General features: G+C 40.3%; 3 protein-coding genes and 2 long non-coding RNA genes across 6 annotated transcripts; 2 read left to right on the forward strand and 3 right to left on the reverse strand.

Moving 5' to 3' along the window:
- Positions 1-513: 513 nt before the first annotated feature.
- LOC109904700 (uncharacterized protein C11orf53 homolog) lies at positions 514-14,973 on the forward strand. Its single transcript, XM_020501877.2, has 5 exons — positions 514-642; positions 3,705-3,805; positions 10,069-10,108; positions 12,673-12,968; positions 13,745-14,973. The coding sequence occupies exons 1-5, from the start codon at positions 633-635 to the stop codon at positions 14,129-14,131; spliced, it is 834 nt and encodes a 277-aa protein (XP_020357466.1). The 5' UTR covers positions 514-632; the 3' UTR covers positions 14,132-14,973.
- An 8,460-nt stretch (positions 14,974-23,433) lies between these two features.
- Positions 23,434-39,067, reverse strand: LOC116353634 (uncharacterized). Its single transcript, XR_004203142.1, has 3 exons — positions 38,803-39,067; positions 38,316-38,409; positions 23,434-25,272 (listed from the first exon to the last, which is right to left on the reverse strand). It is a non-coding gene; the product is annotated as an uncharacterized LOC116353634 (long non-coding RNA).
- On the forward strand, positions 25,027-30,659 carry LOC109904715 (uncharacterized). 2 transcript variants are annotated; one of them, XM_031790673.1, is made up of 5 exons: positions 25,027-25,216; positions 27,163-27,254; positions 28,309-28,360; positions 29,017-29,246; positions 29,426-30,659. In XM_031790673.1, exons 1-5 carry the CDS (start codon positions 25,210-25,212, stop codon positions 29,711-29,713), a joined length of 669 nt encoding a protein of 222 aa, XP_031646533.1. In that variant the 5' UTR covers positions 25,027-25,209; the 3' UTR covers positions 29,714-30,659. The 2 variants fall into 2 exon arrangements, 1 of the variants encoding a protein (XP_031646533.1); XR_004203141.1 differs by lacking the exons at positions 25,027-25,216; positions 27,163-27,254 and adding an exon at positions 28,047-28,189.
- On the reverse strand, positions 30,218-31,482 carry LOC116353635 (uncharacterized). The gene is made up of 2 exons (XR_004203143.1): positions 30,971-31,482; positions 30,218-30,592 (listed from the first exon to the last, which is right to left on the reverse strand). It is a non-coding gene; the product is annotated as an uncharacterized LOC116353635 (long non-coding RNA).
- Positions 39,068-44,569: 5,502 nt separating the features above from the next.
- On the reverse strand, positions 44,570-45,453 carry LOC109904802 (POU domain class 2-associating factor 1-like; the record flags this gene model as incomplete). Its single annotated transcript, XM_031791418.1, has 1 exon — positions 44,570-45,453. A coding segment is annotated over one exon (348 nt), but the record flags the coding sequence as incomplete, so codon positions are not given.
- Between the last annotated feature and the right edge of the window lie 26,636 nt (positions 45,454-72,089).

Here is a 72,089-nt window from a genome sequence, read left to right on the forward strand (position 1 = left end):
GTAAAACTTGATTTAATTTGACATTGTTTCTCCTCTGACTTTCTAGGTGATACCATCCTGCAAGTACAGACAAACCTGTAACACTTGACTTAAAGCTGACAGATATAATGTATTATTACATTACGTATCATTATCACTTCATAAAGGCTCAAACATGCTCAGAACAAACTAGGCTACTAAAGCATTACACCTGTTGCCTTTACTTAGTGCGACTGAAACTTTTTCGATATATAATTTCAATCTTTTAGATTGATAGCTTGAGGGGACATTTGACAGTGTAAAAAAATACTTGGAGCCCAAATGGGCCTAAAGACTTATGAAAACATGTTTCAAGGTAACAAAATAGAATGCCTTCCGATGAGTCTCTTAGATGCTTGTGCTCTCCTCTAATCTAGACTGTAGATGCAAATAGCCTAGAAATGTCCTACTAATCATTTGCATGGAAAAAGGTCATTTGGAAAGCTCCGTACACTCTCCATCAGTGGAGTGTGTGAACGATTCCATAAAAGTTTCCAGAGGTGGAAAAGGCTTGTCTTTAGTAGGATTTTGATCATAGGTACATCTTCACTTTCACTGGAATAGAGGACTGGCTTCCTCAGTCGTTGTAGTACCAGACCTGAAACTGCAGCATCATGGAAACCGGTAAGGCTAAATGCAACCATAACACTGATTCATAATCATTTATGAGATACTTCCATAGTATATGGTTTTGTCAAAACGATCATCATCCATAAAAAGCGAATGCCATTGTCCTTAAAGGGGTGATAATGACATACTTAACTAGCATAACAATCTGATTTATGCCATTGTCATTTTTGGAAATTACTAGTATCGTTCAATAATAAAAGTTTATGAATTCAATTACCTGTAAAGCTAACATTGTGCTTTGTAAAGTATTGGATTGGTGTACTGGATTGTATGTTTCATACTAAAACTGAAAGTATAGTACTGTAGAGTATTGCATTGGGGAATATGGTAACAGTTTGTAATTTGAACATACATATGATTGTTCATGAATTATATCTAAAGATGTCAATACTTAGCTGCGACTAGTGCAGAGCATAAAGGACATGATGATGCTGAATAGTATGCAGATATTGTTTTGGTATTGGGTGTCCGGTATCCAACTCTCTTTTCAATTAATAAATCATTAACTTGGATATCAAATATGGCAACACCTAGAAAACGATGTCATTATGATCCGATTCCAACTTCATTTTCTGAATTCCAAAATTGTTTGGCCGTATGATGATCAATAGTAGTAAAATAGGAACGTATCTTACAACTCCATTCATAAAGCTTAGATCTTTTACATGCTGTACTGTTTTTGTTTTGCATGTGATTTCCTTTTGCATGTTAAAGTGCAAATATAGTCTATAGTAATGCTCACTAGGAATATGTTCAGGGGGGGGGGGGTTGCCTACAGATCAGGCTGGAGACATATTTACTGTTGAGATTCATGGCGTATATAAGAATACATATTGATACTTTTGATACTTCGATCACTTGGCCTATTTCAACTACTTCAAATGTGTGGGGGCTATCCAGTGTATGACAATGCCTTCACTGTTAGACAATGGTGCATGTTTGTACAAAATTACTTTTTTGAACAGGAAATTTGCAATGACCAAACCGAAAAAGACCATTTCCATTCCATTTACACATGTATGCCAAAACGCAATTCAGCTATGCATAAAACTGTGAAAATTCAAATGAATACATGTTTGAAGGAATGAATGAGAACAGGCACTAAGCAGGAGCAGCAGATTATCTGTAAAATACATAACCAGCAATATATTGTAATTGTTATATTTGTATTTTACTTTGAGTAGGTACAATTTGAAAATACTTACAATATAAGTGAGCAAAAACAGAATACAATAAGCGCATAGTATGTTTAATGTAGGCCTCCTGAAAATAATAGTTTTTCATATACAGTTGAAGTCGGAAGTTTACAAACTTGGAGTCATTAAAACTTGTTTTTCAACCACTCCACAAATTTCTTGTTAATCAACTATAGTTTTAGCAAGTCAGTTAGGAGATCTACTTTGTGCATGACACAAGTCATTCTTCCAACAATTGTTTACAGACAGATTATTTAACTTATAATTCACTGTATCACAATTCCAGTGGGTCAGAAGTTTACATACACAAAGTTGACTGTGCCTTTAAACATCTTGGAAAATTCCAGAAAATGATATCATGGCTTTAGAAGCTCCTGATAGGCTAATTGACATCATTTGAGACAATTGGAGGTGTACCTGTGGATGTATTTCAAGGCCTACCTTCAAACTCAGTGTTCCTTTGCTTGACATCATGGGAAAATCAAAAGAAATCAGCCAAGTCCTCAGAAAAACATTTGTAGACTTTCACAAGTCTGGTTCATCCTTTGGAGCAATTTCCAAACGGCTGAAGGTACAACGTTCATCTGTACAAACAATAGTACGCAAGTATAAACAACACGAGACCACGCAGATGCCATACCGCTCTGGAAGGAGACGTGCTCTGTCTCCTAGAGATGAACGTACTTTGGTGTGAAAAGTGCAAATCAATCCCAGAAAAACAGCAAAGGACCTTGTGAAGATGCTGGAGGAAACAGGTACAAAAGTATCTATATCCACAGTAAAACGAGTCCTATATCGACATAACCCGAAAGACCGCTCAGCAAGGAAGAAGCCACTGCTCCAAAACCGCCAATAAAAAGCCAGACTATGGTTTGCAACTGCACATGGGGACAAAGATCGTACTTTTTGAAGAAATGTCCTCTGGTCTGATGAAACAAAAATAGAACTGTTTGGCCATAATAACCATTGTTATGTTTGGAGGAAGCAAAATTATGTGGATATATTGAAGCAACATCTCAAGACATCAGTCAGGAAGTTAAAGCTTGGTCACAAATGGGTCTTCCAAATGGACAATGACCCCAAGCATACTTCCAGAGTTGTGGCAAAATGGCTTAAGGACAGCAAAGTCAAGGTATTGGAGTGGCCATCACAAAGCCCTGACCTCAATCTTATAGAACATTTTTGGGCAGAACTGAAAAAGCGCGTGTGAGTAAGGAGGCCTACAAACCTGCCTCAGTTACACCAGCTCTGTCAAAAGGAATGGACCAAAATTCACCCAATTTATTGTGGGATGCTTGTGGAAGGCTACCCGAAATGTTTGACCCAAGTTAAACAATTTAAAGGCAATGCTACCAAATACTAATTGAGTGTATGTAAACTACTGATCCACTGGGAATGTGATGAAAGAAACAAAAGCTGAAGTAAATAATTCTCTCTACTATTATTCTGACATTTCACATTCTTAAAATAAAGTGGTGATCCAAACTGACCTAAGACAGGGAATTGTTACTTGGATTAAATGTCAGGAATTGTGAAAAACTGAGTTTAAATGTATTTGCTAAGGTGTATGTAAACTTCCGACTTCAACTGTACTTCAAGAGGTTCATAGAATTTGTTCTAGCAATGCACTTGAAGCATACAAAATGTTAAACCTTTGTATCAATATAACTACAATTTTAGGCTATCCTTGTGTTAGGAGTGTATGGAGATCTTTTTAATGATCTCATAATTTTTTATAATCCCTGCAGAGTGTAGAATAATGTATTAAATTGTATTACTTCACACTCGAAATCATGAGTAAATTATATCTCTGTGTGTGTGTGTGTGTGTGCAAAACATTTCTCTCTTTTTCTCCTCCAGAGTATTCTAAAAGGGCCTATCAAGGGGTTAGGGTCAAGCACACAGTGAAAGATTTACTGGCAGAGAAACGACAAAGACAAACAAATGGACCAAGATATAGTGTGAGTAGTCAAAGTAAATCTTGTATGACTCGCTTTTGCATGATTTTTTTATTTTGTATTATTTATTTATTTATTTTCATGACTATAATGCCGACCTATAAGTCCCTCGGTATTGTGCCTTTATTTTTCCACTTCTCAGCCATGAGTGAAAGATAAGCCTATGGGTAAATAACAGAACATAGGGTTAAGAGAGAAAAACAAAGCCAAGCATACGCATGAGAACCCCACCATGAGCAGGACAACAATAATACACAATGGCTAATGGTCATGACCTCTAGAGGTTGTGAGGAGGATAGCTAACACAAACCCTTTTTTGGTCTGCCAGGTTGGTCTATGCAAAGTCAGATTCTCGCACACCTGCCAACCGATAATGTTCTCCATGCAGGCCACAGACAAGCCAGTCATTGTTTCCTCAGACATAGCACAATCGGCCTATGAGACATCTGCCTGAGCAAACAGGATAAGCTTTTCATCTCCCAAGCTACCTGTCAATGCCCTTTACAGGACTCCATTTGTTTTCTGTTACCATTGGCATGTCCACTCACTAGACACTAACTACACTCTTCACGGAGAGAACCTGATGAGGCATAAACAAACTGTGAGGTAGATGCCATTAGTTTCAACATCGTAAACCATAAGACATGCTTTCACACTCTGTGACCAACCTCTCATGCCTGGACTGTATGGTACTTTTGAAACATCAATATCTATGCAGAAATAACACTGTTAAATTCATGTTGAATCTCCACAGACTACAATTTGTTTTGAATATCAAGAAACAACCTTTGTGACAGAACAAAACTAAATGTGATGTTGAATCGGAAGATTGGGTTATAAGTGATATTTCATTTGTGCCCCAAAAACACTAGTAAATTCATAATAATGTTATGCAAAAATGTCAGAGATTTGCCAAATGACTTCTCTTAGAGGTCAATGGGTCCAAAGAAAACAGCAGCAAATATCACAACACCAGCAAGTACTGCTCTTATTGCTTAATAATGATTTGAGTCACTATTTTCCTAAACAAAACTAAATTGATGTTGTCAACGCCAACACCGAAACCTCTGCTTGAAAACGAAAATGTAATAGACTTGGGTTCTGTCATACTTAATTAACAGTATTAAGGGAATAGTTTTAACTCAGATAACATACACATACAGATAACAGGGTGATGGGCCACACTATCTAAAGGTTGCCTAGACTTTCTCTGATGCTCTCTCTCTCTCTCTCTCTCTCATTCTAGTTTGCAGTCTTTTATCCTATGGAGAAAGGCCATTGATAGACGTTGGCAAACTTTAGCCACAAAGTCATTCAATTCAAGTCGCAACATGGACCCATAGAAATCAAAGGGAAATACATTTGACAACAGTCATGCTGCCTCAATGACAGGACATAGACCATCTTACATAATCTCAAGTAATAATGAACTTCAAGTTTTATAAAGAAGAATGTTAAAGAGATATAACCATATATACCCTGCTCTATTCATTTGTGCATTATAAGACTTGTGACACAAGTAAAGACCTCTGACTTTCAGCATCAAGGAATGCTGAGAGAGAAATGGCATTAGCCAGCTCTTCCTTACTCAATTACAGTAGCCTATACTATATGCAGAACTGACTGAGGTTCGGACCTTATTAGGGCCAGCTGGCCATTCAGTGTATCTTCACTGTTGTGTTATTGTGGAGGAAAGAGTACTTTTCAAGGGTCTGTTTTTGTTTTATTTGTAAACACTTGGGTATCCACACATACTTCATATAATGAATCAGAGTAAATAGTCATGTAGAACTAAAATATGTGCACACTAGTATGCTCCCAAATGCTTGGTCTTATACGGACAACATTTTGACTGGTAACTGGTTTTCCTTTAGGACAGCCTTTTCACCAAATACATCTGCATATAAAAACTTAAAGAATGACAACACTATTTTCAGCATCCTTGTAGGGACCATCAACTTTTCTTTAGCAACTGTCATACAACACATTGCAGCCCAACATTCTTCACAGATCAGCTCTTCATGAAGACCTGTGGCTGGTGATGTTGGTTGGTAGTTGTGGTTCCGTTTCAAGGCATCAGCGATACCCCAACTGTATTTTTTTGGTAGTGCATCAGCAGTTTTCCTCTTATGTGGTGTCCTGCAGCAAAATCTCGCTTAGAGCCCCCAAAATGCTGTTGTTAGGTAGTTGTTAGCCTCCCCATGCAGGATTATTGTGTCTCCATCAGGTGCTTTGCTGTGAACTGGGCGACCATGACGCTTTAACAACATGATTTCCATACACAGCCTTCGGAGAAGCCCTGAGGCATAGCCCTGGTCCACATAGGGAAGTCTTGGTATGGGTAAATTGCATTCAAATCCAACCCTCAAAATTTGCTTGCCTTCCAGCCAACATAGCTTAAATGCAAACAAAAGAGAGCTTGTCCTCCTTTTTAACCCTTTGTGTATGTGTGTGTGTGTGTGTGTGTGTGTGTGTGTGTGTGTGTGTGTGTGTGTGTGTCTCTCTTTTTTTTATCCCTGTAAGTGTACAGTATATCTCCCTTTCTAACCCACGTACAAACATTTTTACTATACATTCTAATAAGCTTGCTATAAATGTAATGCAAAAAGTGTCTTCAATAACCATAGACAGAATGGAGACTTGTCCTTTCTATGTTTGACTTCAGACTCCACGGCACCCAAGAGGATAATAAAGCCATTATGAAGTGTATTAAAACCCCATAATGAATCATTTAACTGAATTCTGCATTATAAGCTCTTCGTAATGCTATCATAAACGTGACACAATGCCTGCTATAAAAGTGCATGGTGGTTAATGTTGTTCAGTCTGTAATGATAATGATCATGACTTGATCTGTTTTTTTTATTTCACAGAATGTCACTGTATACATTGTTACTGTCCATGTTATGTGTTCACATCAAACATGAAAAAAGCCAGCACTCACTTGGGTCACACTTTTTTTAGATAGTCCATCTGTAGCTGCTCTACACATTGGAATACTATCAACACACTATATACTGATAAGCAACTGTGTGCTAAGGTTGCAGTTAGGTTTAGGTGTAAGGTTTAGAATAAGGCTAAGGGTTAAGGTTAGAGTTAGGGTAAGGGTTACGGTTAGGGTTAGGTTAAGGGTAAGGTTTAAAATTAGGTTAAGGGTTAGGGTAAGGGTTAGGGTTAGAGTTAGAGTTAGGTTAAGGGTAAGGGTAAGGTTTAAAATAATGGTTAGGGTTAGGGTTAGGGTTAGGGTTAGGGTAAGGGTAAGGGTAAGGGTAAGGGTTACGATTAGGGTTAGGTTAAGGGTAAGGGTAAAGGTAAGGTTTAATATAATGGTTAGGGTTAGGGTTAGGGTTAGGGTAAGGTATAGAATACGGGTAAGGGTTAAGGTTAGGGTAAGGTTTCGAATAAGGGTAAGAGTTAAGATTAGGGTTAGGGTAAGGGTTAAGGTTAGGCTTAGGTTTTGGGTTAGGGTGAGGTTTAGAATAAGGGTATGGTTTAGAATAAGGGTAAGGGTTAAGGTTGGGTTAGGGTTAGGGTAAGGTTTAGAATAATGGTAAGGGTTAAGGTTAGGGTTAGAGTTAGAGTAAGGTTTAGAATAAGGGTAAGGGTTAGTGTTTGGGGTAAGGGTAAGGGTTAAGGTTAGGCTTAGGTTTAGGGTGAGGTTTAGAATAAGGGTAAGGGTTAAGGTTAGGGTAAGGTTTAGAATAATGGTAAGGGTTAAGGTTAGGGTTAGAGTTAGGGTAAGGTTTAGAATAAGGGTTAAGGTTAGAGTTAGGCTAAGGTTTAGATAAGGGTAAGGGTTAAGGTTAGGGTTAAGGTTAGGGTTAGGGTAAGGTTTAAAATAAGGGTTAAGGTTAGGGTTAGGGTAAGGGTTAAGGTTGGGGTTAGGGTACGGGCTAATGTTAGGGTTAGGGTTAGGGTTAGGGTAAGGTTTAGAATAAGGGTAAGGGTTAAGGTTAGGGTTGGGGTTAGGGTAAGGTTTCAAATATGGGTAAGAGTTAAGATTAGGGTACGGCTTAAGGTTATGGTCAGGTTTAGGGTTAGGGTACGGTTTAGAATAATGGTAAGGGTTAAGGTTAGGGTTAGGGTAAGGTTTAGAATAATGGTAAGGGTTAAGGTTAGGGTCAGGGTAAGGTTTAGAATATGGGTAAGGGTTAAGGTTATGGTTAGGGTTAGGGTAAGGCTTAGAATAAGGGTAAGAGTTCAGGTTAGGGTTAGGTTTAGGGTTAGGATAAGGGTTAGGTTTAGTATATATTTTTTTAAATGTTACTGATAGTCTGTACACTCTTAGAAAAAAGGGTTCCGAAAGTTTTTTTTTGCAGAGGGATAGGGTACTACCAAGAACAATTTTCATCTGAAGAATCCTTTTTGGAAGACAAGGGGTTCTTTATAAGGCACAGGGTTGTACCTAGAACCTTTTTCATGCTAATAACAATGTTATTTGATGATTCTTTAGAAGGAAAGAAGGATTTTTTTCCACATAGAACCATTCTGAATTATTTTTTCATTCTTTAAATATTGACTGAGCGTTAATCTTTACCTCAATGTTTAAACTTGAACATCATTGTGATGTATTGGAGGAATGGGCCAAAATACCAGCAACAGTGTGTGAAAACCTTGTGAAGACTTACAGAAAACGTTTGACCTCTGTCATTGCCAACAAAGGGTATATAACAAAGTATCGAAAAACTTTTGTTATTGACCATATACTTATTTTCCACCATAATTTGCAAATAATTTCATTCAAAATCCTACAATGTGATTTTGTCTGTCATATTTGAAGTGTACCTATGATGAAAATTACAGGCCTCTCTCGTCTTTTTAGGTGGGAGAACTTGCACAATTGGTGGCTGACTAAATACACTTTTTTTGCCCCACTGTATCTGGGGTACTGCAGATCCTCCAGAACCCTTCACACGGCTATCATTCTATAAGGAAATAAATGATGAAGTGCAACACGAGAGATCAGCGTTGCAGGCTCATTCATGTCTATCAGAGCAGAGAGGGAGAGAGATCATAGAGTAAATCTCGTTCCAGTTCTGTGAGAGACACAGTCATGCGTTGGTCTCAAACATAGGTTACAATGTTGCGTAAACCATTAACCACGGCCGGCCCAACCAGTAGGATAACTAACAAAGAATCAACTCGAGGTAGCTTTAATTCAAATATTTACAAAAGTGCCATGAGAGGTGCTGGATCTGGCCAAATAGGTCCCAGAACAAAACAGTCTAAAAATTAGAGGTGCCGGATCCTGTTCCGGCAGGATCCAGCACAAATTAAGCACTGATTTGACGGAGTTACAGTTCATATAAGGAAATCAGTCAATTGAAATAAATAAATTAGGCCTTAATCTATGGATTTCACATGACTGGGAATACAGATATCAATCTGTTGGTCACAGATACCCTTAAAAAAAAGTAGGGGCATGGATAATTAAAACAATCACTATCTGGTGTGACCACCATTTGCCTCATGCAGCGTGATACATCTCCTTTGAGTTGATCAGGCTGTTGACTGTGGCCTGTGGAATGTTGTCCCACTCCTCTTCAATGGATGTGTGAAGTTGCTGGATATTGGCGGGAACACGCTTTCGTACATGTCTATCCAGAGCATCCCAAACATGTTCAATTGGTGACATGTCTTGTGAGTATGCAGGACATGGAAGAACTGCGACATTTTCAGCTTCCAGGAATTGTGTACAGATCCTTGCGACCTTGAGCTGTGCATTATCATTCTGAAACATGAGGTGATGGTGGCGGATGAATGGCACGACAATGATCTCGTCATGGTATCTCTGTGTATTCTAATTGCCATCGATACAATTCAATTCTATTCGTTGTCCATAGCTTATGCCTGCCAATACCATAACCCCATGGGACATAATTCCAAATTCTCTAAAATGACGTTGGAGGTAGAGAAATTAACATAATATCTTCTGGCAACAGCTCTGGTGAACATTCCTGTAGTCAGCATACCCATACATAGTCTACGAGGACAAACCAAAGAACCCTATATAGTTCTACTTAGCACATTTTTTCAAAAGTGTAGGTAGTCTGTAGTGCATCTACAGATGAACTATCCATATAAATTGTTTTCCTCACTTGGATGTGCGTAGCATTTCTTGAAGCTTTGTTTGAATTTCCTTTCTATATCGGCTTGTGCCTTCCTCACCGCGTGTGTGGTGGCATGTTATGTGTTACCAGAATCAGACCTGTTTTTATAATGCCATGGATCCAGGCTTTAATGTTTGTCTGTTCTTTCATTTTTAGGGAGGAACATCCAGTCAATCGTCATTTGTCCAAATGCCAGGTGAGAAAAATCTCTGGGTAAATTATGTAATTATTGATCAGTCCCACTGACCTATCAACTCTGCCAATAGTGTTTGAGGTAAGGGAAGGACAGTATTATAGACAAAAACGTTCAAATGTCACATTCAGTAACAAAGTTCTGAAAAAGTGGAATAAAACTCAAGGCACAAGATTTTCAAGTAGCCACCAGAGCTTTGAATGTGTACTCCACACTTATACTGTATGCTTTGTTCTGATAGCTACCGCCCACTGGAAACGTTTTCCTGCAGGTATAAGGCTTTATTACTTATTAGTTCTAAGCATTTATGAGCCTTCATAAGATTTATAATATGTTATGTCTCTCAATGTAGGACATGTTTTACTGGCTCAAAAATGTTGTTATTTAGTCAGGATTTCATGAGATTATAAAATCACAATATAAGGGCGTCATATATATATTTAGGATAAATCTTACAATGATTAAAAACACCATAATGCATTGTACCTGGGCGGCGGGTCACCTAGATGGGGCGGAGGGTTGCCTAGATGGGTCGGAGGGTTGCCCAGATGGGGCGGAGGTTTGTCTAGATGGGACCTGCTAGATATGACAGCAGGTCGCCTAGCGGTTAGAGCGTTGGGACAATAACTGAAAGGTTGCTTGTTCTAATCCCCGACCTGGAAAGGTGAAAAAATCTGATGTTCTGCCCTTGAGCAAGGCAGTAAACCCCCACAACTGTTCCCCTGGGGCTGAACATTTTAATTAAGTCAGCCCCCAGCACCTCTCTGATACTGAGGGGTTGGGCTAAATGCAGAAGACACATTTCCATTGAATGCATTCAGTTGAGCAACTGAGTAGGTATCCTTCTACCTGCAGGCTGTAAGTAAAGTGTACAAACCATTCATATACACTACCTGTCAAAAGATTTAGAACACCTAATCATTCAAGGGTTTTTCTTTATTTTCACTATAATAGTGAAGAAATCAAAACTATGAAATAACATATATGGAATCATGTAGTAACCAAAAAAGTGTTAAACTATATTTTATATTTGAGGTTCTTCAAATAGCCACCCTTTGCATTGATGACAGCTTTGCACACTCTTGGCATTCTCTCAACTAGCTTCATGAGGTAGTCACCTGGAATGCATTTCAATTAACTGGTGTGCCATGTTAAAAGTTAATTTGTGGAATTTATTTCCTTCTTAATGCATTTGAGTCAATCAGTTGTGTTGTGACAAGGTAGTGGGGTATACAGAAGATAGCCCTATTTGGTAAAAGACCAATTCCATATTATGGCAAGGACAGCTCAAATAAGCAAAGAGAAACAACAGTCCATTATTACTTTAAGGGATGCAGGTCAGTCAATAGGGAACATTTCAGGAACTTTGTAAGTTTCTTCAAGTGCAGTCGCAAAAACCATCAAGTGCTATGATGAAACTGGCTCTCATGAGGACCACCACAGGAATGGAAGACCCAGAGTTACCTCTGCTGCAGAGGATAAGTTCATTAGAATTACCAACCTCAGAAATTGCAGCCCAAATAAATGCTTCACAGAGTTCAGACACATCTCAACATCGACTGTTCAGTGGAGACTTTGTGAATCAGGCCTTCATGGTTGAATTGCTGCAGAGAAGCCATTACCAAAGGACATCAATAAGAAGAAGAGACTTGCATGGGCCAAGAAACACAAGCAATGGGCATTAGACCAGTGGAAATTTGTCCTTTGGTCTGGAGTCCAAATTTGAGATTTTTGGTTCCAGCTGCCGTGTCTTTGTGAGATGAGGTGTGGGTGAACGGATGATCTCTGCATGTGTATTTCCCACCGCAAAGCATGGATAAGGAGGTGTTATGGTGTGGGGGTGCTTTGCTGGTGATACTGTCTGTGATTTATTTAGAATTCAAGGCACACTTAACCAGCATGGCTTCCACAGCATTCTGCAGCGATACGCCATCCCATCTGGTTTGCACTTAGTGGGACTATCATCTGTTTTTCAACAGGACAATGACCCAACACACCTCCAGGCTGTGTAAGGGTTATTTGACCAAGAAGGAGAGTGATGGAGTGCTGCATCAGATGACCTGGCCTCCAAAATCCCCGACCTCAACCAAACTGAGATGGTTTGGTATGAGTCGAACCGCAGAATGAAGGAAAAGCAGTCAACAGGTGCTCAGCATATGTGGAAACTCCTTCAAGACTATTGGAAAAGCATTCCAGTTGAAGCTGGTTGAGAGAATGCCAAGAGTGTGCAAAGTTGTCATCAAGGGAAAGTGTGGCTATTTGAAGAATGTGTATTATTTCATAGTTTTTATGTATTCACTATTATTCTACAATGTAAGAAATAGTCAAAATAAAGAAAAACCCTTGAATGAGTAGGTGTCTAAAAAATGTCACCGGTAGTGTATATATATTTTTCCATTTAGAATACACTTTTATCCAAAGCAACTTACAGTAGTGTGTGCATACATTTTGGGTGGGCCCAGCCCAAATCACACCCCACGATCCTGAAGTTGCAAGCTCCATGCTCTACCAACCGAGCCACACAGGACCACTTGTTACTGTTTTCTACCTGGTTCCCTTTACAACAGGGTCTCACATGATCCCTGGCTACTACAGCATGAGGCGACCCTTCATCTCTGACTCGGACTTCTCCCCCAAGCAGTTTTCAGCCGATGTCTACTCCTCATCCCTTGGGGGCAAGCCTCTGGGTTGTGATTCATCAGCCATGTCGGGATACTCCTCCTTCATAGACAGCTACTACCAGGAAACGTTCGGAGACTACCGCAGTGCAGCCTTCTCCACCGGAGGGAGCTCCATCTTCCCCAGCTCCGCCCTGTCCAGTCTGCTACCACCTTTCTCCGGAGAGTCCCCTCACTTCCTCCTGGTAAGGCACTCTGTCAGTGGTTAGTGCCGGTAATAGAATGGGACTGATGAGATATGGCTTCACATTATGGGCCTGTTTCTTAAATATGGTTTCAATTCTAGTCCTGGACTAAGAAGTGAGTTCAAGGCTAGACTAAATGCAGGAAACAGGCCCTATGTGTATTTGTGCTTTATGTGATGTGAGATGGTGCAAAGCATGTTAATAGCGCTGGAGGCTGGAGCGCGTAGGGTACATCCAAATGAGCACATATTTCACACAAGCATGAAGGAAAAAATAAATCAAATTCCACAAGTAAAAGTGTTTTCCTATGTTACTGATTGCGGTTCGAACCCAGATCTGTGAGCTACACAAGGCTTTGTTAGCCCACTGAGATAAAGCCTAGACATTAGCTCAGGGAGCCAACACGTCTTCAGCAAGGTTAATTTTATTTGATATTTAACTAGGCCAGTCAGTTAAGAACAAATTCGTATTTACAATGACAGCCTACACCGGCCAAACCTAGACGACGCTGGGCCAATTGTGCGCCGCCTATGGGACTCCCAATCATGGCTGGTTGTGATACAGGGTGTCTGTAGTAATGCCTCTAGCACTGAGATGCAGTGCCTTAGACCACTGCGCCACTCGGGAGCCAATCATCACACTCCCGTGGTTCCAACCCAACTCCTTTACACATACATTTTAGGATATTCCGCAATCTGCAAAACCAACAAAAAATACACATTTTTCCATCATCTCTAACACATCTCTATCCTTCCCCCTGTCTGTTTCTCCTGCAGAGAGATTCATGGGAGCAGTCAGTGGCAGACCCAGTGACCCAGGGAGAGGGCTTTTGTGCAGACAGCCTGAACTCTGTTCCAGTCTCCCTGCCCAGCCCCGACCCTCCTGGGAGCCCCTCACAGTACCGCAGCTCCTCCATGGCCTCGGCACAGCCCTATGCCCTTCACCCTCTGGAAGAAGTACACTATCACACTTCTTACCCTGCTGCCTCCACTTTCACATGTCCTTCCTATATGACTGTCTCCAATGACCTAGCCTCCAAGATGGCCCCTCTAGCTAATGAGGACTCTGACAGTACCCTCGCCACACATAGTGACACGCACACGTGGGTGAAAGAAAATGTCGGAAGCTCTTGGTCACCATATGAGATTCGGAGGACTTATTGAGTCAATTTGGAAACGACCTGTCCTTCACAGAAAACCAAAACAATGCTGATGCAAGTGACTCAGCTCCTTTTGATCCAAATATTTGACTTTGTAGACTTTGCTTATCACTTTATAGAAGTACAAAGTGAAACTTGTACTTATTTGACCCTCCTAAGTCCCCTGGTGACATACAGTAATAGCCGGGCGCACACTGGTTGCATCAACGTTACTTACACGGCATTTCAATGAAATTACCTTGAGCCAACATGGAATAGACATTGAATTGACATTTATGATTCAGTGGTTAGACCTAAAATGACTTTGCCTGTGTTCAAATGTTTGAAATGGATGTGTGTCTATACCGTCATTATATTAGAAAAACATCATTTTTATTTATATACTGCCATGGCGACAATTACGATGAACATGTGACAACGATCTTTATTTTTGCTAAAGGTTGTTTTACTTTAACGTTCTTCTTTACTTAATATCATCTTGTTGTCTGAATTAATAACAAAATCAGAGTTTGTCAAACTGTATCTGCTTCATGTTAGCCTTTACTCAATGACGCTTTGGTAATGAATAGGTGCGTTTTTTTAAATCTTTCGTATCTTTTAGGATTTTGTTGCAAAACATTCATTAGTAGTAATAGGCAGAGGTGACAACTAAATGAAAAGACCGAGGTAAAGACAGTTTCAAGTTCGATATTCGACGGATATTCGCGCTTTCAAACCACTTGAGCCACAGACTCCAAATACGTGTCATGATGTTGGAAAAATTGCGCACAACATTGCACAGGTCTTATTTTCACGATCTAGACATTAATTTGCTTTCCAAAGCTAATAAACATGTGGAAATGTGAACAGCGTCTTGTATTTTTTTTAAAAAAAATTTTTTAATTTTTTTAAAAATTATTTTTATTATTATTATTATGTTTTCTTCTTGGGTCTCTATAACTATATCTATTGTTTTTATTTTTGTTGTTGTTGTGTGATTTGGATTGATCCCCTCTACCACACGGAACCCCACTAATCTACTGACGGAGCGCAGGAGGTGGCTAATAACAGACCTCCATCCTATGCTAGCTTGCTACCGATGCCCTGGCTAGCTGTCTAAATCACCAACCAACCTCTCCACTCACCGGACCCTTTTGATCACTCGACTAAGCATGCCTCTCCTTAATGTCAATATGTCTTGTCCATTTCTGTTCTGGTTAGTGTTTATTGGCTTATTTCACTGTAGAGCCTCTAGTCCTGCTCACTATACCTTATCCAACCTATTAGTTCCACCACCCACACATGCAATGACATCTCCTGGTTTCAACGATGTTTCTAGAGACAATATCTCTCTCTTCATCACTCAATACCTAGGTTTACCTCCACTGTATTCACATCCTACCATACATTTGTCTGTACATTATACCTTGATGCTATTTTATCGCCCCCAGAAACCTCCTTTTACTCTATGTTCCAGACGTTCTAGACGACCAATTCTCATAGCTTTTAGCCGTACCCTTATTCTACTCCTCCTATGTTCCTCTGGCGATGTAGAGGTGAATCCAGGCCCTGCAGTGCCTAGCTCCACTCCTATTCCCCAGGCGCTCTCTTTTGACGACTTCTGTAACCGTAATAGCCTTGGTTTCATGCATGTTAACATTAGAAGCCTCCTCCCTAAGTTTGTTCTATTCACTGCTTTAGCACACTCTGCCAACCCGGATGTTCTAGCTGTGTCTGAATCCTGGCTTAGGAAGACCACCAAAAACTCAGACATTTTAATTCCAAACTACAACATTTTCAGACAAGATAGAACTGCCAAAGGGGGCGGTGTTGCAATCTACTGCAAAGATAGCCTGCAGAGTTCTGTCCTACTATCCAGGTCTGTACCCAAACAATTTGAACTTCTACTTTTAAAAATCCACCTCTCTAAAAACAAGTCTCTCACCGTTGCCGCCTGCTATAGACCACCCTCTGCCCCCAGCTGTGCTCTGGACACCATATGTGAACTGATTGCCCCCCATCTATCTTCAGAGTTCGTGCTGCTAGGCGACCTAAACTGGAACATGCTTAACACCCCAGCCATCCTACAATCTAAACTTGATGCCCTCAATCTCACACAAATAATCAATGAACCTACCAGGTACCTCCCCAAAACCTTAAACACGGGCACCCTCATAGATATCATCCTAACCAACTTCCCCTCTAAATACACCTCTGCTGTCTTCAACCAAGATCTCAGCGATCACTGCCTCATTGCCTGCATCCGTAATGGGTCAGCGGTCAAACGACCTCCACTCATCACTGTAAAACGCTCCCTGAAACACTTCTGCGAGCAGGCCTTTCTAATCGACCTGGCCGGGGTATCCTGGAAGGATATTGATCTCATCCCGTCAGTAGAGGATGCCTGGATATTTTTTAAAAATGCCTTCCTAACCATCTTAAATAAACATGCCCCATTTAAGAAATTTAGAACCAGGAACAGATATAGCCCTTGGTTCTCCCCAGACCTGACTGCCCTTAACCAACACAAAAACATCCTATGGCGTTCTGCATTAGCATCGAACAGCCCCCGTGATATGCAGCTGTTCAGGGAAGCTAGAAATCATTATACACAGGCAGTTAGAAAAGCCAAGGCTAGCTTTTTCAAGCAGAAATTTGCTTCCTGCAACACTAACTCAAAAAAGTTCTGGGACACTGTAAAGTCCATGGAGAATAAGAACACCTCCTCCCAGCTGCCCACTGCACTGAAGATAGGAAACACTGTCACCACTGATAAATCCACCATAATTGAGAATTTCAATAAGCATTTTTCTACGGCTGGCCATGCTTTCCACCTGGCTACTCCTACCCCGGACAACAGCACTGCACCCCCAACAGCAACTCGCCCAAGCCTTCCCCATTTCTCCTTCTCCCAAATCCATTCAGCTGATGTTCTGAAAGAGCTGCAAAATCTGGACCCCTACAAATCAGCCGGGCTAGACAATCTGGACCCTTTCTTTCTAAAATTATCTGCCGAAATGGTTGCCACCCCTATTACTAGCCTGTTCAACCTCTCTTTCGTGTCGTCTGAGATTCCCAAAGATTGGAAAGCAGCTGCGGTCATCCCCCTCTTCAAAGGGGGGGACACTCTTGACCCAAACTGCTACAGACCTATATCTATCCTACCGTGCCTTTCTAAGGTCTTCGAAAGCCAAGTCAACAAACAGATTATCGACCATTTCGAATCTCACCATACCTTCTCTGCTATGCAATCCGGTTTCAGAGCTGGTCATGGGTGCACCTCAGCCACGCTCAAGGTCCTAAACGATATCTTAACCGCCATCGATAAGAAACATTACTGTGCAGCCGTATTCATTGATCTGGCCAAGGCTTTCGACTCTGTCAATCACCATATCCTCATCGGCAGACTCGACAGCCTTGGTTTCTCAAATGATTGCCTCGCCTGGTTCACCAACTACTTCTCTGATAGAGTTCAGTGTGTCATATCGGAGGGTCTGCTGTCCGGACCTCTGGCAGTCTCTATGGGGGTGCCACAGGGTTCAATTCTTGGACCGACTCTCTTCTCTGTATACATCAATGAGGTCGCTCTTGCTGCTGGTGAGTCCCTGATCCACCTCTACGCAGACGACACCATTCTGTATACTTCCGGCCCTTCTTTGGACACTGTGTTAACAACCCTCCAGGCAAGCTTCAATGCCATACAACTCTCCTTCCGTGGCCTCCAATTGCTCTTAAATACAAGTAAAACTAAATGCATGCTCTTCAACCGATCGCTACCTGCACCTACCCGCCTGTCCAACATCACTACTCTGGACGGCTCTGACTTAGAATACGTGGACAACTACAAATACTTAGGTGTCTGGTTAGACTGTAAACTCTCCTTCCAGACCCATATCAAACATCTCCAATCCAAAGTTAAATCTAGAATTGGCTTCCTATTTCGCAACAAAGCATCCTTCACTCATGCTGCCAAACATACCCTTGTAAAACTGACCATCCTACCAATCCTCGACTTTGGCGATGTCATTTACAAAATAGCCTCCAATACCCTACTCAACAAATTGGATGCAGTCTATCACAGTGCAATCCGTTTTATCACCAAAGCCCCATATACTACCCACCATTGCGACCTGTACGCTCTCGTTGGCTGGCCCTCGCTTCATACTCGTCGCCAAACCCACTGGCTCCATGTCATCTACAAGACCCTGCTAGGTAAAGTCCCCCCTTATCTCAGCTCGCTGGTCACCATAGCATCTCCCACCTGTAGCACACGCTCCAGCAGGTATATCTCTCTAGTCACCCCCAAAACCAATTCTTTCTTTGGCCGCCTCTCCTTCCAGTTCTCTGCTGCCAATGACTGGAACGAACTACAAAAATCTCTGAAACTGGAAACACTTATCTCCCTCACTAGCTTTAAGCACCAACTGTCAGAGCAGCTCACAGATTACTGCACCTGTACATAGCCCACCTATAATTTAGCCCAAACAACTACCTCTTTCCCAACTGTATTTAATTTTAATTAATTTATTTATTTTGCTCCTTTGCACCCCATTATTTTTTATTTCTACTTTGCACATTCTTCCATTGCAAAACTACCATTCCAGTATTTTACTTGCTATATTGTATTTACTTTGCCATCATGGCCTTTTTTGCCTTTACCTCCCTTCTCACCTCATTTGCTCACATTGTATATAGACTTGTTTATACTGCATTATTGACTGTATGTTTGTTTTTACTCCATGTGTAACTCTGTGTCGTTTTATCTGTCGAACTGCTTTGCTTTATCTTGGCCAGGTCGCAATTGTAAATGAGAACTTGTTCTCAACTTGCCTACCTGGTTAAATAAAGGTAAAATAAATAAATAAATAAATAAATTCCTAGTTGAATTAGTTAGGGAGCGTGAACAAAGTACAAACTTTTTTTACATTCAAATTTCAATAGCTCCTTGGTCATGTGACATACTTAATTCAAACAAGGTTCAGAATATCCACTGACTCTTCTTCTATATTGCACACCCTTTAGTTTGTCAATTTCCATCTCACAAGATTTTACATGAATTTTTCAAAATGTAGAATTTCAATAGCTCCTTGGTCATGTGACCTAGTGACTTCAAACAAGGATGCCCACTCAGTAGGCCTACACATTGCACACTGATGTTTGTCTACTTTCATCTCATGCTATTAGACTTAAATCTGTAAGCTTTGCAGGCCTTCATTTTACATGGGTGTTTAAAAAAACGTTTAAGTCAACGTTATGTTCCATCCTCGCAATAACTATCTTTCACATGGACACTGAAAAGATCTGCAAATGGCTGTGTGTGGAATGGATCAAGGACAGTGTTCAAACAGAGGTGCTTAAAGGAAGGAGCACAGGTAGGCCTCATGTAAAACAGTGTTTCATATGCTCTTTTTAATCACTGTAATAGGCAGTGATTTGTCAGTCACAGTGAGTTGATAACGTGAAAGAATCCTTTTTATAGCATCACTTTCATATACTGTACATTAAGACAAATCCTTCTGGGTTGAGTATTAGAACGCAGTTTACATAACCTGATAATGACTTGATATTTGAGTGCATTCACAACAAGCCACCTGCAGACAACTTACAAAATGCATTATTGCATTTGAGGGTTTGTTTTTCTGATTTAAAATAGTTATTTGATGCATGGCCTACTATTTCTAACTGGGAAAATAAATTCCTACGTCTTTTGTGAGTAAAATCCTTTTTCCAAAATTGACTTAGGTACATTTTTGTGAAGAGGTATGAAGGTTGTGATATGGGTCATTTAATAGAAAAATCATTGAAGGGATCAATACATTTCTATATTGCTTCCCCAGTTTCTGCATGAACCATCAGGCCAAGTGCTTTTGGTTGACCCTGCTGCTGACAGAAAGAGAAGGAGGAATCGGAACACACTGCATTCCAAATCAGGTCTTAGTTACTCCATTGTACTGGATCTAATATATATTAACATTTTACATGCATTCATAAGTGTAATAGTTTTTTATGACATACTGTGAAAAACTCTCTTGGCATGCTCTGTGCATGTCTGAAAGCTCTGTCATTTTCAGACATGCACAGAGCAGACTTTAACCACAGAGGTTCCTCTGTAAAGAGAGAGTAATCCAAAAGGCACAGACACACCCCTTGACTTTCAATTGGCACCATTGACCTGTATGTATTCTCTCCTGATTGGCTCTGTGCTGCACAGTCTGGCAGTCTGACTAAAGTGCCAGAGGTATGAGGAGAGACATCCTCCTTTGGATTTATGGGAACAAATATTTCCTAACACTTTGGATCCTATTCTTGGACAGTTAGAAGACACAATGCATCAATGCAAAATAAATGTTATTACTAATTGCTGTCCATGAGTAACCTCAACCTTGTGGATCTGTGAGTGTTTGGGCCAACAAAGTGCCAACTCAATTCTACCAGTGACGAGTCTCTCACGCCCCTATGAACAGGGACACAGGGCAATCGTTTTTCATCTAAACCAGGCCTTTTTTACAGGAGTACACTAACCCCTAATTGGAGCTCTTTTCTTGACACATAGTAGCAGTTTCCAGATAACAAAAATCTACAAAAAGTAGATTGTTGTATGGGTGTATTACATCCTGTGCTGGCCCCATTGTCTTATCCATTCTGGATTCTGAGTGGTAAAATCATAGCTGAAAAATGCCTTTATGTATGTGTATACATTTTCCCCCCAAGACAGAACTGCCAAAGGGGGTGGAGTTGCAATCTACTGCAGAGACAGCCTGCAGAGTTCTGTCATGCTATCCAGGTCTGTGCCCAAACAGTTAGAGCTTCTACTTTAAAAAATTCACCTTTCCAGAAATAAGTCTCTCACTGTTGCCGCTTGTTACAGACCCCCCTCAGCCCCCAGCTCCGCCCTGGACACCATATGTGAATTAATTGCCCCCCATTTATCTTTAGAGTTTGTAATGTTAGGTGTCTTAACCTCGGACATGCTTAACACCTCGGCCGTCATACAATCTAAGCTAGATGCCCTCAATCTCACCCAAATTATGATGGAACCTATCAGGTACAACCCCAAATCCGTAAACTCGGGCACCCTCGTAGATATCATCCTGACCAACCTGTCCTCTAAATACACCTCTGCTGTCTTCAACCAGGATCTCAGCGATCACTGCCTCATTTCCTGCGTCAGTAATGGGTCTGCGGTCAAACGACCACCCCTCATCACAGTCAAACGCTCCCTAAAACACTTCCACGAGCAGGCCTTTCTAATCGACCTGGCCCGGGTATCCTGGAAGGATAATGACCTCATTCCGACAGTAGAGGATGCCTGGTTATTCTTTAAAAGTGCTTTCCTCACCATCTTAAATAAGCATGCCCGATTCAAAAAATGTAGAACCAGGAACAGATATAGCCCTTGGTTCACTCCAGACCTGACTGCCCTTGACCAGCACAAAAACATCCTGTGGCATACTGCATTAGCATCGAATACCCCCCCCCCCCCCCCCCCCCCCCCCCCCAGCAACTGAGAAAAGAAATGGCTGAGGATATACTAAACATGTCTGGTAATGACATTTAATTCAAAGTAATATTTTTATGTAGTTGTGTGGGACAGCCGTATGTTCAGTTCATGCCTATGATTTCAGAGTTCAACAAAGCCAACAACTGCTTCATGTGTGCCACTGATAAAGTACCTGGATGTGGCCCAAAGACTGACTGGGTTAGTAACTTTATTTAACATGTTTATAATCTTTTGACAACAGTGACTGCATGTAAGACCATTTATGATATAACACAATGGACGGCTAATTCGTCATTCATCAAACTGCATTGATATTTCATATTATTTATAACGTGTTACACTTAATTTTGTTTTAGATTGAATGTTTTGCATGCCAACTGAGGTTCCATGTGCTGTGCCTAGGGATGAAGACAAAACAGTTCAACAGAATAAAGAACACAAACTGGAAGTGCAGTCTTTGTTGTTGAAAATGTATGCAATACCCCATCCACACTGAAGAGGCTCTGACATGTACATCAACCAGGGATAAAGAGAAAGTTAACGTGAAATGTTTCATACTTAATTGAAGTTAAGTTTCTGTTGACATGTTGGAAAATATTAAAGGTCTACAATTTGTTTAATATGTCAATGTTATATTTTTATTCATTGATTTACTGGCCACCATTACTGTGGTTACATGTTCAGTATATGTATTGACCAGCCTACCTCACCAGCTCACTCTCCATCCCTGCTTTGGACAATTAATAGCATGACTCTTGTACTTTGCCCTTTTCCTTTATGGTTGATACTAACGAAAATAGATATTATCTGTCTCTCTCCTATTGTGTACCACTGTTAAACACTGTGAGAAAAAAAAACAGGGAAAATAAGTACTTAGAACTACCAATTATTATAGATAAATATTAAAGAAAAGGGTAAACACAACATTGGACTGAACCACCTAATTGTCAAACTAATAATAATGTACAACAGTATAGAAGATACATGACTAGAGGTTATGCAATATGGGTGTATATCCACTGTATGCTTCTTAGGTGTGTAATTGACATGACCAATGAGCTATTGCAAATTTGAAACTATGAAAAATGTACGTTACACCACGTGATTTTACAGTACACAAATAAGAGTGTGCAATATAGAAGGGTAGTCAGCGGACATTAGGTCACATGACCAAGGAGCTATTGAAATTCTACATTTGGAAAACTTTGTGTAAAACCATGTCAGATAAAAATGGACAAACTAAAGGGTGTGCAATATAGAAGGGCAGTCAGTGGACATTCTGAACCTTGTTTGAAGTCACCAGGTCACATGACCAAGAAGCTATTGACATTCTATATTTTGAAAAATTCATGTAAAACCATGTGAGATAAAAAAAAAAAATGGACACACTAAAGGGTGTGCAATGTGCGTCTATGCCATCGGGTTAGCTACAACCAGTTTTGAAAGTGTTTGGAGTAATGGTTAAAGAGCTATTGAAATTTGAAAAATGTCATTTGTCACTATGTTGATGGTCCCTAACTGCTGTTGATGGACGTAAGGAAAACTACAGGAGAATATCCGTCGAATATCCAACCTAAAACTGTCTTTACCTCGGTATGAAAAGTCTTGAATATAATGAAAGACAATCAGAGATGACCATGCACAGAATACTTCAAGAAGTGAATGGGAATCTCCACCTGAATATTTGACTTTCAAAGACAATGCAGTGATCTGAATTGGTCAATGGGTGCAAGTGATTTACCATACTCCGTTTCCCTGATTAATCAATGCTTCCTGTGTTTGGCGTTTCATTTATACATTTCAAGAAATAAAAAACATAGATAATGTATAGGGCAGTAGAATTCTTTATTATAAATCCATTATAATAAAAGACACTGCAAAAATGCATGAAAATGAAACATATTTTTTTGCTAAAATGACACATGAAAAAAACATGCCTTTTCCGTTTGTTGAGTTATACTTTGTTCTGTTATCACGACATCGAATTAAGACTTAGGGAGAACCAACTAACGTATATCCTACACTAGATGGCGCGGTTGTTTCGTGTTACCTCGTCTCTTACGATAGCGTAATTCATGGGGGGGATTGCAACGGCAGCAATAAATTAATAAAAAAAGTCAAACGTTAGATATTCTATGAGAGCACTAGCATAATATTCTTGGTAGTTAGGATAATGGACCTAGGTCCTACTTTATGGAAGGTCAGAAGTTTGTCAATACAACTACCCAGTGGAGATGATGGGATTTAGGCCTACATAATAGGGATCATTGTATAGGCCCCTACCAGTACAAATCAGGAAAGGCCATAGATTGTATTGGGCAGATAGTGTGTGCATTTTCTCAATATATGAGTGAGGATAATGATAGATCGATACCTCAAAACTGAAATCTAAGCTATTTGAATTAAAACTAGGTATAAGTTCGAGTTCATTGTTTGATATGTTTGTAAATTGTTATTCAAATGTAATGTAGGCTCACAATGGAAGAACATTTATAGGAAATGGTTTTCTCTAAAGCAATGTGCTATTTTCTCATATCATATGTATTAAATTGTAAACTCTTATAAATTTAAACTGGTATGGACAGTAACAATATTCAAATAAGTCTATCAATTGAAATGACTTTGTCCACATCTAAGTAGGCCTAGCCTACACAAGTAGACTAATCCGGGAGTCTTGTCATTTAATAAAAAATATATCAGACGTTTGTAAACCGAATTTTTGCATTGTAATTCATTTGTAGATAGTATTCTCGATTCATATATAGGAGACCTGGGATGTCAAATCAGGTTTGACATGTGAATGGCTGAAACGTTCAGTCTTTATATTATATAATTCATGTAACTACACTAAATAATGCTAAAACAACTATAATACAATTGGTAAGACGTGGGTGATGTGAGTTCCAGTGATTGGGGAGCATGCAATTACTGAGGGAGCAATGGAGTCATTGATGGCAGAAATGGCTGCTACCATATGCCACGCCCACAACCTAGACATGTCATAGTTTATTGTTTAAAATAAGACAAAAAATGTATGGTCATAACGTGTTGATGTGCTCATCCATCCTGAAATACATATGATCTGCGATGTTTAATTGTTGGTCATGTTTACATAGAACATCTAACCGTTACTTTCCTGTAGTGCCTCATTATGAAGAGGGACTGATGGGCAGATTGGCAAAAGATGGATAAAATGTTCAAAATGTCAATTTCTTTTTGGTTTGGGTATAAACTATTATTAAATTATATTAAATGAAATGTTATTTTAAGTGCATATGTATTGATTTATACTGAAAAATCTGTATTTTTGAGTAGCCTTTGAATATTCAAATTGAAAGTAACGCGCAATCAAATCATTGTCAAATCATTGAGTTCTAGGGGTTTTAAAAAGTAGGCATGGAGAGAAAATTTCACAAACTAATATATCCCTAGCTATATTAGGGTATTATTGTATGCTCTGAGACAGTTTTAAGACTTGTGTGTTGAGAATTTATGTGACTTTTATGAATATTTCGATATAGCCCATATAACTCAGCCAGAAAAGGACATTGTGGAATCTCATAACTGCTCTTCTTCCAGGAGTCCTTCTTAATTTGTACAACATGTCTGGTAAGTTTATCATTATTTTTTCATCGGATCATGGTTCTTTTTCTTTTACGTTCCTCCTGAAAGAAAGAAAGAAATATAAATGTTAGAACAAAACGATTGGAAATAATTGACATTGCACAACATGCTGTTTCACTTATATGGGAACTGCGAGGTTCTGATGAAAACCTTAGAGATAATGTATGTAACTCGTGTTTTAACTAAAGAATAATGTAAACTAATTTTCAACAATGGCCTCATGTGGATTAATGCCTATTACCTGCATGATGTATGCTATTTTCTATTGCAATAGTTGGCAATTTAATTGAACAACGTTTTTAAAATAGTATTTAGCTTATTTCTTAAACATCACTACTTTTGGCCATTTCGTCCACGTTAGGGCGTAAGGTTAACTTAACTCAAACGCGGTTTTATTTGCATTATTCTTGTCGATTCAACTGTAATTGTAGTCATTCTAATCACACTTTAATATGTACATGTGCAAATGGTAATTTTAAGCAGTAATCAGTGGGATGTCTTTTGGGTAGCTTTACTATTTGCCACATTTAAGACAAATCATGATCTGACATTTCAGAATATGAATATTTAAAAGGATGGGTTTGACAGCCAAGCACACCTCTTTAGATTCTGCCGGCAGCTGCTATTATCGAATCACCTTTACCGCCAACTTTCCACTCCTGAGACAGTCTCTGACTGCCTTAATGAGTTCTACCATTGTGTGGCGTCGTTTCTGTAATGACTTTAGTCATTGAAGAAGAACGTTATACCCCCTTATAGTTAGAAGTGAAGCCATGACATACAATCGAAGGCGTACATATATGAGTACCGTTCATTTTAGCATAAAAATCTAAACGCTAGGCTACTGCACTAAAACATTGAACATGTGTTTAGAGTGGGTATAGGCAACGGCTCTAACCTATCTGCCTAGTTCTCGACAATTTACAGTAGGCTATGTTTTGATAGCGTAAATTAGTATTCAATTTCATTTCAAATACAGTCCTGCTTCAATTGATGAATTTTTACAGAAAAAAAAATGGTTTTACTGCATAATTGTCAGGTGTGGGGGTTCGGTAGGCTAACCGGAATGATCATCAAAACCAAAACAACCTTTATTTTATCGTCGGGTAGGCTAAAGCTCATATTGTTATCCCATGGCCTACCAATGATATGTTGACTAAGTGCGGAGCGTAAAAGTAACTTACTTTTATAATCGGACGAATTTCTCAAGCGAAGTCTTCCATTTTCACCTTATTTTCACCGGATTTGTGGAGTCCTTTGGGTCTTTGTTATTGACTCTTACTAGACTGTTGTTTGCCCGCTTTACCTGTAGCCTAACTTTACTTCCCTACTTTCACGGCATATGCCGCTATCAGCCCCCTTTCATGGATCGCAACGCTTAACCTGTGTTTTAGGCCTATGTATAGAATAAAAAGAAACATATTAGCTAAATAAAATCGAAACGTTACATTTACAATATCATTTTTGCACAGCTTTCCTTTGTGCTTGAAATGAGTGTGAAGGCAAGCCCACTGTATTGACTGTGAAATTCGAAACCCTGTCTCTGTCGTGCGAGGTTCTCGCAGAGGCAGGCTACAGAGGATATAGACCTATGTAGGACAATATTAGGACACTTTCGCATGGGCAACATTGATACAATAAACTCGGCAACATTTGAGCGTTTGTTCAAACGAATTGCATAATTCGTTTGAAATTCACAAATAATTCTAGATGTAATACATTGCGTTAAACACCCTGATCAAAACAATCTTATAGTAATATTGAAATGTGTTTTTAATAATATTCCAATGTTTTAAATTATTAAGTAGGCCTAATTAAATTGTTGCGTGAAAGTATGCAGCAGGCAGTGAAAGTGCTCACGAGTGGCAGGGTTAGGACCATTCAAGTTTGTTTACAGTAAACATCGACAACATGTTTTTCTCTTTTGACAGATAAGCCAAAGGTGTACCAGGGTGTGCGGGTGAAGACAACCGTTAAACAGTTGCTGCAACAGAAAAGAGCTCTCCAGACATCAACTAAAACGGTTAGAATGGTAACCCCCCCCCCCCCCTCCACACACACACACACACACACACACACACACACACACACACACACACACACACACACACACACACACACACACACACACACACACACACACACACACACACACACACACACACACACACACACACACACACACAGTCTCAGTATAATTGGAGGTGTTGCTCTCTCCATGAAATCCCCATTGCAATAACTTCCTCAATTGCCGCAACAGCCACCAACCTTACCCCGAACACGAATTTGCATGTCTCATTAATGATTGACCACCAGGTCTACTCTCTAGTAGCCTATCAATGATCGTTTAGCAGTAACAGTGGGATATTTTTTCATGTAGGGACAGTTCCAGTTGTTTTATGGGATATTTTACAGAAAATTTAGATTAAAAAATCAGAAAATATGTTCTTATGTCCACATGGCAATTGGCAGAACATATGGCAAAGATGGCAAAGATGACGCTAATTATTATTACTCCCTTAATTGATCACACATACTGTAGGCTAGTAGTTATTGGATCTATTTCTCTCCCTCTCTCTTTCTGTCTCTCAATGTTAAATTTAAGGGCTTTATTGGCATGGGAAACATATGTTTACATCGCCAAAGCAAGCGAAATAGATCTCCCTCTCTCTCTCTCTCTCTCTCTCTCTCTCTCTCTCTTTCTCTCTCTCTCTCTTTCTCTCTCCCCCTCTGTCAGACACACACACACACACACACACACACACACACACACACACACACACACACACACACACACACACACACACACACACACACACACACACATACACACACACACACACACACACACACACACACACACACAACCCTCCGAAATGAAGAATTTAAAAAAACAAAAACAAAACAAATGCCATTATTGTGCTATACAGTGGGTGGTAGGCTACTTGTTATTTGAAGGTAACAAGTAGCTTTCAAGGGGATGAAAAATAACCAGCACAAAAATCGAACTGTTGCAAATGAATGGGGACTTATGTTTTTTCTGTCTCTCTTTCTTACTTATTTTCCTAAATGAATAGAAATCCCAGAGCTTGGTGAGTCAGGATTTGTGCGTCTCCTCCTCCTTGTCAGGTAAGTTCAAATATGTCCAAATAAATCAAAATGTCGATACAGCGTTCCATTGTCTGACATTATCTTGATCCCAAAATCGTTGTACGACAAAAGCATCACCATGGATGGTCCAGAATCAATGTTCTATAGTAAAAATGGTTTTATCTTGACTGTATCCAAACCTGCTAACGAAAATAAATGTAGCCTACAGTAAAGTACAGTAAATGCCATTTGAAATGTCCAGTGGGGGCGTTGCAGTAAATCATAATCAAATAAACAAGCTTTGATCCAAAATACAGAAGGCAATGCATTATGCATCATACATGCAAATAGCAGAATAGCTGTAAAATCACAAAAGCCTATTATAAAATATATTCGGAGTCTGAATTGCGCATCAGATTCGGTCAGGTAAAATATCTAGATTGACACTTACATGGAGAATCAACGACCACAGCAGAATAGTTGGAATATATATCTTTGTATACAGTTGACACTGACCAACATTCCTAAAGTGCAGTGTACTGGGACCTTTTTATAAACTTGCATTCAAATGTGTTTTTTAGCTGTTGGCTGGTGGTGCTGTGACATCACTTCTGGAGTCTTCACTTATTTACATGTCTCCCTGCATGTGTTTATGTGTGCATCCTCTTACTGATCCTTCTCGTTCATTCCTATAGGCCATTACTTTGATTATTTCCCTGAAGAGATGAATTCCAACTGCATCTTTCAGCCGCGGGCCATTCCAGAGAGCAACGTCCAGATGGACAGCTTCGATAATCAACAATTGATAAGCATGATGATCCCCAACGAGACCTACAGCAGTGGTATTCTGCATCCCGCTACCTCAACAAAACTTTGGCGCCAGGAAAATCACTCCCCGAATATGGGCTATTACGGCCATGGCATGGTATGCTTTATTCAAATTCAGTTGCGCAATCTCCTCTCTTTGCAATTACGCGCGGTCATATGAAATATTTGACAAAGCTCAGGCTGTTTGTTAATTCAGAGATTTGGCTTGGAGTAGGACATGGTTTCGTTATACTGTACTAGAATAGTAATGCACATCTCCTCTGGCTTGTTTTTCAGGCTCCCAGCTCACCGTCAGGTTCCCTGAATATGCCAAGTCCGGTCGATTACAATAGTTATTCGCCACAGGAGTCTTACTCTTCGTCGTGTTACAACTCTCCGACGAGGCTGGACTTGAGTTATGGGTTTGTTCCAGACCACTACCACTACCAGAACTGCAACCTCCAGGAGAGCGTCTCCACTCCAGAATACGCGCCGTATGGCACATCAGACTATGTATACGCCTCGCCTGCGGAGGACAGCTACTTCAGGCGTGATTTGTCAAATTCAGAGCTGTGCTACCTTTGAAAATGTATTCGGTCTTTGTTGTCTGTGTAAATACAGTATAATGTGCAGTCAAAACAATGTCTGTAACTCGAAGTCAAACGTTGACACTTGTGGCATTTGTTTTGAGATGTAGGCCTGCTTTGCATTTCAGAGTGTTTGCGGTCGAAGTTTCCTCCGAGTTTCTGTTTTTGATATGATTGGAATAATGGTTTTAGAATTCCCGAGTTTGGATAAATGTTGGATATGTGTGGGCTTAGTGCTATCTTCTTAGTTATTGACTTTGATATTTAAGCAATAAGGCACGGGGGGGGGGGGGGGGCAAGGGCTGCTCTAACCTCGATGCAATGATGTCATCCAGTATATTTTTTCAGCATATTTTTTCTTATGGATGCATTCATTTGGTAAATTCTTTGAAAAGCCTACCCAAAGGAAATTAGCAGCATCATCCCCTTCAACTCACTATTTAGTTTCCCTGTGCAGATACACACCGAAGCTTAGTTAGAAACATTAACTTTAATAGACCAATCATTTTCAAGTTATTTAATCATATTTACTGCTAAGACACAAATAAAAATGTCTAATAAACCAAGACAAATTACAATAGACAGACGATAATGATCTATAATTTGTTTTATAGTGCATTACAAAAAATAATCTCAAAACCCACTGACAAACGACGAAAAACAAAACAATAAGGTTAACATTGACCGCTCTGGATGTGGAAAAAGTATCTTCCATTAAGGCAGACGCAAGTGCACGTCCGTCGCATCAGGTCACATCCAACTCAAGAGACGCCTGTCTCCACTCTACCCTCCGTGCACACCATCCTCTGCCTCGGGATCCAAGTCTCCTCCGAGGCCGAGATAAAGTGGGGTTGAGCAGGGATAGAAGTAGGCCTGCCTGTCCAAAATGATCATATTGTTACATCTCACCAAAAATACGCACCAATAAAAGATAACTACCTGGATAAGGATTTCATGTTTTTATAACACACAACAGCTCAAAGGGGGTTTGATAATCGCGCACGAGTTGTGTGTAATAGAAAGCATAATCCAGTGCCTGCCAAATGCGCGCGCAAATCAGAATGTATTCATGTACATTTGTTACAGCTGCTTATAACTATGACTATTTTTACCCCAGTAGTTTACTGTCACTCTCCTGTCTTCTATTCTAAACATTATGTTCGAAAGCAGCAGTCATGATTATTGTAGCATAAACCCACATCCAAAAGTATATCATTCTCATGTATGCAGGCTGCAAGCATAGTGCAGCACATACCTGCTGTGATCCTTGACCTCTTATGACGTCCAACTCATTAACCAACCAGTTTTCTGGGATAGTGATCTTGTGAAGGGTTCTGGGGTAAGATGCTTCTTTTTGGATTTTTAAATCCTCAGTAGAGCACCTTTTTCTCTTTTTATACAATCTGAGCTGAAGCATGTGTCTGGGTCTGCTCTCATTCATCAGAATGGAATTAATAATGAGGATTCTGGAAGAGAGGAAGCCAAGGGCTGTAGGTAGCGCTAGTGTTTGTCGTGTCATCAGAAGATCCTCAGAAGAACCTATGAGGTATTAGACTGAAGGCAAAGAAGGGGAGGAGGAGGGATGCAATTGCATACATGGCACACAAGGAGAGTACAATAGTTGAAAGAGGGGCCTTCAAGTATGGTCCTTTCTCTTGACCTCTAGTTGATGTTGAACATATGAAATTAAAGAAATCTTTAGGGCCTACATTATGAGCTACTATTAAATGTTTGGCCCAGATTTCATCACTGCTTGCATCTGCAGACCTGGGTTAAAATAGTATTTGTTTATTTTTTAAGATAATTTAGATGTGCTTGATTGAGCTTGCTTGGCACAATTGAACCAATGGAATAGTCCCAAAATTACAAATGTGCCGCCCATCTCACACTCCAGGCAGGCTTAATCAAACACTCAAAGTACAGTATATGAAAAAAACACATACTATTTGAACCCTGGGCCCCATTTGATATTTAAAACTCTTACTGGCAGCTCATAGGTTCCTGGGTTTCTATTCCAGCCAATTGGAAAAGTTAGCTGTGGTGCTCAATGGCCTAAATTAGTTGTCTTATAACTTGATTGACAAATGGTGGTTTGGTACTGTTTTGGGTTCTACCATTGGTGGGAGTGGAGGCAAGGCAGGGTTTTGGGTCAAATAAAGGATATTCATTGTATGAAAAGGTATCTAAACAAGAAAACTGTGTAGCTTTTCAAAAACAAAGCAGGCATTGTACCTAATATAGAACCTTAACCTCATCTCCTATTACATTCAGCTCATCTAATTGTCTCAAGCCCTGAAGTGAGTGTTCCCCCTTCATAACCCTTTATAAGGCTTCGCAAATCATTCATACACAACTGAAAGTGGTCCCACTAACATAAAAGGGATAGTTCAGTCAAATGACACATTTACTTATTGAATTCCTTACCTTAATCATACTTAGAAATTTGTCTGTCTTGTCTCTCAGTCTTTTCTATTTAGTTAGGTCTCAATGGGCTGGAGGAACTCCATGCATTAGAATGATATTGGGGATATTGAGCTCTTAGGGATAGGGAACCACCCTCCATTTTATATAATCGGTTATGCTGTGTTATGCACCTGATTAACATTTATTTAGTATTATTTTGCAACCTTGCCTCCTTCTTTACAGCTCCCTTTCTACACATCTTTCATTCTGAGCATAATATTTACTTGCAACATAAATACACAATGAAAAGGACAAGGAAACAATTACCAAGTACCACACCATTTGTTCCATATAATTTCTCAACTTAAATGTAAAAAATAATATTGAAAAAATAAAGGGTTTTATGCTGTCCAGATGAACTGACAATCAGCACTCACTCAGTGCTGAAAAGGAATGTGTCAAAGTCAAATTAATGCTAGGGTGTGTTCAGGGTTCCAAAGTCCCCCTACTCTCATGCCAAGTGCCTGTTTAACAATCCTCTGTGGAAATCCCCTGTTACACCTTGTCAAATCAAATCAAATCAAATGGTATTGGTCACATACACATATTTAGCAGATGTTATTGCAGGTGTAGTGAAATGCTTGTCCACCCTAGATCAATTTGCACTTTCACCTGCTAAGACTCATGAGCCACCCGCAATATGACAGAACACTGCTATTGAGCCTTTATTTTTGATCTAATTGATCTATTAACCATGCCAATCGTACAGTATGGTTAGGCTATTGTTTAACACTGTCGGCTAAGAGATGATTTACTCTCTGGAAGTGCTGTTTGTACATAGAGTCTGTGTCATCATAGCCAAAACTTCATTCAAAATGTATGTGTTACAAATCATCCTAAACTACATTTATTGAGCTACACATACACCTTCGGAAGATTTGAGCGTGACATTTAAAACATAACTTAACTGTGACAGTATACCCCGGAGCTGATAATTTGACAGTAATTGCCCTTACAGTAGCTGTAATTTCAAACAGCTGCAATAATTGATTACTGAATGTGGGAAAATAAGTTGCAAACCCTTGTGTCTTAACAAAGTGATCGGTGAGTGGGATGTGATTGTGATGAATGAGTAATATTCCTCCTGGGGCACCATTGAAGGATTGAAAAGAAAGTGAACAACAGCTCACTGTTTGCTACGTTCGATCGTTATTAGTGAATCTCATTCCAACATGAGTGCACCGAATATGAATCCCTGAAGTACCACTTACATATCAAACAGCTATATTACTTCATAGAAAATAACTTGTGGTATTTGAGGATCAAACATACTCCAGTATGTGTACATATGTGTATATTTGAAAGTCACAGGCACTGATTCATTCTCATTCACAGCGTTTTCTTATTTGTCTTTGGGTTGGAATGTTTGCTGACTTGGCACAATGTCACTTCAAAGGATTGTGTTGATGTTTCCTATCAAGTCCTTACTTGTGTGTAAGGAAGGCGGAACCGATAAAAGTATTTCACAAGGTTTGATATCGGCACAAGATGTAAAGCACGCTCCTTCTGTTCGAACCATAAGGCCTTTTAATACTGACCAACCAGAGGAACACATTCATTTATTGCTGTGATAACACCATCACGACTGGGGTAGGTGGCATGTAGCTTTGCGGTTAAGAGTCCTAGAGCCGACTAGGTGAAAAATCTGTTGATGGACCCTTGAGCAAGGCACTTAACCCTAATTGCTCTGGATAAGAGTGTCTTCTGCTAAGTGATTAAAATGTAAAATGGGTAAGGAGAGATCCATTCCTGACAAAAAGAGAGACAGTATGTCTACAGATTTTATTTTAATATGTAGATTTCTTTTCTATAATTACATGTACCACATTTATAGACTGTTTTTTTTTATTTCCAGTGTTTGCCAAAGCAACATTATTATGAATTTTATATTAGCAGTTCTGTTTTTGAAAACAGAAAAAAATGGTTAGCTACCTCTAAAAAATGAGGGTCAGTCTATCTGCACATAATAAAATATGTGATTCAATACACATGGTGTGTTGATTCTCAGCTTGTGGGTCTTTTTCCACATTTATCTGCCAGCCCAGTTGGTCTGCAAACTGGCTCAATCTAGTTGTGATCATCTGCATGCAGGATTGTTAGGAAAAGAGCATGCAGAGCAATGTCCTCTGAAAATTCAAGATCCTCAAGCACTGAGAAGGGAGTCCACTGGATGTGGCCCTCTAGGTCGGTCTTTTACAATGTTCCTAATGAATCAGTCAGTAGCAACCATGAAAAGAATGGGTGAGAGAATGCATCCTTGGGGTACGCCACAGAGGATGGAGAACCAGTCTTTTAAGGTTGTTAACAAGGATGGCAAATTCAACTTCCCTCTAGAGGCAGCTAACAAGTCATTTGTTTGTGGGGGATGCCATGAGAGGACTTTCCAAATGCTGTTTCTGAGCACACTGTCGAAAGCATTTCTGAAGTAGATCAAGTTGAGGTATAAAGCGGCTTTCCATTCCAGGCATCGTTGTATGATGTCGCGTATAGTGAATGTGTGGTCCATTGCAGCCACTCCCTTTTTTGTGTGAAAAAAACCAAGCCAGAGAGGAGTGTGACTATTCCTAAATGAACTCCCATATGTTTTCAAACAGGTCTATCTGTGCATTTCGATGCAATTTCAGGGGTCGTTCTTGACCATCTCAGCATTGATAGTGTCAATGCCTTGCCTTTTGACCAGTCCTTAGGGATTGACAAGTCATCATTGTAATTCAGAATGTATTCTTAATTGATTTACGGCTATAAATAAAGGTGGAAGAAAGAAATACATATAAAAAAGGGATGATTAACCCTAGATACATTCCTAGATGTTTTCAAACAGGTCTGTTCCGAACAGTGTTTGTTCCTTTTGGGAAATGTGTGGGTTAGCAAGGCCATACATGTTTGTTCCAACAAATTGGCTTGACTAGCATGCCTGTGCTCTACCTTTCAGAAATTGTGCCCTCTAGCACCAGGAAGCCAGAGCAGGGAGGGAAGAGAGCTCCCACAATGACACCTGCAATTCTAATTCTGTTTCGAGAGCTCCCCTACACTTTGGGGCTGCAAACTTCAAACTCTTTTACTATTGTTATTGCATTGTGTAAAAAAATCTATATTTTCCTACACTCTGTTGTTTTTGTTCCAGACCTACTACCCAGTTCTATTTAGTCCTTATAGACCTTTTAAGCTTCAGGCCAATAACATGCTTGGTCTTGGGAAGAGAGTATCTGACCTCCAGAAAAAAAGGTGTCATAGTGCCACAAATCTTCACTACTTTGTCCAATCATTTTTATTTGGCTTGTCCCTTCTCCTCTAAACAGGCTGATTTATTGTTGAGACATTTTTATTTTGGCCTGGTCCAAATTTCCTAATGTAATGTATAATTTACTCCTGGGTTTTAAGGAATGCGGTGTGGTACTTTTTTGGTCCTGTTTTTTTAGTCTTGGGTTTTTCTCATCTTAAGTCTGATCTTTACAATGATGAGATGTTTTGTCGCTGTATGTGTCCCCCTGTATTTTCATGGTTTCAGTAGAGGTCTTTTCCATTTGCCATTAGACCTAATTACCCGCAGTACATATAAGTCCCAGTCTAAATGTATCCTGACATTTTACTCTTTGAAGACAAGGGATGATTGAGGGCAACCTTTTCATTCCCAGTGTTGCAAGAGGGCAAGTCTGAGCATGAACTCTGCTCATAGCTATTGTATTACCAATACACTGTGTTGATGTAGCATTTTTTTCACACAGAATTTCTCCCAGTAGATGAAAACTCAGATTGGTCTGAACCTGTCTGAATGCATCTCAAAGCAAAGGTTGATTGCTTGTGCATTTGTACCTCATGAAAATACAGTCAGGTCCATCATTATTGGCACCCTTGATAAAGCTGAGCAAAAAATGCTGTATAAAATATATAATACAAGTTCTTAGCTATATTGTATGCAAAACAAATAGGGAAATGTTATTATTTTATAATAATACAATTGCTGAGAGAAAGAGATTTTGTTTAAAAAGTCATTTAAAAAACTCAAAAAGATACAGGTCAAAATGATTGGCTCCCGTGTTTTCTATACTCTAGCACCCTCCCCTTATGAGGTTAATGACACTAAAACCTTTTTCTAAAATGTTTACTTCTGAATGATTGAAATGTTCGTATTGATGCTTGAAGAATATAACTTCTAAATGCCTTCTGAGCGTAGTTAAACCGTCATACCCTATCAGAACCCCACATATAAGCTTGTTTCAATACAATGTTGGTAAACAAAGTAAATGTGAACAAACACTATATAGACTCAAAATATGGTTAAAACTATAATTTTTATGTAATGGATGGTCAGTCCTTACATCCATAGCTCTGTCTATGAATTTGAGAGTGGTTACATTTTCCCAGCCCTATCCTTCAGCTTTTTACCAAAACTGGGGTGAGGAGGTCGCTTTGTTATTGTCTCAACTGCTGATTGTCGCTTTAACAAGGGCCCCAGGACCAGTGGAAGCAAAATAGCTCCATAACATCAAAGATCCACCAGCATATTTTACCATAGGTATGAGGTACTTTTCTGCATATGCTTCCGTTTTTCAACTCCAAACCCATCACTGGTGTGTTTGAAAAAAGGCTATATTTTCATGGCATCTGACCATAGCGCTGGTTTAAGTTTGATAAACAGAATTGGCACTTGGATTGGAATCGGTGCTATGATCAGATGACATGAAAAAAGAGCTTTCACCACGCACACCAATGGTGTGTTTGGCGTTGAAAAACAGAAGCATATGAAGAAAAGTACCCAAGGGGGAGGGTGCTAGAGTATTGGAAAGGGTGCTAGAGTATTGGAAACAGGGGTGCCAATAATTTTCACGATTTTTTGGTATTATTTGTTAAACCATTCTCGTTCTCTGAGCAATTGTATACATATAAAATAATAACAAAAATATATATAATATGACCTCTTCAATCCAGGTCAAAGAAGTTGTAAATCAACAGACTTGTTGATGCAATTAACTATTTTATTAGGCCCAAATAAGTTGCAGAATGCATCAATCACTTAAATGATGCACAACGCATCCTGCAAAGTGTATGCTTTACACCTGTATAAAATTGCCATTTATTACCCCACAACTATAAACTCATTTATTTCAAGCATATGAAATCCAATGCATAGAATTACGTTGCTACACCGGAGACTTTGCATTATAGAATTATTACTTCCAAGATCACTTGGGGAGAAAGAATTACTCCTGAAAAAGATAGCTTTCCTGCAGTCAATGACCAAAAGCTCCCTCTGGCCTCATGGGTGGAATGTTATTAATATGTGTTGTAATTTATAATGAATAAAGATTATTTCCAAATATCCAGTGTTTCTATGTCAAACAGTTTATAATATATATATTTCCGTCTTCTGTGCTGTATATAAAGTGTAATATTGGAATGCAAACTCAAAATGTAATATATTTCAACTCTATATCTGACATGGTACAGGTGTTTTATTTAAAAAAAAATTAAGTTCATATGTAAGGTTCTGTATTTATTTTCTTAGTCAGCCTTGTGTTCTGTTTCGTTGTGTTCTTGAACGTAGCCCTGTCTCTGTGTGTTCTTGAACGTAGCCCTGTCTTTCATCTTTGTTCATTGATTTCACCTGTGTTAGTTACTCACCTGGTCTCATCAGCTCCTTATTTAGTTCAGTTCATTCTGTTTGTGCCTTTGTGAGGTATTGTTCATTTAGAGTCTACTAAGTCTTTTCCTAGCTCATTTGTGAGAACCAGTTATAGCCTTCAGTCCTAGTTTTGATTCACCTGCCTGTTTGCCTACTTGTGTATGACCATTGTGTGCCGGTGACCACGATTCCTGCCTTCTGTGAAGGTGAAATAAACACCTGCAGCGATCAGCTTGTGAATCTAGACCTTTTTCTCTCTGAGTATTCATTACACCATAAGCATGTGTGTGAGGTGTATACTTTTGTTTCAAAGTAGATTTGTTTAAGACTACCAAGAATCACTCTGTGTGACCCTGATTTAGCCAACTGCAGTAAAAGGTTATTAAACGAGGTTTTACAGCAAGTTGAATGTTATAGTAAAACCACAAAATGTGACTCTGTAGTCTGGCTATTTACGATGGCAAACCAGCCTATAGAAGCATCTGGCACTAACTGAAGGAGAAGATGAATTTACCTGATATCAGGCCAATAGCAATCTCACCCATGGCACCTCACCCATGGCACCTTGGCAGAGATTGGATTTGGGTTTTCCCCCCCATCTCTCAAAGCTATGAGATAAGAAAAATACCTATTTATGCATACAGTACCATTTACCAGAACCACAATTATATGGTCTAGCTTCTGAGTTCATAAAAATACAATTATTCCCAGCAGTGCTTAATTTACAGAAACATTATTTATTTTTTATTTATTTTATGAAAGTGAATCACCATTAAGACCAATATATATTTTATAAGTGAACCCTGCAAATACACGAGTTATAAAATATGCTAAATAAAATACAAAATATGATAAATATTCAAGAAAAACAATCACATTCCTCAGCAAGGAGGTACCTAAACAACATTTTGAACTGCCCGAGAGGCACCAGAACCTGCAGTTGTAGGGAACTCTGGTTGTTCAATATATGGGGTGAAAATAAACTAAAAAAGCAGATTTACCTAACTCTGAGGAGACCGAAGGGGTTTCCAGATTGTTCCATCCCTGAGACCGGGTATGGTAACTCATACTCGCAAGGTTATTCATTATCTTCAGATGAAAAATGTTTCATTTTGAACCCTACCTGTCATCATAGAACCCTTTTGTTTTAAAGCGCTACTCAAAACCAATATCACAGGAATTAAATGTGAAGGATTTCACACAATGCCTAACTAATCCTTGTCTCCTGAAACCTGTTAGATCATGGAGAGTGCCCACCAGAGCGCTGCCTTTCCGTGATGCTTCTTGGCAGCCATAGCACATGTCCCGCCCTCAGTCTCAGGGCAGCTGTGCAGGCATGTTGGAGCATCTCTTTAGCCAGAATGAAGGTGCTGTATTCTTAAAATGATACAGGAGATACACTGGCTGCATTAGTTGAGAGCCATGATAAGAATCACATACTTCAGAGCTAATGACATAGTGCATTTGGAAAGTACTCAGGTCTTTTGCCTTTTCCACATTTGGTTACGTTACAGCCTTATTATAAAATTGATTAAATAAAAAAAATCCTCATCAATCTACATACAATACCCCAAAATGACGAAGCGAAAACAGGTTTGATATTAACAGTAAAAAACAGAAATACCTTATTTACATACAGTTGAAGTCTGAAATGTACATACACGTAGGTTGTGTCAGAGTATGTGCTACTGGTGTTGAAGTCAGGTGCAGGAGAGCAGAGAATTGTGATCAGGCGCACACTTTATTCGGCAGAAGCAAACAACAGACGGATGCAACAGTGTCCAACAAACCTCCAGCCAAAGGCAAAAGTGCAAAGCGTGACAAAGTCACAAATAAGCAAAAATGTTTTACAATTAAACATACTCCTGGTTGAAACATAGTACCCGGGGGAAAACCAGCTAGGCACGTTAATACAAAACATGTAACAAAACAATCCCACACAAAGACATGGGGGGGAACAGAGGAATATATATATGCAGTTGATTAGGGAATGTAAACCAGGTGTGCAGGGAGCAAGACAAAACAAATGTAACAATGAAGAATGGAGCGGCGATGGCTAGAAAGCTGTGACGTCGACCACCGAACACTGCCCAAACAAGGAGGGGAGCCGACCTCGGCGGAAGTTGTGACAGGTTGGAATAATTCAAACTTGTTTTTCAACCAGTCCACAAATTTCTTGTAAACAAACTATAGTTTTGTCTACTTTGTGCATGACAAAAGTCATTTTTCCAACAATTGTTTACAGACAGATTATTTAACTTATAATTCACTGTATCACAATTCCAGTGGGTCAGAAGTTTGCATACACTAAATTGACTGTGCCTTTAAACAGCTTGGAAAATTTATGTCAAGGCTTCAGAAGCTTCTGATAGGCTAATTGACATACAGAAATTTGAGTCAATTGGAGGTGTACCTGTCGATGTATTTCGAGGCCTACCTTCAAACTCAGTGCCTCTTTGCTTGACATCATCGGAAAATTCAAAAGAAATCAGCCAAGACCTCAGAACAAAAATGTGTAGACCTCCACAAGTCTGGTTAATCCTTGGGAGCAATTTCCAAACGACTGAAGGTACCAGGTTCATCTGTACAAACAATAGTATGCAAGTGTAAACACCATGGGACCACACAGCCATCATACCGCTCAGGAGGGAGAGGCGCTCTGTCTCCTAGAGATGAACGTACTTTGGTGCCAAAAGTGCAAATCAATCCGAGAACAACAGCAAAGGACCTTGTGAAGATGCTGGAGGAAACAGGTACAAAAGTATCTATATCCACAGTAAAACGAGTCCTGTATCGACATAACCTGAAAGGCCGCTCAGCAAGGAAGAAGCCACTGCTTCAAAACCGCCATAAAAAGGCAGATTACGGTTTGCAACTGCACATGGCGACAAAGATCGTACTTTTTGGAGAAATGTCCTCTGGTCTGATGAAACAAAAATAGAACTGTTTGGCCATAATGACCATCGTTATGTTTGGAAGAAAAAGGGGGAGGCTTGCAAGCTGAAGAATACCATCCAAACGTGAAGCACGGGGGTGGCAGTATCGTGTTGTGGGGGTGCTTTGCTGCAGGAGGGACTGGTGCACTTCACAAAATAGAGGGCATCATGAAGAAAATTATGTGGATATATTGATGCAAAATCTCAAGACATCAGTCAGGAAGTTAAAGCTTGGTCGCCCATGGGTCTTCCAAATGGACAATGACCCCAAGCATACTTCCAAAGTTGTGGCAAAGTAGCTTAAGGACAACAAAGTCAAGGTATTGGAGTGGCCATCACAAAGCCCTGACCTCAATCCTATAGAACATTTGTGGGCAGAACTGAAAAAGCGTGTGCGAGCAAAGAGGCCTACAAACTTGACTCAGTTTACAGCAGCTCTGTCAGGAGGAATGGGCCAAAATTCACCCAACTTATTGTGGGAAGCTTGTGGAAGGCTACCCAAAATGTTTGACCCAAGTTAAACAACTTAAAGGCAATGCTACCAAATACTAATTGAGTGTATGTAAACGTCTGACCCACTGGGAATGTGATGAAAAAAATAAAAGCTGAAATAAATCATTCTCTCTACTATTATTCTGACATTTCACATTCTTAAAATAAAGAGGTGATCCAAACTGACCGAAGACCGAACATTGTTACTAGAATTAAATGTCAGGAATTGTGAAAAACTGAGTTTAAATGTATTTGGCTAAGGTGTATGTAAACTTCCGACTTCAAAAGTATTCATCCCCTTTGCTATGAGAATCAAAATTGAGATCAATTGCATCCTGTTTCCGTTTATCATCCTTGAGATGTTTTTACAACTTGATTGATGTCCACCTTTGGTAAATTAAATTGACATGATTTGAAAAGGTACACATCTGTCTATATAATATCCCACAGTTGACAGTGCATGTCAGAGCAAAAACCAAGCCGTGAGGTCTAAGGAATTGTCTGTAGAGCTCCGAGACAGGATTGTGCCTTCAAGAAGGACAACCATCTCTGCACTGCACTCCACCAATCAGGCCTTTATGGTAGAGTGGCCAGACAGAAGCCCCTCCTCGGTAAAAGGCTCATGGCAAAATTACTGAGGATAATAGCGGACTACATTTCCATTCCTATTTGCCATATCTTCAATTTAAACATACCAGAAAGTGTGTGCCTTCAAGTCAAAAGTCATTCCGCTACCTAAGAATAGTAATGGCGGCAGCGTAGCCTAGTGGTTAGAGCGTTGGACTAGTAACCGGAAGGTTGCGAGTTCAAACCCCCGAGCTGACAAGGTCAGCCGTTCTGTCGTTCTGCCCCTGAACAGGCAGTTAACCCATTGTTCCCAGGCCGTCATTGAAAATAAGAATATGTTCTTAACTGACTTGCCTAGTTAAATAAAGGTAAAAAAAAATAAAACAAAATAAATAAAATATTAATAAATGGCCCCTTTACTGGCTCAAATAGCCAACCAATCAGCCTGTCACAAACCCTTAGTAACGATTGGGAAAGAATTGTGTTTGACCAGATACAATGCTATTTTACAGTAAACAAATTGACAACAGACTTTCAGCATGTTTATAGGGAAGGACATTCAACAAGCACAGCACTTACACAAATGACTGATGATTGGCTGAGAGATCACAGAGGGTTTTATTTAATGGAAGCCTCTCCAACATAATCCAGGTAGAATCAGGAATTCCCCAGGGCAGCTGTCATTTTCATTTCATCTTTACTAACGACATGCCACTGGCTTTGAGTAAAGCCAGTGTGTCTTTGTATGCGGATGACTCAACACTATACACATCAGCTACTACAGCTTCTGGAATGACTGCAACACTTAACAAAGAGCTGCAGTTAGTTTCAGAATGGGTGGCAAGGAATAAATTAGTCCTAAATATTTAAAAAACTGAAGGCATTGTATTTGGGACAAATCATTCAATATATATTCACTAAATATTGTAATAAATCATGTGGAAATTGAGCAAGTTGAGGTGACTAAACTGCTTGGAGTAACCCTGGATTGTAAATTGTCATGGTCAAAACATATTGATGCAACAGTAACTAAGATGGGGATAAGTCTGTCCATAATAAAGTGCTACTCTATATCCTTAACAACACTATCAACAAGGCAGGTCCTACAGGCTCTAGTTTTGTCGCACCGGGACCATTGTTCCATCGTGTGGTCAGGTGCAACAAATAGGGACTTAATAAGATGCATGTCAATCTCTCCTGGCTCAAAGTAGAGTAGAGATTGAATTCATCACTACTTGTATTTGTGAGATGTATTGACATGTTGAAAGCACAGAGCGGTATGTTTAAACGACTAGCACACAGCTCAGTCATCCTTGCATACTCCACAAGACATGTCACCCGAGGTCTCTTCACAGTCCCCAAGTCCAGAACAGACTATGGGAGGCACACAGTACTAAATAGAGCCATGCAACTCTATTCATGCAACTATATTCCACATCAGGTAACTGATGCAAGCAGTAGAATTATATTTAAACAACAGATAAGAACAGCAGGGACTGTGAAGCAACACAAACATAGGCTCAGACACATGCATACACACACATGATAACATATGCACTAGACACACATACACATAGATTTTGTGTTGTAGATATGTGGTAGTGGAGTATTGGCCTGAGGGTGTTGTGTGTTGTGAATTCTGTGATGAATGTATGGTAATGTTTTTAAAATTGTATAACTGCCTTGATTTTGCCAGACCCCTGGAAGAGTAGTTGCTGCCTTGGCAGTAGCTAATGGGGATCCATAATAAACACAAATACATATACAGCTCATTTGGGGTTTGCCAAAAGGCCTCTAAAGAACTCAGACCATGAGAAACAGCGGCAGGGACTGGGAGAGTAGTCATGATTGAGGGAAAGATGAATGGAGCAAATTACAGAGAAATCCCTGACGGAAACTTGCTCCCAATCTAATATTTCTAGAGTGACCTGAAAATAGCTGTGCAGCGACGCTACCCATCCAACCTGACAGAGCTTGAGAGGATCTGCAGAGAAGAATGAGAGAAAGTCCACAAATACAGGTGTTTCAAACTTGTAGCATCATATCCAAGATGATTCGAGGCTGTAATTGTTGCCAAAGGTGCTCCAACAAAGTATTGAGTAAAGGTTCTGAACACTTACACTGTTAGCTGTGTTTCATGTCATACTTAATTTTGATAAGATAAAGATAAGCATTTTCTGTTTAATCTTCAACTGAAAATCAGAATGTTCTGTAATAGTTGTGTTTAGAGCATATCGTATGAGGCTTTAGAACTGTCAGTTCTGTCCACTCTGAAACGTATTAGTATGCTATTGAAGTCTTAAATTGAGTAATGGCATTCAAATGAATTTACAAGTTAACTTTCATTAAAAACATACAGAGAGAGTAGAGGTTTTAACAATTATTGACAGAATATGTTTGACATAATACATTTTGAAGCCTCACACGGTCTTCAGGATCTCTAAATACTGTAATGTAACATACTGTAACGTAACATTCCTTCAAACACAAACCAATAAACTGAAAGAACACAAGAGCAGTCTTGCTGGACCTCAGACCTGTAGTAGTTGGTTTTCTTCAGGTGGGTGTGGCAGGTGTGCTTCAGAGCCCCTTCTCTGACGGTTTCCCCTGGGGCCTGGGGGGTGGTAGACATAAAAACCCCTCAGGGGAGCCACAGATGGGACAGCCAGATAAACAGAGAACCAAGGCCTTTCCCACTCTTGGACCATAGTTAGCTGACAGCCATAACTTCTGACTTCTGATTTCAAAAGATAATGACAAGAGAGTGCAAGGCTACAGGCAAGTTGATGTTTTCATGTTTTATGTCAAATACTCTTCAAAGCAGACCCTGGATAAATATCAATATGGGTTCATTTAACAATTGAATGACGTCTCAGGGTAACTACTTTTAAAACAACTGTATTCGATTATGGTTGTCAGAAAGGAGGTATTTCTTTAACAAATAAACATCTTACAAGTAATTTAAATTGATGCGGGACAAATCATTCAAGGCCTGTCTTTCAGTTACAGCATCTATAATACATGACAGCAGTTATTTTTCAGCAAAACTCTTGTAAAGTAAATAATAGAACTAGTCAAACTACAACACTGTTCCTTTTACATCATAAAAAAAGCAATTCACAGTACTTCAATGTACATTACAACATAAAGGAAAGAATAACTACAAGCACCATGTACCTGAATTATGAGCAATAGAAATACAAGGGTTACCGACATAATACATTCATTTATAACCCATAGATAAAACATTCATAAACATTCTGTAAACATTTCAAAAATGATTATGACTGGCTGCAACACTAATATATCTTAGACACTGGGGATGAAGTTTGAGGAACTGTTCACATATGTGTATTTGTCATCCTGATCCTGGTCCTCCAGAAGTTTCTCCAGAGGGTTGGGCTCTTCAGCCACAGCAGGACTCTGCTCCAGGGGCTGGGGGTCCTGCTGGGGCATGGTGGGGGTCACTGTCATGGACATGGGAAGCAACTGAGACCTAGCCAGAGTGGCAGGGTGAAAAGCAAACTGCACGCCCGATGTAGGGATCGTGGTTAGCGGCTGGGTCCACGGGATATAAGTCAACACTGAGTCCTGGAGGTCCACTTGCGTGAGGGCTGTGGACGTAGGTGCTAGGGTCTGCACCGACAACAGTGGATGTGTTTGTAGTCAAACACCAGCTGTGTTACAACTATTTTGTACAGGTGAAGGTGTATATTACTATGCTCTGTGGATATGATGGAATGTTTACAGAGTTTATGCTTTAAACCTCTTAAAGATCATACCCTTTTTTCAAATTTTTGCCTAAAATAACATACCCAAATCTAACTTCTCAATCAGGGACAGCTGTCTATCGTTGTCTCTGATTGGGAATCATACTTGGGTAGCCCTTTTCCCCTCCTTTCAGTGTGGGTAGTTGACGTTGTTAGAGGCATTATAGCCGAAGTGAAGCTTCACGGTCGTTTCCTTGTTTTGTTGGCAACATTTCTATAAATAAAAGGAAAATGTACGCTCACAACGCTGCACCTTGGTCCGCTTCTTACGACGCCCATGACAAACTGCCCATACATAGCTCAGGACCTGAAGCAAGGATATGCATATTCTTGATACCATTTGAAAGGAAACACTTTGAAGGTTGTGGAAATGTGAAATTAATGTAGGAGAATATAACACATTAGATCTAGTAAAAGATAATACAAACAAAAAAACATACTGCTCATTCTGTGCATGATTTCCTGCAAGACAGGAATGTCAGTGTTCTGCCATGGCCAGCGAAGAGCCCAGATCTCAATCCCATTGAGCACGTCTGGGTCCTGTTGGATCGGAGGGTGAGGGCCAAGGCCATTCCCCCCAGAAATGTCCGGGAACTTGCAGGTGCCTTGGTGGAAGAGTGGGGTAGCGTCTCATAGCAAGAACTGGAAAATCTGGTGCGGTCCATGAGGAGGAGATGCGCTGCAGTACCTAATGCAGCTGGTGGCCACACCAGATACTGACTGTTACTTTTGATTTTGACCCCCAGTGCGGTCATTCCTACATTTGAACATATACATTTATTTGATCAAACAAAACTATGCTACATTTTATCTCTGGGACCCTCAGGATGACAAATCAGAGTAAGATTACTGAATGTAAGTACATTATTTACCTTCAGAGGTGAATGTATCAAACCAGTTGACGTGATAAAAATGTTTTGTTGTTGTGCACTCTCCTCAAACAATAGCATGGCATTTTCACTGTAATAGCTACTGTTAATTAGAACTGCAGTTAGATTAACAAGAATTTAAGCTTTCTGCCCATTTAAGACATGTCTATGTCACGGAAAGTTGGCTGTTGTTTAAAACGTCATTCTATTCACATTAGCACACGTTAGCATCCGTCCCGGTTTAGGGACACCCATCCCGTAGAGGTTAATTCAATTGGCATCAAGATTAGTTGCTCTTTCACTCTCCCCAAAGTTGGTAAAAAGAGGTGTGTGTGTGTAGGTGAGTATGGAGGATGGGCCCACCATGTACATGTCAGTGGTGAGGGGCAAGGTGGTGGAGTTAGTGGTGGTGGGATCATGTTGTTGGAGGTACTCTGGGTAGGACCAATGGTTCATGGGCTGGAGAGCAGTAGCTGCAGGCTGGGCTATCCAACCTGCACAGAGGCCGACATCATTGACTGTGGAGGAGTCATTGGATAGGCTACTAGCCACTTCAAACCTGGAAGTCCCTATGGATATACCATACTGGGTTAGCACTAGTAGCCAATAGTAATGTAAAGATTTAAACTTATCCAAATAAATGATGGGAATATATACTCCAATTCACTTACCAAGACGTGCATATGAAGGCAAGTTGTTGTTTGTGATCCCAACCTGTGAAAAATATGTACTGAGAAATCTACCTGAAGGAAGGGAATCTAAATTCACTCTTTATTATTTAAGCTGAGTTACAATGGTATTTGGGCTTTAAAGCTCAGGAGTTTACATTCAAATGCTGTATGTGCATTATCAACGGTAAACCCCGGGTGGTGAGTGATTATAATCCTTTTAAATGCCAACATCATTTCCACAGTAGCTACAAATCCACTGGCTTATATAGGCATGATCCCTGTGTGTAGAACAATGTATTCACTTGCATTACTTCACAGTTGAATAATAAGTCAATTATATCCATTTATGTGTGTGTGTGTGTGTGTGCGTGCATGCGTGCGTGCGTGCATGCGTGTGCGTGTGAAGTATGTGGGAATTTGGAGCAAACAGTGGAATGGCAGAAAGGATCTGGAACAGGAGACCATTAAATTGAATCCAGGCATGCAAATTCACTTGGCAGGCTGGAGCACTTAATTGTATACTGTATATTGTTGTTGCAAGAGGTGTTTCATATATTATATGGTGTATTCATCTATTACTTCATTTTGCATTTCTCTTTTTTTTTTAAGACAAATACCACACATTTAGTAAAATAAATTGAACTCAGTCTAACTTCTTCTACTGATCAGCTGAACCCTTCCCGGAACCTCTGAGAACCTCTCTTTTTAGAGAGTCCCTCTGAGAACCTCTGAGATTCAAGTAACACAGTCCATTTAGTTGGGTATCCCTCCTTTTTTTAACAGGCCCTCAATCTTTCTATCGCATCAGGGTCTGTTGGTTGGAGTGTAGTGTTGAGAATGCCGTACTCTGTGTGCCTTGTGAGTTTTCAGGTAATTAATAGGTTGAGAGGTTGGTAAGAGGGCTCATTGGCATGGCTGAGCTGAGCTGATTTGCATAGGCCCTGTGCCCAGCCTTGCAGCCAGGTAGTAACTGTCATGGAAAAACACCTGCATTATATAAGGAGAAAATCCCCTTTTCTACCCTGCTGTAGGAATCTGATCTGATCTTCTCCAGGCTCCTTTCAGTTGACGTTGTGCATGTCCAGCCGAACGAAAGGCCATCTCTCTCGGTTTTTAGGGCATGTTGTAAAGATAAGAAGAAATGCTGAAGATTCTGTTTGACGCTTCAGGATGACAGGTTGACACTTATCTAAAATGTTTCCAATTGCATTCCTGTGGCTTGGCCTCTGTTCTCTTTTGTCTCCTGCTCTGTCTTGTTCAATCCTCTATTATAGAATGACAGGCTCACAAGCCCTGTCATTTTGAATTCCGTAAAGAGAGTGTGGAAGACGTGAAACAATGATTACTATCTATCAACAATGACAAACCACCGGGGTATGATAACTTGGATGGAAAATTATTTAGGTTAATAGCGGATGATATTGCCACTCCTATTTGCCATATCTTCAATTTAAGCCTAGTAAAAAGCATCCTTATTAGGTCAGTTTGGATCACCACTTTATTTTAAGAATGTGAGATGTCAGAATAATACAAGCCAGAATGATTTACTTCAGCTTTTATTGTTTTCATCACATTCCCAGTGGGTCAGAAGTTTACATACACTCAATTAATATTTGGTAGCATTGCCTTTAAGTTGTTTAACTTGAGTCAAACATTTCAGGTAGCCTTCCACAAGCTTCCCACAATAAGTTGGGTGAATTTTTGGCCCATTCCTCCTGACAGACCTGGTTTAACTGAGTCAGGTTTGTAGGCCTCCTTGCTCACACACACGTTTTCAGTTCTGCCCACAAATGTTCTATGGGATTGAGGTCAGGGCTTTGTGATGGCTACTCCAATACCTTGACTTTGTTGTCCTTAAGCTACTTTGCCACAACTTTTGAAGTATGCTTGGGGTCATTGTCCATTTGGAAGGCCCATTTGCGAACAAGCATTAACTTCCTGACTAATATCTTGAGATGTTGCTTCAATATGTCCACATAATTTTTTATTTCTCATGATGCCATCTATTTTGTGAAGTGCACCAGTCCCTCCTGCAGCAAAGCACCCCAACAACATGATACTGCCACCCCCGTGCTTCACGTTTGGGATGGTGTTCTTCGGCTTGCAGGCCTCCCCCTTTTTCCTCCAAACATAACGATGGTCATTATGGCCAAACAGTTCTATTTTTGTTTCATCAGACCAGAGGACATTTCTCCAAATAGTAAAATTTTTGTCCACATGTGCAGTTGCAAACCGTAGTCTGGCTTTTTTTATGGCGGTTTTGGAGCAGTGGCTTCTTCCTTGCTGAGCGGCCTTTCAGGTTACATCGATACAGGACTCGTTTTACTGTGGATATAAATACTTTTGTACCCGTTTCCTCCAGCATCTTCACAAGGTCCTTTGCTGTTGTTCTGGGATTGATTTGCACTTTTCGTACCAAGGTTCTTTCATCTCTAGGAGACAGAATGCGTCTCCTTCCTGAGCGGTATGATGGCTTCGTGGTCCCATGGTGTTTATATTTGCGTACGATTGTTTGTACAGATGAACGTGGTTACTTCAGGCGTTTGGAAATTTCTCCCAAGGATGAACCAGACATGTGGAGGTCTACACATTTTTGTTCTGAGTTCTTGGCTGATTTCTTTAGAATTTTCCGATGATGTCAAGCAAAGAGGCACTGAGTTTGAAGGTAGGCCTTGAAATACATCCACAGGTACACCTCCAATTGACAAATAATCTGTCTGTAAACAATTGTTGGAAAAATTACTTGTGTCATGCACAAAGTAGATATCCTAACCGACTTGCCAAAACTATAGTTTGTTAACAAGAAAATTGTGATTGAAAAAAAAGAGTGATTGAAAAATGAGTTTTAATGACTCCAACCTAAGTGCATGTAAACTTCCAACTTCATCTGACCATGACTCCATCTTGTTGCTTCCCTCCTATAGGCAGAAATTAAAACAGGAAGCGCACGTGCTTAGGTCTATCCAACGCTGGTCTGACCAATCAGATTCCACGCTTCAAGATTGCTTCGAACACATATACTGGGATATGTTCCGGGTAGCCTCAGATAATAACATTGACGTATACACTGACTCGGTGAGCAAGTTTATACAGAAGTGTATAGGATTAATGGCAGCATTTGCGCAAAGCTGAAAACACTTATCACGGCATTTAATCATGGCAAGGCGACTGGAAATATGATTGAATATAAACAGTGTAGTTATTCTCTCCGTATGGCAATCAAACAAGCTAAGTATCAGTATAGAGACAAAGTGGAGTCGCAATTCAATGGCTCAAACATGAGACATATGTGGCAGGGTCTACAGACAATCACAGATTACAAAAAGAAAACCAGCCAAGTCATGGACATCGACGTCTTGCTTCCAGACAAATTAAACAACTTCTTTGCGTGCTTTGAGGACAATACAGTGCCACTGATGCGGCCCACTACCAAAGACTGTGGGCTATCCTTCTCAGTGGCCGACGTGAGTAAAACATTTAAACGCGTGAACCCCCGCAAGGCAGCTGGCTGGTGTGTTTACGGACATATTCAATCAATCCCTACCGCAGTCTGCTGTCCCCACATGCTTCAAGATGGCCACCATTGTTCCTGTTCCCAAAAATGCTAAGGTAACTGAATGACGATTTCCCTGTAGCACTCACTTCTGTAATCATGAAGTGCTTTGAGGGACTAGTCAAGGATCATATCACCTCCACCCTACCTGTCACCCTAGACCCACTTCAATTTCCTTACCCCCCCAATAGGTCCACAGATGATGCAATCGCCATCACACTGCACACTGCCCTGTCCCATCTGGACAAGAGGAATAGATATGTAAGAATGCTGTTCATTGACTACAGCTCAGCATTCAACACCATGGTACCCTCCAAACTCATCATTAAGCTTCAGACGCTGGGTCTTGACCCTGCCCTGAACCACTGGGTCCTGGACTTCCTGATGGGCCGCCCCCAGGTGGTGAAGGTAGGAAACAACATATCCCCTCCGCTGATCCTCAACACTGGGGCCCCACAAGGGTGCGTTCTCAGCCTCCTCCTGCACTGCGTGCCATGCACGCCTTCAACTCAATCATCAAGTTTGCAGATGACAATACAGTGGTAGGCTTGATTACAAAAAATGACGAGACAGCCTGCCTGGTACGGCAACTGCATTGCCCACAACCGCAAGACTCTCCTGAGGGTGGTGCGGTCTGCACAATGCATCACCGGGGGCAAACTACCTGCCCTCCAGGACACCTACAACACCCGTTGTCACAGGAAGGCAAAAAGATCATCAAGGACAATAACCACACAAGCCACTGCCTGTTCACCCCGCTTCCATCCAGAATGCGAGGTCAGTACAGGTGCATCAAAGCTGGGACAGAGAGATTGAAAAACAGCTTCTATCTCTAGGCCATCAGATTGTAAACAGCCATCACTAGCACAGAAAGGCGGCTGCCAACCTACAGACGTGATATCATTGGCCACTTTAATAAATGGAACACTAGTCACTTTAATAATGCCACTTTAAGAATGTTTACATATCCCGCATTACTCATCTCATATGTATGTAATGTATACTGTATCCCTCACTATCTATTCTCTACTATCTATTTCATCTTAGCCACTCTGTCACTGCTCATCCATATATTTTATACTTATATATTCTTATCCCATTCCTTTACTAGATTGTGTGTATTAGGTTTTGTTGAATAATTGGTTACATATTACCTGTTAGATACTGCTGCACTGTCAGATCTAGAAGTATAAGCATTTCGCTACACTCACAGTAACATCTGCTAACCATGTGTATGTGACCAATAACATTTGATTTGATTTGAATACTGTTCAGTCGTGTGGTCAGGTATCACAAAGAGGGACGTAGGAAAATTGCAATTGGCTCAGAACAGGGCAGCACGGCTGGCCCTTAGATGTAATCTCTCCTGGATCAAAGTGGAGGAGAGATTGACTTCATCACTACTTGTATTTCTGAGAGGTATTGACGTTGAATGCACCGAGCTGTCTGTTTGAACTACTGGCACACAGCTCGGACACCCATGTATACACCACAAGACATATCACCAGTGGTCTCTTCACAGTCCCCAAGTCCAGAACAGACTAAGAGAGGTGCACAGAGTACTACATACAGAGTACACAGAACTCTGTTCTCATGCAAGCAGTAAAATGAGATTAAAAACATAAAAAATAAACCTTATGGAACAGCGGAACTGTGAAAAGACACAAACACAGGCACAGACACATGCATACACACACATGATAAAATACGCACTATACAGACATGTACACATGGATTTTGTGTGGTAGATATGTGGTAGTGGAGTAGTGGCATGAGGGCACACACTTAATGTGTTGTGAAATCTGTTGTGAATGTATTAAAATTGGATAACTGCCTTAATTTTGCTGAATCCCAGGAAGACTAGCTGCTGCCTTGGTGTAATAAGTAGAAATATAAATACACTAAATTCGTAGTTCTTGTTATGTTTCCCTCGCCGCTCTAGGGGGCACTGTCTTGGCATTGTGTAGATGAAGTCCTCGTTTCCTCGTCAGCAACCTCGTTTCCTCGTCTGAGTCTCAGACTCGCACCCCTTGCTATGGCTTTTCATCAGGCAGCCCTAAGGACGGAGCTATAGAGTCAATCACAGAAAGGAGAAACTGCCAGTTAGCTTATATCCGTGTGTCAGGGCAGCAAAGGGTTGAGTCTGCAACTAAAGACCTGTAGTTAGCTGCCCTGGGACTACATGTGCAAATTAGCTTTGCCTATCCACGGCACATTTACATGGATGTTGCATTACTGTAGTATTGTGTAATATAATGTGCATTGTCCCCTGTAAATAAAAATAAAAATATTATTAATTGATTGCTCTTTAAAAATGTAGGTTCAATTTCTTATTGTTTGCTTCATGGGTGTGGTGGGGAGGTGTGCCCCTTTCTGTCCTGAGGTAATTTCAAGACAGTATTTTTGTCCATTTAGGAGACAGCTTTTGGCTCGAGAGCACCCCTAGTAACAAAAGTTATGTAAACACTCTTTAATAAGAGGTGTCATAGATGTGATTTGCTCCACTGATAGTGGTTCTGATTGGATAAGTGAACAGGAAGGAACATAATAGAAACAAAAGTTGAAGCTCAAGCTCAAGTGTGCTACACCCAGAAAACCGTATGTCTGTAGGCACTAAGACAGACCCGAAACGCATGCTACCTCAGACATTCTGCATGTATTAGCTTGAAATGAGTGTGGTGGCCTCTTTAAGTAGGCCAAGTTGGAATTTGAAACGCACTTCTATTGTGAAACAAATATTTTCAACAACATGAGAACAGCACATACTCACTTGCTATATAAACTGTCATCTTTTTACAAACAATTTACTTGTCAATTTGATAGACTAGAATAGGCTATAGAGAATTTAATGTTGAGACATTATAAATAGAGGGAGCCATTTTCCCATAGGAATGTCATTAATGACAACGTATTCAGAGTTTGATCGATGGACCCAGCGTGAATGAAAAATACTTTTGAGTCATAAATTGTGAGCAGCTCTGTTATCATTGTTGAAACGGATATTTTGGAAGTATAACTGTTACCAGTTCACATCTATTCCCTTCGTCGACTCCCACTTAATTCATTTGTTTTTAATTCATAATCTTCTCTTAATGATATGAACCAGTAGATATTTAATGCACATTCATGATAACTTTGACTCACTATCAGACACACTCCCTGATCTTTCTCAGTGACATAATTAATCAAAAGGTTCAAAAGTTAGACATCACTCAACTAAGGCAAGGCATCTGCAGATGAAAAATCATGGTCTTTAGGCTCAGGAAATTGGTCCATAAAAATGTTACTTATTTAATACACATTTGGTTGACACCGGAAAGGAATATCATACCTTTCCTTTGACTTATACATTCCCCAGGTTTGACTATATGGTTTGACTATATTTTTTAAACTGTGCCTTTAAAAATCACTGTCACATACAATAAGACACTGTTTGTCTGTGGACGTGTGTGACCAAGGTGTGTGAAACCGTGGGAACCCTTTTCCTGTTGTCAAGTGTCTAGAGACTGATTATGATCTATAATGCAGAGAGTAAGACCCTATGGTTTCAGATCTGGCTGTACACTGTAAGCACTTGGCCTGTTTTGTTAGCTGGATTGAGTCCTGCCACTTTCCTCTCCAGATCTAAATCAGAACATGATTGATTTACCCCCCAGCACAGTAAAGTACACTGACTCCAGGAGCAGTCAGCTGATTTATCTTTTTAACCAAATAACAATTTTAAATTACATTCACATTATCATTCAACTCTATAAGGCCCAATTACTAGTAGACAATAATGTAATACCAATTACTACACCCCCCCACCGCCCCTACCCCTGCTGCATTCCTACATATCACTCAATGAGCCCATCAACACTGCACTAAATGTCCTCCTACATCTACCAAGGGGCGGCAGGTAGCATAGTGGTTAGAGCGTTGGGCCAGTAATCAAAAGGTTGCTGGATCGAATTCCTGAGCTGACAAGGGAAAATCTGTCAGGCAGTTAACCCACTGTTCCCCGGTAGGCTGTCATTGGAAATAAGAATTTGTTCTTAACTGACTTGCCTAGTTAAAAAAAATGTTTTTACACTTAACTTACTGTGGTGCAAAAGACTGTAACTCGTCCCATTGTAGTACATAATTCTGAATGTGTTGTTTCACCTGGAGTAGGATCAATGAGTAACTTCATATTACTGAATTGTTGATTATTTTCCATATTAACTACAGTATGGAGTTGTTGTTTCATCCAAACAGTGAAACTATAGTAAATAACCAGCTAATTACAGTAAAACTTTAGGCAAGTTGAATGATAAGCATAAACTTAAAAAGTGAACTATCACTTTAATTACATTAAGTGTGTCTGTACTGTAGTCAAACAGACCTCATGCAGCCTCTGACAAAGCTGTGGGCTCTGACAAGCAGTAACCACATGTATAGCATGCATGTCAGTGGGAAAGGAAGCTACGGCACACAGCATTACTCAGAGGTCAAGCCATTAGAACCAACCAACGGAAGGTAAAGCATTAGCTATATAGCTGTGAAACGGAATACAGTGCATTCGTAAAATGATTCTAAAATTTATACAATTATGTTTTTCACTCATCAATCTACACGCGATACCCCATAATGACAATGCGAAAACAGATTTTTAGATATTTTTGAAAATGTATTAAAAAAAAGAAAACAGAAACACCTTATTTACATAAGTATTCAGACCCTTTGCTATGAGACTCGAAATTTAGCTCAGGTGCATCCTGTTTCCATTGATCATCCTTGAAATGTTTCTACAACTATATTGGAGTCCACCTGTGCTAAATTTAATTGATTGGACATGATTTGGAAAGGTACACACCTGTCTATATAAGGTCCCACAGTTGACAGTCAGAGCAAAAACCAAGCCATGAGGTCGAAGGAATCGTCCGTAGCACTCAGAGACAGGATTGTGTCGAGGCACAGATCTGGGGAAGCGTACAAAAAAAAAATCTGAATCATTGAAGGTCCCAGAGAACACAGTGGCCTCCATCATTATTAAATAGTAGAAGTTTGGAACCACCTAGAGCTGGCTGCCTGGCCAAACTGAGCAATCAGGGGAGAAGGGCCTTGGTCGGGGAGGTGACAAAAAACCCGATGGTCACTCTGACAGAGCTCCAGGAAACCTAGCACCATCTCTATGGTGAAGCATGGTGGTGGCAGCATCATGCTGTGGGGATTTTTTTCAGTGGCAGGGACTAGGAGACTAGTCAGGATCAGGGGAAAGAAGAATGCAGCAAAGTACAGAGAGATCCTTGATGAAAACCTGCTCCAGAGGAGTGGCTTCGGGACAAGTCTTTGAATGTCCTTGAGTGGCCCAGCCAGAGCCCGGACTTGAACCTGATTAAGAATCTCTGGAGAAAAACTGAAAATAGCTGTGCAGCAACGCTCCCCATCAAACCTGACAGAGCTTGAGAGGATCTGCAGAAAAGAATGGGAGAAACTCCCCTAATACAGGTGTGTCAAACTTGTAGCGTCATACCCAAGAAGACTCGAGGATGTAATCCCTTTTTTAAAGTATTGTATTGTCAGTATTGGTGGATTGTGTGTAGATTGATGAGGGAAAAAACGATTTAATCCATTTTAGAATAAGGCTGAAACGTAACAAAATGTAGAAAAAGTCAAGGGGTCTGAATTCTTTCTGAATGCACTGTATCATGTCATGTAAAATGCTGAATTTGATACATTTGGAAGACCTTCATTATTTTTTTTAATAATGCATTATTATATTCCACTACCTATTGGTGAATATAACCTCTTAATGTAACTGCAGCAACCAGAAACTGTACAAATGGATATTAGATTGAGCGAGTGTGTGAGGGGGTGTCCACATTTAATATGAACAAGAGCAGTTCTATTTATATATTTAATTGATATTAAATACGGCGATCTAAGAGAACATAAAAAAATCACGATTTCAGTCCTATTCCTCATAAACACAAACACTCACGAGCATGCACGCACGCCAAACACACTCAGACACGCATGCACACACACAATTCTGAGCTGTACAAAAGAGGAAGCAACGCAGCTGTGATGTGTTTTACAGTGGTGTGGCACTCAAGATTTTTGGCAACATGAAGACCAACCTCCAAATGATTGCCTTCCTGTTTCCAAAGGGGCTTCAACGCTTTCTCCAGTGATTCTGACAACATTGATTTTAGCACTTTTACCACACGTCAATATGCTGAAGTAGACAGTTACTCTCGTTAAAATTGTGGATCTCAAATTAGGATTTGGTTTGAAGTGCTACTTAAACACCATCCCTGTCTCTGATTAAAGAATGTAAAAATCCTTCTGTCCAAACAGAGGCCTACTCTTTTGTTCCTTTTATACTGGCCAAAGTATTACATCTCCATCTGCTGCTTTATAAAGACTTTCTAAGTCAAAAACCACAGTAAATCATCTTAACCATGACACTAGAGTGCATAACGGTGAGGAAGCTTGGAGAAGACTATCCATCAAGACTGACCTGAAACATGTCGCCACACGACCTGAACGGTTGACTCAGCAAATGCTAAGTAGAAAATCCTTTTTCTGTAGGGCATGTTGTATCAAATATGACCCTCAACCTCTGACCCCAACTTTTGACCCTCAATGACAATGTGCAAAATGCTAATTCTCATGCCATAGTTCTCAGTGCTGTTATCTTGTAGTAATCATATGGACTTGTTCAACACTGTGCAAATTTCCACTGCGCCCACATTCAGTACGTACTGTATGATGACTGGTCAGTTGGAGGAGGTAGGCTAATTGACACTGAGTCACTTGCTATTACTTTCCATGCAATAATATGTTAGCATGCTGTAGTAAAAAATCTAAATGATTCTGTTAGGCAACATTTGATAAATTGATAAAAAAAAGTACAATATCATGCTTTGGAATATAGCACAACTTTTGGTCAGATAAATTAATTAATTCATGAGTTGATGTGTCAACATTTCTAATTTCAATTTCGATTCAATTTTTTGAAAGGATCATGTACTTACATTTCTCCCAGGGCATGCTCTACGGCTGTCAGATATCTCAAGCTCTGAGTAATTTGTTGAATTGCTTGACTTTTCTTAATAGGATCTGAGTTTGAAACAGAACCATAGTGAGTGATGGGCTTCAGTGACTTTCTTTATAGCAGCCGCTACAAAACCTCAAGTGATGTCACATCTCTTCCAACCACAGGTTTCCCTGAGTGGTCCCAGTGTCACCAACGCTCCACTGACATTGACTTAGAGCTTGACTACTACACTCTTTTACACTCTAAACATGTCAGTGTTCACCAAGATCCATTAGATGAGATGTATTTTACTTGAATGGTACCTACATAAGGACACTTTAGAATTTTCGATAAATGTTTTATTATCCACACAATTCAAATAGTAACTATTAATAGTTACTGTTTTCTTTACATTCTTTATATTCAAACAAGATTACAACAGAGTAAGTATTTCTGCACAATATTGTACATGAAACAGTTCTTCCCCTCGTAAAGCCTGTAGAAATGTTGATTCATGGGGAAAACAAAGATAAGAAATTTGCAGTTTTACGGCTAATCTCATGCTATTCTACACATTTTGCCATGAGGCTGAGAGAAACTGTTGCTGTTTAAAAGCACATTTCCTGAAATTCTACACATTTTGTCATACTCGTGGCAAAGGCAGACAGATTAATAGGCTACACATGCAATAGTGTCTAAAAGACACATATAATCAACATTTCCAGGGTTTGAGATATCCATTGTAATCTTCCTGATATGTTACCTATAGCTACTATTTTGACCAGAACTAGAACATAATGAATACGTTTTAACTTACATTATCATGGTGAGATAATTATGTAGTTCCAGCTACTACTACTACGCCCTTGTCTAAAAGTTATCACTGTTCATTCTATTTTCTTCCCATGGCTTTTGAATGAGTGCACTGACTGATGCAAAGTATGGCTTCATTTAGATAGCTGATGCAAAGGAGCTGTTATAGAGGGGATTTCAAATGATCACAGAGGTGTTCTGTGGCATTAAGCAAAATGAGCCACTTTGATTACAATGAACATTTATATTCACCATGATGTATTTTCAGTGTAACTGTATTGTAACACTGAGGTTGTGTCTCTCAGAAGTAGCTTTCTGATTTCACAAAGGAAGACGCTCATTGGCCTCTCTGACTGACACATGCACATTACATACCCAGACACGCACACACACATTTTCAAAATGTTTACAAATTAATACAAATAAATAGTTGAAATGTCTTGAGTCAGTGAGTATGCAACCCCTTTGTTACGGCAAGCCTCAATAAGTTCAGGAGTAAAAATGTGCTTAACAAGTCACATAAGTTGCATGGACTCATTCTGTGTGCAATAATAGTGTTTAACAGTGTTAATGGTGTTTTTATTGACAACCTCATCTCTGTTCCACACACATACAACTATTTGTAAGGTCCCTGCATCGAGCAGTGCATTTTAAACACAGATTCAACCACAAAAGAAGGTTTTCCAATACCTTGCAAAGAAGGGCTCTTATTGCTAGATGGGTAAAAAAAATATACAAAAATGGAATTACCCTTTGAGCATGGTGTAGTTATTAATTACACTTTGAGTGGTGTATCAATAAACCCAGTAACTATAAAGAAACCGACAGAGTGAAAAGAAGGATGCCTGTACAGAATAAATATATTTGAAAACATGCATCCTGTTTGCAACACGGCACTAAAATATATATTTTTTAAATGTGGCAAGGAATTCACTTTTTGTCCTGAATACAACATTTTATGTTTGGAGCAAATTGATTAAAACACATTACTGAGGACCACTCTCCATATTCTCAAGCATAGTGGTGGCTGCGTTATGTTATGGGTATGCTTGCAATAGTTAAGGACTGGGGAGTTTTTCAGGATACATTTTTTTATTGAATGGAACTAAGCACAGGCAAAATCCTAGAGGAAAACCTGGTTCAGTCTGCTTTCAACCAGACACTGGTAAATTAATTCACCTTTCAGCAGGACAATAACCGAAAACACAAGGCGAAATCTACACTGGACTTGCTTACCAAGAAGACAGTGAACTTCCTGAGTGGCCGAATTCAAGTTTTGACTTAAATCTGCTTGAAAATCTATGGCAATGATCAACAACCAATTTGACAGAGCTTGATAAAAAATAAAAATAAAATAATGGGCAAATATTGCACAATCCAGGAGTGGAAAGCTCTTAGAGTCAAACCCATAAAGACTCACAGCTGTAATTGCTGTCAAAGGTGCTTTTACAAAGAATTGACTCAGGCATGTGAGTCAATTCTACGTAAATGAGATATTTATTTATTTCATTTTCAATAAATGTGCTAAAATGTCTAAAAACATGTTTTCACCTTGTCATTATGGGGTATTGTGTGTAGATGCGTGAAAACAAAATCTATTTAATCCATTTTGAATTCAGGCTGTAACATGTAGAGTAAGTTAAGGATGATTAATACATTCTGAAGGCACTGCTCCTGTGTAGGGATACCGATGACTCTGGAAAAAAACTAAGAATGTGATACTTATCTTCCTGTATCTCTACTAGTACTTTATTCCTCTCTCACATGTAAAATCTCCATTTAGACATCCTTAAACCCTCAACAAAGCAGAGGATTTTACTGGAACGGATGTTTCAATATATGAACAACGGATTAATGTAATTTCTGAGAGAGAAATATAAATTAAACTTGGACAGCACAGATTTCTTTTGGTGATGGTATCAGAAATGAGTATGACATGGGAAAAGTACGAACCACGAGAAAAATGTAACTCTTAACATCGTAATTTACTATGTCAATTACACAGACATGAACGGATGCGTGCCTGCAAGCACTCTCTCTCTCTCTCTCTCTCTCTCTCATTCACCATCTTAATCCCACTTTCAGCCCCTGTCTCCATGTCACATGCACACACTTGCTGAAGAGCAGTGAGGGGGTAACATGATGTTGCTGAGCTGAGAGGGAATTTCCTCAGGATGCCCACAAGGTAAAGATAATGTATTCTGTTTCATCCCAAAGGTTGTAGTCAGCGTCATTAGTGGAAGTGTAAATTGTATAAGGGGCTTTAAACATACAATATCAGGTGCTTGAGCCAATCTAAATTTGGCAAGCAACATCGGTATGATCTCTTTTCTCCTTATGACCACAAGGAGGCAACCAAAGCACCATGAGAAGCCAGCAGAAGCTCTCACTTAGATTGAAAAGCTAATATCAAAATGGACAATCAGTCGTTGAAACAAAAATGATTGACTGTCTCTACCTTATCATACTGTATCTAAATACTGTATGAGGAGACATTCCCAAATTCAGTGGTATCAGGATTCAATGTGTTCATCAGGATTCAGTCAAGTTCTCCTCAGACATTGATGAACATATCTGATCAAGATAGTACCTCTGTCTAGACAGGAGGTAATGAATGTGATAATATTAAAAGATGTTCTAGATGGGACGGTGTGTGTGTGTGTGTGTGCATGCACCAGTTTGTGAGGTGTGAGGGCAGTATCATGAGATTACCCGGAGCAGTGTGTGTGTGTGTGCCAGGCCAAGTGAGGGCTGTGCTAGTTCCTACGGCCTGTGTGTACATGCCACCTCTCCAGAGAGCTGCAGCAGGCCAGGACCTGCTAAAACAAACATGAGCAGCCTGCTCCAGTGGCTGTGCATGTCCCTTGCACTTCTACTCCCCACTCAATCCCACTGCCATGAGATCAACAAGTCTAGGGTCTAACACGGGTGAGGATTTAAGACGCCATATAGCCCCATCTCCAGGAGTAAAACTTGGGTTACTTCGGACATCTTGAATGAATCACTTAGTAAATTTTGTAAAAAGGCTCGCACAGCTGTTAGTCTTCATATAATGGTCAGCAACAGGAGATTTGGGGTGGAATATGTTAATAGATCTGTAGAGTTTTGGTCTTCAACTGTCCTGGTTCTTCCCAGTGTGGGAAGGCTATACACTAGGTCTGAGTGAGTAAATACTTAGCAAATACCGAAAAAAGGGTTCAAAGGAACCGGTTCAAAGGAAGTAAGTTGATATCAATCAATATACAGTACATATCCTGATAACAAAATGGTACTGATAATACAGAAACACAGCTGTAAAACTACTCCTACAAGTAGCTATACAAGACAGGTAACAGTGGACTTTAACCAAATGACATAAATTGCTCCACACTATGCCAAATACATTAACTGCAAAAGAAATTCAAGTTTCCCACTATGTTTTGTTATTCACTGTAATGCACTACCTTTTTTCCTTGCTTACTTAAAAGTGAGAGCTGTTTTTAGACATGGAGTTTATGGTTTGTTTAATTGCTCGATAAACCAGTTTGAGTCTCTGTGCGGCTGTCTGAGACCTGCATTCTTTTTGATCAACAGTTAATCAGTAGGTGTTCTGTCATGTTTTATATGGTCATGATGCCCAACGAGAGGACACTGAGGAGGATGTTCATATCGATAGTTTAGAAGGAACTAGAGCTGGGAAATTCCCTATTCCTCCCCAAGAAAGATGAACTCCTTCACGGATGACAAATTACTTAAAAAACAAGCTATGGCAAATCAGTTACTGTATGAGTGACATGCTAATGTAGGCTAAAATAGAGTACTGCATGACACAGAGGATTTCATACATGTAGAGTAAGTGTGTGATGCCTGTGGGGATATTTCCTTCACAGAGCAAACTATTATTTGTAATGCACCTGAGCAGTATCTGCCGTTGGACTCTGCCACTGAAGCAAATAATGGAAGACAATACCCAAAGCTAGCTAAAAAACACTGAATTATGCTATCTTTCACCAAGAAGCACTCCCCTGTTTCCAAGTACCATAATACCCATGGCAGAGTATACTATATACTCTCCCTGAGAATCCTGTCTGTCATCTTCTCACTCATAGACGTCAGCCTTGGTTCTCAAATGCACATGGACAACACTTAGGCAAGCGATTTACCTCCTTGCCACAGATTTGTAAATCACTACATGATTCTAGCTATCTCTATATCAACTCTGTGAGGAGGACAATGTACCATTTATGATGGATATGTTTCTATGTTGTGAACAAGACAAGACATCACCTGCTAAACTTGAGCTATTTTGGCATACTGTCAAATGGACACACGTTGCATACACGCTCTGAATTAGTTTTCCTAAATGAACTATTGCTCAAGTTGGATTGACACCTTTCAGTGCCTCACTTCCTCATTCAGTGGCTGAACAATGATAAATGGTGCCGTGTGAGGGACCTTCTCAGTATAGCTTGGTTAAACAACAGCATTCCACTGAAAAGCACATACTGTACGACCAAGCAGCCAGCCATGCAGCCAGGCGTGCAGTCAGTCAATGGACCACTCACAACTGACTTTTTTCTCCCAATAAACATCTGAAGCAAAGTAGCCTATTTAGGTTGCCTTTGTCACAATACGACAATGACATCAGAGAACTGCCTAAAAGGTACATTTTCTTGGAGACATGAGATCTGAAGACTTTCTCCCTCGTTACTACATTCTTAGGTAAAAGGGTTCTAAAAGGGTTCTTTGGCTGGCCTCATAGGATGACCTTTTTTGGTTCCAGGTAGAACCATTTTTGGTTTTAGGTACAGTAGAACACTTTTGGCTTCCACATAGAACCCTCTGTGGAAAGTTTTTTTCATGGAACCCAAAGGTGTTCTACCTGGAACCAAAAATGGTTCTTCAAAGGGTCCTCCTATGGGGATAGCCGAAGAACCATTTTAGGTTCTAGATAGCACCATTTTTTTAAAGATTGTATTATGTGTCCGACAGCTATTGAAGAAAACACAATGAAAGTGGGGAGAAGAACAGCTCATAGGCCAACTAAAGTGAACTACTGTAAGGCCACGATAAATCATTAACTTTAATAATGGCAATGATACAATAACACTAATCCAACATTGGCTGGTTTCAACCAGCAACATTTGAATGTATTACAGAATCATGACACTGCTGATTTACTGTAAACTTCTCGCAGGCATGCCAGTTAAATTATAAATGATGAAATAGGTGGGAGGCAGGGGCAGGCATGGCTGGAGTCGGAATCAGGAGCAGGTCTTTGAGTTGAGTTTTTATGGGGGGGTTTTAAGAGCAAAATACCATTGAAATGGGCATGCCCTTTTCAGTAGAAATTCATACTACCACACATAGATAGCATTGACAAAACTAGGCAACAATAAGCCCCAGCAGAACATCTTACATTGAATACAAACAAAAAATAAAATCTAACTTTATTTGTCACAATCGCCGAATACAAGTGGAGACCTTACCGTGAAATGCTGACTTACAAGCCCTTAACCAACAGCGCAGTTCAAGAAGAGAAAATATTTACCAAATAAACTAAAGTAAAAAATTATAAGAAGTAACACAATAAAATAACAATAACGAGGCTATATACAGGGGGTACCGGTACAGAGTCAATGTGCAGGTGTACAGGTTAGTCGAGGTAATGTGCACATGTAGGTTGGGGTGAAGGGACTATGCATAGATAATAAACAGCGAGTAGCATCAGTGTACAAAACAAATGGAAGGGGTGTGTCAATGTAAATAGTCCGGTGGCCATTTGATGAATTGTTCAGCAGTCTGTTAAGGAGCCTTTTGGTCCCAGACTTGGCACTCCGGTACCGCTTACCGAGCAGTAGCAGAGAAAGTCTATGATTTGGGTGACTGGAGTCTGACAAGTTTTTGGGCTTTCCTCTGACATCGCCTATTATATAAGGCCTGGATGGCGGGTAGCTTGGCCCCAGTGATGTACTGGGCCGTACACACTATCCTCTATAGCGCCTTATGGTCAGATGCCGAGCAGTTGCCATACCAGGCGGTGATGCAACCGGTCAGGATGCTCTCGATGGTGTTAGCTATAGAACTTTTTGAGGATCTGGGGACCAATGCCAAATCTTTTCAGTCTCCTGAGGGGGAAAAGGTGTTGTCGTGCCCTCTTCACCACTGTCTTGTTGTGTTTGGACCATGATAGTTCGTTGGTGATGTGGACACCAAGGAACTTGTTACTCTCGACCTGTTCCACTACAGCCCCGTCGATGTTAATGGGAGCCTGTTCAGCCCGCCTTTTCCTGTAGTCTACGATCAGCTCTATTGTCTTGCTCACATTGAGGGACAGGTTGTTATCCTGGCACCACATTGCCAGGTCTCATCATTGTCGGTGATCAGGCCTACCACTGTTGTGTCGTCAGCAAATTTAACGATGGTGTTGGAGTCGTGTTTGGCCACGCAGTCGTGTTTTTTCCATAAGGGTGAGGACTATGTTAGGACTTTTGTAAGATGTTCTCAAGACATTTATTTGACCAGTTGTCAGGACGTCACTTGATGTCCCTGATGGTCGCAAACCAGTCTAATTAAAATAATGTTATGGTTGTTTTAAAGTAAGTGGTACGCTGTTCAACTAAAATATGACCCATTCTGGGAATTGAAAACACAACCTCTCGATGTGAGGTGCGCTGATCTTTCTGTATCCTCACAAAGTCTGTAGCATTCCCTTACCTATAATGCATATTTTTACTCAAGTAAAGGAGGGTTTTCTGTATAGTTGTCTAATGTTGGTGGGGTATATTATTCTGTTTCAATCTTATTCCTGAATCACTATGATAGTTGTTCTTGAGTGTATGTTTTACAAAGCTGAGATTTACTGCAATTTACACAGATGTGCAGGCTTGGGTAGGTTACTTTCTAAATGTAATCTGTTACAGTTACTAGTTACCTGCCCAAATTTGGATTACCCAAACTCAGTAACGTAATCGGATTACATTCAGGTACTTTTAGATTACTTTCCCCTTAAAAGGCATTAGAAGAAGACAAAAATGTTACCAATTGAATGACATCTATTGCAGGGTAAATCAATGTTAAAGTTTACATTGCTGGACATATTTTTCTTTATGGGTTGGTTATGTTGGCTTCTTCCAAACCATCACTTTCTACTAGATATAATAATACGATTAAATTGTATCTTTACATTAAAAACCAAATTCTGAATTCCAGTCATTCCAATAAATGTTATACCCCTTGATCTTCAAGAATAGGACTTGGAAGTATAGATTAGCCAAATTGTTTTACCTGAGCATAACCCCATAACTAAGGACTTATTAGCCAGGCCTACTCTGTTGTCATGGAGGACTGATTGGGCTCACTGATTCAAGTTTTTAAATGTTTTTATTGTCACACCCTGATCTGTTTTACCTGTCTTTGTGATTGTCTCCACCCCCTCCAGGTGTCGCCCATCTTCCCCATTATCCCCTGTGTATTTATGCCTGTGTTCTCTGTTTGTCTGTTTTTGTGTCTCAGCTCCTGCTTTTTCCAGTCTCTCTTTTCTCGCCCTCCTGGATTTGACCCTTACCTGTCCTGACTCCGAGCTCGCCTGCCTGACCACTCTGCCTGCCCCTGACCCTGAGCGTGCCTGCCGACCTGTACCTTTGCCCCCCTCTGGATTACCGACCTCTGCCTTACCCTGAGCCTGCTTGCTACCCGGAACCGTTGCCCCACCTCTGGTTTACTGACCCCTGCCTGCCTTGACCTGTCTATTGCCTGCCCCTGTTGGAATATTAAACTATTGTTTATTCGACGTGGTCTGCATCTGGGTCTTATCTTCTTACCTTATATTTATTTTATGTAACCCTTATTTTTCCAGGTAAGTTGACTGAGAACACATTCTCATTTACAGCAACGACCTGGGGAATAGTTACAGGGAAGAGGAGGGGGGATTAAAGAGCCAATTGTAAACTGGTGATTAGGTGACCGTGATGGTATGAGGGCCAGATTGGGAATTTAGCCAGGACACCGCGGTTAACACCCTTACTCTTACGATAAGTGCCATATGATATCTAGAGTCAGGACACCCATTGAACGTCCCATCCGAAAGACAACACCCTACACAGGGCAATGTCCCCAGAATTGAGCACTACTGAAAAGTGCTATTTACATGTCAGAAATGAATGCCATATGCTGCATTTGCTATAGGCCTATTGCTATTGTTTACCTGTTTGTTGGTGACAGTTTGATATCTTGATAATATGCAGCTGTTTATAGGGCAAAACCACAGATGAAACAATTACAAAATGGTTGCCCCGCCTCTGTTCTGGGCCTGTAGAAATGTAACCACTCTCAGATTAATAGGATGCAAGGACTGACCATCCATGACATCAACATTATTGTTTTAACCATGTTATGAAGCTATACCGCATTTACAATGTTTACAAACATTGGAGAAAAACAAACTTACATTTTGGGTTCTCATCTCGTATGACAGTGGAAATAAACTCATGAGACATTTATAAATTATATTCTTCAAGAATCAGTGGATATATATATATATATACAACTACAGATTGCCCTTTTAAGTCTGTCAAAAGTTTGCGAATTTGAGCATATGTCCATTAAAAATGTATGGGTTTATTTATTTTATCAGTATGAATTAGATTGAGCAATAAAAGACCCGCTTTTATTCCACAGGCTGGGATCCGCAATGTGCAGCTGTTGCAAGAGCGCATTTTTCACTGGCTGTCCACTGGTTTCAAAAACAATGATTGATAGGCAGTTTAAACGTATTGAATTCAACCATTATTGGGTTCAAAAACACATTTAGATTTGTGAAAAGCCGTCCACAACAACCACAATCCGTAAGGCGCAAATAGCTAAATGAGAGAGCAACAGTGTGATTCACATCAATGAGCTTTGTAGATATCAATAATAAGTGATATCCGTATCGCCATAGACTACACCACTGCTGTCATCCTTACCGCCAAGCGTTTATTCAAGTTGGATAATCTTAGGATGCCGACAGCAGTCGCACCATTGGAAGACATTGCTTGGACTGTAGCCTAAAAAAGCCTATTCCTGCTCTTTTCCCGCGATTGATCAAACACATTTGGTGTGTCATCATAGTGGTTTTTGACTTGTGGTCAGACTCGCTCAGGTGGAACAAACTTAAATTTGCGCCTTTTTTCAATGCGGATTTGAATGTCATTGAGAAAACAGAGAAGTGTCAAATATTTTTTTCCGCAAACATCCTTTCTGAATTTAAAAGTAATCGTCTAGTTTTTCTAAAGTATCTGTAATCTGATTACAATGTTTTTTCTGGTAACATAACGGATTACAGTTACCGTTTTTTTTGCAATCGCTTACATGTAACGGATCTGTTACATGTAATCCGTTACTCCCCAACCCTGCAGATGTGGAGGCGCAACAGAAAGATTGGAACGCTGTGAACCAAGAGGTTGCGAGGTCAAATCTCCGGTGATGAGATGTTGAATAAAAATGACTGTATATACAACGCAGTCATGTGTGTCAAATCTGTCAATTGAAAACACTGTATGTCCTTTGTTTTCACGTATGAAGTGTTCCTAAAACACATTCACACACGTGAAATCATGTCGTTTTTCGGTGAGGGCTAACTCAATGACGAACATCTTTAGAAAAGTGATCCTCAATGAAAGCATATTGGCATTATCTATTGAAACAGATCTAAAGATGACTTACAGCCCCAACAGAGCATGTAGAGGCTTGTTTCATAATGCCTATAGAAAGGCACTCTTCCAATACCCACCCAACACATTCATGGTGCTCCAAGTATCAATGAAACGTGATTCATATACCTGCTAATGCGAGACAAACGCTTTCGTAAATATTTGTTCAAGGCACGCAAACTGTAAATCTGAATTTGTTGTTTCAAGGAGAACTTTCAACAAGTTTTGGATGAGTAGTGGTACTATATGTGCTAAAATATGTCTTGTTCATTCTCCCTACACTCAACAAACCAGTTTAACGGTTTACATTCAAAAACAGTTTTCTGGGAAAGTTTGCTAGAGTGATGGGATGATAATTCTGCATTCCTATTGGAGTTTCGACTAAATGGTCTGAGTACAGTTAATAAGTTACACATGCAGTGCCCTATTTAAATTCCAGCATAGTAGGTTGTGTTATGAATGGAAGACATAACCCCACATAACACCAAGGGCCCCCAAAAGGGTAGGGCTGGCTCTGACTGCATGTGTAGGTATGGATGTGGGTACACAGACCCGCGAGCCACTGGAGCCCCTCATGATGAGTTCAGATTTTTTGTGTCCCCCCCCACCCCTATCAACGGTGCCCATCCCTAAACTATATCATTGGAAGTTGTTCTTATTATACTGTATATCAGCTGAAACAGTAGCATAAACGGAACCATTTAATTTCTACTTCCTCAGGATTTTCCTGTCTGGAAAAGTCTGCTATAATACTGTGGTATGGTCTTCTAAATTCAGTACCTTATTCAATAAAATAAAAATGTATGAATTGGTATTCCCCCTCCTATTATGCTACATTCCAATACACTACTGCCACCTAGTGTAGATATGGACTAACTACCATAATATACCACACTGTAATACAGTAACTGTAGGGCATGCTATACTGTATCACCAACAGCAGAGGGTGCAAAAGAATTGAAACAATTACGTAAGTAAAAAAAAAAACACTTACAAATGTACACTTACAAAAACACCATAGTAGAACTCAAGTAATGATGTAGTTTAATAGGCTAAATGCATTGTTAGCCGGCAAGCAGGACATGAGGAATCAATACAATTGAGATTCACTCAAAGACCCCAGCCTACATTTCCTTGGAGACATGATATCTATAGATTGCTTATTAAATCCTTTAGATGGCAGTGTTTTACGACTATGCACCAAGGATTTTTCTCAACCCTCTCCTTTCTGAGCCCCATTGAACTGTGTCGTTATCCTCACAAGGGGAGGGTGCTAGAGTATTGAAAACAGGGGAGCCAATAATTTTGACTCCTATCTTTTAATGACTTATTCAACAAAATACCTTATTTATACAAAAGTATATGGACATCCATTCAAATTAGTGGGTTCTGCAATTTCATATGCACCCATTGCTGACAGGTGTATAACATCGAGCACACATCCATGCAATCTCCATAGACCAACATTGGCAGTAGAATGGCCTTAATGAGGAGCTCTGTGACTTTCAAGCTTTATAAAATGGGTTTCCTAGGCTGAGCAGCCACACGCAAGCCTAAGCATCGGCTGGAGTGGTGTGAAGCTTGTCGCCATTGGACGGGAGTGATGAATCACGCTTCACTATCTGGCAGTCCAACGGACAAATCTGGGTTTGTAGTTTGCCAGGAGAATGCTACCTGCCCGAATGCATAGTGCCAACTGTAAAGTTTGTTGGAGGATGAATAATGACCCTTTTTTTCAATTTTCGCCTAAAATGACATACCTAAATCTAACTGCCTGTAGCTCAGGACCTGAAGCAAGGATATGCATATTCTTGATACCATCTGAAAGGAAACACTTTGAAGTTTGTGGAAATGTGAAATTAATGTAGGAGAACATAACATATTAGATCTGGTAAAAGATAATACAAAGAAAAAAATGTGCTTTTTTCCCTTCTCATGATATTTGAAATGCAAGAGAAAGGCCACAGTATATTATTCCAGTTTAGGCACAATTTAGATTTTTTTTAGAGCAGTGTATGTGCAACGTTTTAGACTGATCCATTGAACCATTGTATTTCTGTTCAAAATGTTGTATCAAATCTGCCCAAATGTGCCTATTTGGTTTATTAATACATTTTCAAGTTCAGAACTGTTCACTCTCCTTAAACAATAGCCGGGTATTATTTCACTGTAATAGCTACTGTAAATTGGATGGTGCAGTTAGATTAACAATCATTTAAGCTTTCTGCCCATATCAAATATGTCTATGTCCTGAGAAATGTTCTTGTTACTTACAACCTCATGCTAATCACATTAGCGCACGTTAGCTCAACCGTCCTGCGGGGCGAGGGGGGGGGGGGACCGATCCTGTAAAGGTTAATGGCTCGGGCTAGGCCCCTTAGTTCAAGTGAAGGGAAATCTTAACGCTATTACATTCTAGACAATTCTGTTTTTCCAGTTTTGTGGCAACTGTTTGGGGAAGGCCCTTTCCTGTTTCAGCATGACAATGCCCCCTTGCACAAAACGAGGTCCATACAGCAATATTTTGTCAAGATTGGTGTGGAAGAACTTGACTGGCCTGCACAGAGTCCTGACCTCAATCCCATCGAATATCTTTGGGATGAAATGGAACGTCTACTGCGAGCCAGGCCTAAACGCCCAACATCACAGCCCGGCCTCACTAATGCTGAATGGAAGCAAGTAACCGTAGCAATGTTCCTGTCACGTTTCTTCAAAATCGAACCCAGAAGCAGACCAGGACAAAGAGAGTAGGAAGAAGGTGAGTATTTATTTACAAGTGAATGTGTGTGGGTAGATACATCCAGGTGGCGTAGCGGGCAGCGGTGGTGAGTTGATGGGAGTAAATAGGTGGATCCAATGGGGAAGCGGAATCCTCCGATGACCAGGCGGGAATGGGGTAAATGATCCGGGTCGGTAATGTTCATGGCTAACGATCCGGCAGGGAATGGATGTCAGGTCAGAGCTTTTGAAGGGGAGAGGTGATGATCAGGACAGGTGTGCAGATTACTGATGGGATACAGGTGCGGGTGAACATCGATCTCCCAACAAGCTAATTTGCCCGGCAACCAGACAGGGTGCGTTCCAGGACACCGGAAACACACTCCAGGACAGAAACACAGGCAAACACAGACTCAGGAAGCGGGGTTCGTGACAGTACCCCCCCTCCGACGAACGCCACCGGGCGGACTACCTAGAGCGCCAGGGTGGAGGCGGTAGAAGTCACGAAGCAGGTCGTCATCAAGGATCTGACGCCGAGGAATCCAACTCCTCTCCTCTGGACCATATCCTTCCCAATCCACGAGATATTGGAAACCTCGACCCCGCCGTCTGGAATCCATTATGCGGCGCACCGTGTAGGCAGGACCACCTCCGATCATCCGAGGAGGAGGAGGACGAGGAGGAGGTGGCAACAGAGGACTGATGAGAACCGGCTTGAGGCAGGAGACATGAAAAGTGGGGTGTACTCGAAGCGTTGCCGGCAATTTGAGTCGGACCACAACAGGGTTAATGATTCTCTCCACCACAAACGGACCAATGAACTTCGGTGACAGTTTCCTCGACTCAGTCCATAGAGGAAGATCCCGTGTAGCCAACCAAACCTTATCTCCGATGGTGTAAGCGGGAGCAGGAATACGGCGACGATTCGCCTGGATCTGATACCGGTCAGAAACTCTAAGGAGAACCTTCCTGGCCCGATGCCAGGTCCGGTGGCAACGACGAATGTGGGCCTGGACAGAAGGAACCGAAAGATCCCTCTCCTGAGAAGGAAACAAGGGAGGTTGGTATCCGTACAGGCATTGGAAGGGGGACATCCCAGTGGCAGATGAAGGAAGGGTATTATGGGCATACTCGACCCAGGGTAATTGAGATGACCAAGAGGTGGGATCAGAGGAGACAAGACAACGCAGCGTGGACTCCATCTTCTGGTTGGCTCTCTCCGCCT

Source organism: Oncorhynchus kisutch, linkage group LG15, assembly GCF_002021735.2.
Source record: "Oncorhynchus kisutch isolate 150728-3 linkage group LG15, Okis_V2, whole genome shotgun sequence".
In the NCBI taxonomy this organism is placed as follows: domain Eukaryota; kingdom Metazoa; phylum Chordata; class Actinopteri; order Salmoniformes; family Salmonidae; genus Oncorhynchus; species Oncorhynchus kisutch.

Excerpts from the sequence above, each read along its gene's own strand:
- LOC109904700 (XM_020501877.2), top strand. Across the intron at positions 10,109-12,672 it reads GTCATTTGTCCAAATGCCAG|GGTCTCACATGATCCCTGGC; the intron begins GTGAGAAAAATC and ends CCTTTACAACAG. Across the intron at positions 12,969-13,744 it reads AGTCCCCTCACTTCCTCCTG|AGAGATTCATGGGAGCAGTC; the intron begins GTAAGGCACTCT and ends TTTCTCCTGCAG.
- LOC109904715 (XM_031790673.1), top strand. Across the intron at positions 28,361-29,016 it reads CGTCTCCTCCTCCTTGTCAG|GCCATTACTTTGATTATTTC; the intron begins GTAAGTTCAAAT and ends TCATTCCTATAG. Across the intron at positions 29,247-29,425 it reads GCTATTACGGCCATGGCATG|GCTCCCAGCTCACCGTCAGG; the intron begins GTATGCTTTATT and ends CTTGTTTTTCAG.